Source organism: Eleutherodactylus coqui, chromosome 1 (assembly GCF_035609145.1).
Source record: "Eleutherodactylus coqui strain aEleCoq1 chromosome 1, aEleCoq1.hap1, whole genome shotgun sequence".
Classification (NCBI taxonomy): Eukaryota; Metazoa; Chordata; class Amphibia; order Anura; family Eleutherodactylidae; genus Eleutherodactylus; species Eleutherodactylus coqui.
The window spans coordinates 526,117,060-526,187,940 of record NC_089837.1 but is presented as its reverse complement, the minus strand read 5'-3'; the positions used below and the strand labels follow the sequence as shown (position 1 = coordinate 526,187,940).

The following is a 70,881-nucleotide window of genomic DNA, read 5'->3' as shown; positions in this document are numbered from 1 at the left end:
ACGGGATAGGATTAGATACACGGCTCAGCAGACAGTATCGCACAGGATAGGATTAGATACACGGCTCAGCAGGCAGTATCACACAGGATAGGATTAGATACACGGCTCAGCAGGCAGTATCACACAGGATAGGATTAGATACACGGCTCAGCAGACAGTATCACACAGGGTAGGATTAGATACACAGCTCAGCAGACCGTATCACACAGGAAAGGATTAGATACGCAGCTCAGCAGACAGTATCACACAGGATAGGATTAGATACACAGCTCAGCAGACCGTATCACACAGGAAAGGATTAGATACACAGCTCAGCAGACCGTATCACACAGGAAAGGATTAGATACGCAGCTCAGCAGACAGTATCACACAGGATAGGATTAGATACACACCTCAGCAGACCGTATCACACAGGAAAGGATTAGATACGCAGCTCAACAGACAGTATCACACAGGGTAGGATTAGATACACGGCTCAGCAGACAGTATCACACAGGATAGGATTAGATACACGGCTCAGCAGACAGTATCACACAGGATAGGATTAGATACACAGCTCAGCAGACAGTATCACACATGATAGGATTAGATACACGGCTCAGCAGACAGTATCCCACAGGATAGGATTAGATACAGCGGCTCAGCAGACAGTATCACACAGGATAGGATTAGATACACGGCTCAGCAGACAGTGTCTCACATGGTAGGATTAGATACACGGCTCAGCAGGCAGTATCACACAGGATAGGATTAGATACACTGCTCCGCAGACAGTATCACCTATACTGGGCTTGGATACAGGCTTGGGTGTCTCTCTGGCGCCTCTTAGCTGCGGCTCTCAGGATTGCAGGGCAGATCCTGGTGTTTTCCTGTATCAGGATACAGAGAGGAAACAGATGGTGAGAGAACAGCGGCGGGTGCGGCGGGGGTCTGGTCCAGTGCTGGGGGGCACACAGTACAAGGCAGTGCGAGGCAGCAGCGCCCAGCGCAGACCACAGCCAATTGGAGAGCTGGGAAGTTCTGGGAGTTTCCATCCAGACAGCAGCCACATCTGCAGCCGGCCGCTCCGGGACCGCGCTCTCCGGTAGGTCCATCACACATAGTCACCGACTAAACGACTCGCATGACTCTACAGGTGAACTGCGGCGGGCGATACGGTCTGATACGTTGCTTCGTGAAAGCCGCAGCTACCCGCTGTGCCCCATATGAACGAGCAAACGTGGAAAGCGTGCGGCATCACTTTCACAAGCGCAAGAATGGCTGCCAGTCAGCGACAAAGCGACACGGCCATCCGTTATTCCTGCGGTCTCGCAGGTGTCACATTTGGGAGGGTGAAAATGTATCCGGGGCGATTTAATGCGGCGTAACGGCGTTATGGAAGTCATCCGCAGTCGGGAATATCATGACTGGTGGGGTTGGGGGCCTCGCGACAGAAGACTGCGCTTAGATACCGCGATACATCACTACGACTCCCAACGAGCGTCCTGATACTAACGGGGAAAGCGTCCTTGTTGCCCGTGGCGACCAATCCCGAAAACTGCCAAAATCTTGGAAAATGTTGACTGAAAACCCTGTTCCCAAGTGGGGCTGTGAAATGCATCAAACTTAGTTCGGCGCAAGTTATTGATGTACGTCATTCTCGCGTGCGTGAAAAATGTACGTAAAAATCGCATTTTGTTCCAATAGTAAAAGAAAAAAAACGGCGTCGCCCGTATGAAGTATTTACGCTGGCGAGTGCGATATCGGTCCGGAAAACTCCAAAGACGGACGGTCGCACTCTTAAACTCGCGATTTCGCCTACGAGTGTGATGTGTTTTCGCAAGAAAAACGAATCGCATTTCATCGCAGTACTCGCCATTTTCACTTGCGGTTTTCACAAACATGAAAATCACGTTTTAATAAGATAATTTAAAAATGGCGTCATGTAACGCACGTGAACACGCGACTGCAATGCGACAGTTTAACTTAAAGGCAAGTTTTCTGCAAATCGCAGATAATTAAGACATGCGGCGATCTCAGAGCGTCGCTGCGAGAGAAAAATCGTGCATGTGAATAGATGTATTTAAAATAACGGGTCCTGTTTTCGTGGGTCTCGCAGAACCTGCACGAGAAAATCGCCGGTATAAATATGGCCTTAGAAAGGGGCAAATTGATGTATGTTTCAATATGGCCACCTTTGGCGCACTCTGGGCGGAGTCAGCTTGAGGCATTTGGCTTCACACTATATGCCTACTGAATGTTTATGGACGATGTTCCCACTGCCGCCATCTCTATGAGGAATGTTCCAGAATGGGGATTTAAAGGGGCAGTGCGGTGTAAATAATAGAGAGTGTAGACTGAGCGCCGTTTAGTAGAGGGGGCCTCGGCGCGGCTCTGTATACACAGATCTGCTGGCAGCGACTCCGTACAGCCCCCATCATGACATCAGCGGCCAGACAGAAAAACAACACTGGAGCTGCGGTACCCTCACCACTGTGCAAATAGTCAGAGGGGGGAGGGAGGATCTGGGGAACTACAAGTCTCAGCATTCACACGGAATACTTGGCATGGTCTGAGCAGCGATGTGTATGCTGCAGTGTGATGTTATGTGTATTGGGCCGGGCTGACACGGGCAGATGATTACTGCGTATTACGCGTGCGCTGTACGCCCCTTTAGGTACCCAGTAATTCGCAGGAAATCAATTACATTGCTTTAGGCCCCCGCCCATGGGCGAGGCGGAATATGGCTAGCGATATACTGCCACGGGGGAACAGAGGAGAGAACTGTCAGTTCTCTGCGGAGAGCCTTTCTGACAGTCAAGCTCACTGCGGTAAAACGCGGCATGCCACAAGCTTGTCGGAATTGCGTAATATGCAAGCACAAAAAAGAGCGCAGCATGTTCCACTTTGCCACGTGTATACGTGCGATACGCGCATGCCCAAACACAACGGCATGGGAAATCTAAACAAAAAATAAACAGGAGGACTAGGCGTGACGGCGTGCGTGAGATACGCTGTCATGCGCAGTACAATATTGCCGCTATACGCCACAGCCCCCCCCCCCCCCACAGCCCCACCCATGTTTACACTTGCCGCCCTGGTTGTACTAGTATGTCATGTACCTGATGCGTGTTTAGGATGATGTGTAACGGTGCAGTGAGGCGTAGAGAGTATACCGAATCAAGTAACGGAATGCGATAATTAGACTGCAAAGATGCGAGACGACCTGTGGGTAGCCTAAGTGATGGCCATAATGTGGCGCTATCCCTACGGGCCCATGGCCAGGAGGACGATGTATTCAGTGGTTACGCTGCAGTAAAGTAGCAAAAGATGCCGAAAAGTATGATAAAGTTCATGTGCCTTGCTACTGCCAGGAGGAGCTATAGAGGGTGTATTTGGAAGGTGAGAGACGCCCAGTGACTGTCGCTTTAAATAAGAGTTTAATGCCAGTTATTACGTAACGCTAAAAGCAGCCGCAGCTCTTCCAGAAGCCCGGGACATCTCCCCGCTGCCCGTGAGCCTCCCGGGTGTCCTTGCAGAGTTGGTCAGTATGGGCATAAGGAGCTGCTGATGCCGGACTATCAGAAGGAAGCAGTAACGGTCCGAGACTCTATGATGCCACGGGGCTTGCCAGTAGGATGGAACCCGGGTGTGGCTGGCTGATTGTTTTCGGATTCGTGCAGCAGGACGGGGCGGGCTTCTTAATGGGTCCCAATAGGTAAAACCTTTATTCTGGGGGGCTAATGGGTTGTGAAAGGAGGAGGCTGGAGTTTAGGGAGAACATAAATGGTCTCACAGACGCGCAGTGCGCCCCCCGGAGGTCCCGCCAGACACTGAGGGCTCCGTCATCGGCCGGGTACATAATATCATTATTTACCGCAGTAATCACATTATAGCGTTTGCTTCACATCATGTCCTCACCAGCCGGAGACCAATCCTAGGGCCGAGCTCGCGGGGCGAGACGAGCGCGGACCGATGGCGGACTACTGAACCTGCTATTCCTATGCGAGTGATGCCGCTGCGGATGGCGGTGCTGGATCGCGGGAGCGGGTATAAAAAATACGCCACCCCGCTTCCCGTCTCGTCCCTTAACAGCGCCAAAGCTTGGTTTATGGTGGAACGTGACAGGTTCCCTTTAAAAATCGCATTGCACTCGTGCTACGTGCGCATGTACTTGTAAGGGCGATGCAATTCGTAACTCGCCTACAGAAAATAACGGGTGGTTCTCGTAGAACTGGACCCGCTGCATCACTTGTGTAAGTGAACCCATTGGAAACAAAGGGTTAAGCCATCACACGAGTTCTGGGCGTCACGCAAATGCGCAGAACTTGGGTGATTTTCTCGCCCGTGTAAATCCCTTACAGGGATGGATATGTCGCCATTTATAATCTGCCGGTGATCATGTGACCATATTCCGTCTTCTAGGACCGCCATCTACAACCGCCATGAAAGCCACGCAACCTGAGAAGACGCCGCTGTTCAAGAAAGAGTCCAGCGGCGCTGTGTACCGGATGCCCGCGCTCATCTACATCACAGGGGAGAACGTGTTTCTGGCGTTCGCAGAGAAGCGTAAGAGCGAGAGTGATGAAGTGGAGAAGCTGGTGATGAGGAGGGGGATCTACAAGACGGGATACGTGTCTGTAAGTCTGCTGCCGAGCTCTCGACGACTCCTGAAACCAACGGGAAGTCCAATAGTCCAGAATGGGACGGTCCTCTAACTGCCAGACTATTGGAATGCTTTGTGAAAGAGTTTGTTCCCTTCTGAACTATTGGTAGGTGATCAATAGATGATTGGCGGGGGTCCGCCACTCCGCTGTCTGCTGGGCTGCTGTCGTGTCTGGAGCTGGAAGCTGACGCTCTGCATGGTCACAGGTTGGTAATGCAGGGGCAGCGCCCACTGAACTTCTGGGGTCCTGAGCGGCAGACCCCCCACTGATCAACTATTGATGACCTACCAGGTCAGTGGCCAGAAAGATGCTATTCTGATACTTCTGGGAAAGCGGAGTGATAACCAGTCTGGACACCATTAAAATCCACAGGAGTTTATCCAGCTTTGCAGGAAAAGTATGAGGAGTGCGGTGGGAAGGAGAGGAACCGTTATATAACTTGGCAGACATGCCGCTCAGGGTTCAGGGAAAGCGGAGTATTTCTGTAGCAATTTGTTGTCTTCTACATTTTATACAGATTTAGATACTTTTTAACCAATAATATTTTTGTATATGTTTATAATAATTTATGATGCACTGACCGCCCCCTTTACCAGCCCCGTCTAGTAGCGTTGGACTCCTCAGCCTTTCAGAACCGCAGCAATTCGTAGATTCCACCCAATCATTAAACCGTTCTGCAGGAATATCGGCCCCTGCGGACAGGAAGCTTCTTGTAGTCCCTGCAGATTAGCTGGCGGTGCTGACATGTTCTGATCGGCTGACAGGAAGGGGTCAGCGATTCATGCTGCTTCCGCCAAATTCTGACCTCCCATCAGCAACAGAAATCTAAACCCATCTGACCAGGAGATGTTTTCCTGTGGCTCAGTGATACAAGTTTTGCGCTCTTTTGCCCGCTGGAGTCTCGTCTTTCTGTTTCTCTTTAACACAATGGCGCTGGAACTGGTCGTCTGCTGTTATAGCCCATCCGTGCGGAGGAACGGCGGGTTGTGCGTTCGGACACGTTAGTTGGAGTCCCAGCGTTGTATTCAGCTGACTGTGCAGCCTGTTGCTCAGAACGATTCCTGACATCCTCCTCCGACCCCTTTCAGTGATGAGTTGTTCTCATCCACAGGATCTCCTTTCGCTGGATGTTTTCCCCAATCGCGCCATTCTCGGTATACTCTCCAAGCCGTTACATGAGAAACCTTCCCCCCTGTGGTTGGCGGTGAGCCCCCGGCTAGTCTAGCACCGATGACCGGCCTTGCAGGAAGTCGCTCCGATCACTTGATTTTCCCATCTAATGTGGATTCACACTGAAACTGATCCGCGGAAAACTTGTCATGTGATTTTATGCCGCACTCCGGGGTCACAGGGGGAATTGCCCTACAGGGTAGCGCCAATCGTGAGAGGGGCTCTAGTAAAGGGGCGGTCAGTGTATATTTTTATCATATATATATATACTTTTTTCTACAGTTTTACAATAATTTATATTTTTTGTATATTTATGTAACAAATCATATCTATTTTTTATGCTTTTAGTGGGAAGGCCTCCAGAGTTTACATGACATCTGCCTGAAGAATCACCGTATGATTAACCCCTGTCCGGTCTACGAAGACGCCACCAAGACCTTGTTCCTCTTCTTTAACTGCCTCCCCAGTGGTGTGACGGAAGAGCGCATGAGAAAGTGGGGAAACTGCTCCAAGCTCTGCTACTCCACCAGCAGGGACTGTGGCAAGACGTGGAGCGCCCCCACAGACATCACCGACGTGACCAGCGGCATCAGGAACCTGGCCACCTTCTTTGTGTCTCCCGGTCATGGCATCCAGACCCAATGTGGGAAGCTTGTCGTCCCAGCCTACGTGTATGTCGCCAAATTCTGGTGCATCCGCTGGTGGTCCACCAAAGCCCGCACCTTTTACCTCTACAGTGAAGACCAAGGCAGCCGGTGGCGCGTATCAGAACGGATTGAAAAGCACGAATGCGGCGAATCCCAACTGGCAGAAATTGTGTCCGAAGACGGTCAGAAAATGCTGTACTGCAACGCGCGGAGCCCCTCCAAGAAACGCGTGGAGGCGCTGATGTTGAATGTCGGAGGGGAATTTAAGATCGCCGAAAAAAGCCGCAAGTTGAAGGAGTCGGAGAAAGGCGGCTGCTCCGGCAGTGTGCTGGGCTTCCCGGGACTGGAAGAACCAGGACAGGAGCGACGTCACTGGCTTCTCTTCTCGCACCCCGCAAAGAAAGACCGCCGAGACCTGGGCGTCTACCTGAACAAGTCACCGCTGATGTCCGAGGCCTGGTCCAAGCCCTGGGTCATTCACGACGGCCCGTCCGGATACTCGGACCTCGCTGATTGTAAGGACGCCAATACATTCGCGGTCCTGTTCGAGAGCGGATCCGAGACGCCTTACGAGGAGATCAACTTTTGTCTTTTCACCGTGGAAGACGTCTTGGAAAACATCAACAAGAAGAAAAGCCTATTCGCCCGATTCAGGAAATGACGACATCAAGAACCGAACGGCGTTTCACCCCAAAATCAAAAGCTGCGATAAATATAAGATCCGGTGGCGCCGCTCCCAAAAAAGTGGTAAAAAGTCTATTCAGCTGTTTTATACATCTTATCAGTGCCTGGAAAAGTTGGGTGACAACTAATATGGCGTCCATGTTTGTAGGGAATACCTCAATTTTAGCCTTTTGACTCCGTCGAACCCCAAAATGAATATTGACCCCCTAAACTGTGCCTCCTAATTGTTCCAGATCCCGTGGGACAGTCTCAGATTTCCCGGGAAACATACTAGCTATCCCAATACCTGCGCCCTCCGCTCGCACATACAGTTGAATATAATGGTGGAGCAGGGGTCCGCCATGTTGCAGTTGCTATGGTATATAAGGGGTTAAACTGCCAGGATCTGAGGTATCTCCATTACTGGCGGGTAGAGCACGAGCCCCGCTGTCAGTAGTCAGCCGAGCCACCGCTTTAAAAACATGTCTGTGCAGATGTAAGGGCTCCTTCACACAGACGTACGCACAATTGCGCATGTTTCTGCGCAACACATTTGCAAACAAAGTACATTTGCGCGCGTATCGGTGCATTTTACTGTACTTTTTGCGCTCGCAGGGTCGGTTCGCATGGACACCCCGGGATTTAAAAGGCAATTTAGCCTAATAAGGTCCAGATGTGTTCTTTTTTTCACAGAATTGCGCAGCGTATTGCACATTCCCGTAGACTTCTATCTTTGGTGTGCTAATGAGCACAAAAATAGAGCATGCCGCGTTTTATTTCACATGCGCAAAAAAGTGGAATGAGAACGAACCCGTAAATAAATACAGACCCCAGTAAGCCGTAGGCCGGCTCACGCAAGCGTAATTTAATGTATTCGCTCATAATCCGCGGTGAATGGAGTCGATGAAAATACATTGATTTATATTGATCCATTCACACTTGCGTATAATCCGTGCGTATAAAAGAACGCAGCCTGTTCTATCTTGGAGCGTTTTGCACGCGATGGAGCGCTATTGTTCTCTCTGGGCGCGTACGAAAAATGCTGCACATACAGTTACATTGCGTACGTGCGCCGTTTTTACAATTGAAGGAAAGTTTTTTTAAAAAAGGAAGAAACCAGGAAGCCGCGGGACGGCGTGCGTGAGATACGCCATAATACGCAGCCATTACAAGCGCGGTTATCACAGCTCCATGGCCATTAAAACGCTGCGATTTTTACTTAGCATTTACTATACGGACATGTGAGCCCGGCCTTAGTCTGCGGTGTGTGCGGGTCGTGTATGTGGGTCGGGGGACATCGCTGATAATCTGGGAAAGCTGGGTGGCGGCCATATTGGTTGTCTCCCATCTTTCCGGAACCCCTGAATGTTGCGCCTGCCTTGTCATACAGTGATACAATAATGACTGGTCACTCCAGACTCCCCGGAGGGAACCATCTTGGCAGCCATATTGGTTGTCACTAGAGATGAGCGAATATACTCGTTTCGAGTAATTGCTCGATCGAGCACCGCGATTTTCGAGTACTTCCGTACTCGGGTGAAAAGATTCGGGGGGCGGGGGGAGGTGTGGTGGAGTGGGCGGTAGCAGCGGGGAACAGGGGGGAGCCCTCTCTCTCTCCCTCAACCCCCCCCCCCCACTCACCCTTGGTGCCCCCCGAATCTTTTCGCCCGAGTACGGAAGTACTCGAAAATCGCGGCGCTTGGGCGAAAAAGGGGCGTGGCCGAGTACGCTCGCTCATCTCTAGTTGTCACCCATCTTTCCAATAGATGAGCAGAATCTGAACATGTGCCTGAAGGCGACTACGCTGCGATCTCCACCATATTGTAATCACTACACTGTTGGCTACGGGGCGATGGAACCACAGGGTGACGGACATTAGAGCACAAGTCTGCCTCTAAGCTTCTCTGAGGTAAACCGAAAGCTGACACCTGATTGGTTGCAACGAAGCAGCTGTTCACAGCAACCAATCACACTGCGGCTTGTACCATGACAGCAGCACTCAGATTGGTTGCCATGAGCAACCCCTCCATTAGCTTGTTTTGCACTGCTTTCTGTGTATATAACGCCTTGTGAGGAGAATGTTTGTGAACCCTTCGGCATTTCCATTGAATGCAGTTCCATTCACGCCTGCGTCCGGGTTCTAATAGCTCCGTCTACAATCCCAACGGATTCAAAAACAGAAAGAAACTAAGATTTCTGTTACTTTTCCTTTTTTGTCAGGTTTATTCACATGAGCGTTTTTGCGCAGCATAATAACCCATAGCTTTCATTGGTCCGTTCACATGAGCGCATTTTTCACGTGATGTGCGGTTGTGTGTAAAAATACACTTGTGCACCACAAGAGCCCGTTGAAATTAATAGGCGCACGAAAATGTGCATAACATACGCAGAAAACCTGCGTATTCGCTGCGCTTAAACTCAGAAAATCACCATTTTTTAACGTGCACAAACATGTGATGCGTTTGCCTACACAAATACACGCCGGAGTGGGCAAAATACACGGGTCACGCAAACATGCGGTCTACTTGTGTCAGTGTGAACGAGCCCTTAGACAGATCCATCCAAAAACGGAAACATTAATCTGTGTTCGCGCGGGACGGATCCGCTGCGGGATTTCCAGAGAGCAATTGATAAACTGAAATCCGCAAGACATAAAGTTGCTGTTTGTTGCGCATTTCGTGGCATTTTTCTGGCGGATTTTAGTGCGATTTGGATTTCCATTCACTTATATCACCTCTATGGTGATCAGAATCCGCTCGGCAACACAATTACGCAGCGGATACTTTGTAGACACAAAATCACTAAAGCTAAGGCCTCGTGCCCACTAGAAAAATACAATCCGCGCAGAATCTGCCGCAGATTTCCGCGGCGGACTCCGTGCGGAATTGCTTTAAATGGTATTTTTTTTGCATGCAGATATCCGCACACATTGCTATCAAAATGGAGCATGCCGCGTTTTTTCTCCCGCGCGTGAAAAACGCAATTCTTTTAAAATGCCATCCGCGGGTGCAAAAATCAATTTAATGGACCCGCGGATGGCAATGATTCCCTATGGGCGAAATCCGCTGTGGATTCCGCAATGCCATTTAACTAGCGGACATGAGGCCTTAGGCCTGTCTCACACGGACGGATTTCAGTTGCGGAATCCGCAATCGTTACCTGCACAGATGATCCGCGGTATTCTGCACACATTATAATCGAACATTTGCGTATCCTCTCAGATGAGCGGATGGCGGTTGTGATTTCTGCGAGTGGAAATAAAAACACAGCCTGTTATATTTTTGTGCGGACTCCGCACGGATGGCTTCCATTGAAGTCAATGGATGGCGTCTGACCCGCAGCCCATCCGCTATTGACACTGCTGATCGCCCACGGGCTAATTAACGGCGCCGCTGTCACTATGATGAGCGCAGTAAGCAGATTGCGCTGACCGCCGCACAACAGCCGGGGATGATATTGCAAGTGAATCTGCCACTGAATTCAATGCAATACCGAGCCACGCTGCTGCGCTCCGGTCAGCGGCGCCGGTAATCAGTTGACCCCCGCTAATCATCTATTGATGCCCTAAACCTCCATTTGTATCAGTTTGTCACTCATTTGCTTCCGTTTTTATGGATCTGTTTTTTTATTGTAAAGAATACTAATTTTCTAGTTTCGGTCTGAGCCTGCGCACAAGAAAAAACGGATCCGTAAAACGGGTGAAATAACCGATACAAGCACGAGGCGGACAACAGTGTAAAGAAGAAGTAGGGAGACTTCTGTCAGGGTTTCCGTTTTTTTGAAGATGACACTGCAGGCGGCATGAAAGAACAAAACGTAAGCCAGACGGAACGGCCACGAACCGCGGCCGCTGAAAACTCCACACTGAAATCAGTGGGAAGTAAAACAAAAACGCCCGTTTCCGCATTTTTTTGTCTCTATAACAGAACGTTAAAAATGAAATCCGAAACAGAAGTGAAGAGAGCCAGTAAGATGAAGCCGGGCGCGGGTAAAATGGTCATATTGCTGGGTGGGCGTGGCCGTGGCATGTGGTGGCGGATAGGCATTCAATCACTAATTAAAGGGGTTGTGCCAACTTTAACCCATTAGCAGTTTTTCCCCCTAATTTTAAAAAAATCGTACATTTTTAAAAGTTCAATAAATGTTTTATTTTTCGGTCTCTATGGTTACGGGGGGCCTGCTGGTTTCGCTGGATTTGCGGGTTTCTGCTGTAGTTTCCATTGGTACAATTTAATGTAACATATATTGTACTAGAAAACTAGAGAGGGATGGAAAAAAAACTATTCTGCCATCTTGTTTTCGCGGCGTACACATTGCGATAACTTTAATCTGCGGGTCGCTAGGATTACGGCGATAACAAATTCATAGAGTTTACAAATAAAATATCTTTGGAATAAAATTCAATGATTTGTGCCGCCATGACTTTTTTATCTTTCCAGTGGCTCGTTTATTGCGGCACTTCCTGTAGTTTCTTCATTTTGGAATTTTTGTGACTTTTTGATAGTTTTTTTTATAAAAAAAGAAGAAAAAAATTTCTTTGAGATGGCGTAAACAAAAATGTGTAATTCTGGCATTATTTCTGAAAACATTACCATGCGGAATAAATAAAGTGTTACCTTAATAGATCGGACTTTTATCGACGCGACAATACTCAATATGGTTTTATTTTTACTATTAATAACATATTTTTAGTCCTCACATTTCATCACTTATACAGTATACTGCAATACCGCAGTATTACATTATACCACATTTTGATAGGCGGTCTATAAGGCCTCATTCACACAGGCAATTTCCCAGCAGCGGGGGACTCCATCCACCTTTCTTCCCAGGGGATTTTCCCATTGCAGAGAGAGAGGGGGGCGTGGTTAGAGGGCTTCCCCAAGAGCATGGGGGATAGGGTTGGGCTAGAGGCATCCTCCCCCTATAGCCCTACCCTCTCTCTCCTATGTTATGGGGAATCCCTGTGAGAAGCTCTCTAGCCCCACCGCCTCTCTACACTATTGAAATCAATAGGAAAAGATTGCGATCCCCTGCTGCGGCTGTGACAGCTGCGGCAGGGGATTCCTTCAGCCCTGCAGGTATGCAAGGCTGTCGCATCCAGGGGTTTCACATGTCTTCAATGGGGCCAACAACAGCCCCATTGAAAACAGTTGCAGGACATCGCGATCAGCCGGGGTTGTTTCCATGTGATAGCGCCTCACTTCCAGGGGTTTTTAGGATTATGAGGGCGATCTCGGGCCGTGAATTACAGTCAGATGTTGCCCTCGCCAGTGTGCGGGAGCGCCGAATGCGTGATTTTCACCCGCATGAAGCTCAGGTTTTCTATGCGCGAAATAATGCTTATTCACACGATTTTTAGTGCAATTAAGCGCCAATTGTTTGACGAGCCTACATTCCACTTAAACCGAACCCGTGTGAATGAGGCCTAATGGCGTGCCACAGGCATTTATTCATGGCAGCCCTAGGAGCCTTCAGAAGATCCCTCGCAGCCAGTGAAACCGAACAAGACCCTGCGATCGGGACAACAAATGCGGCTGTTGCAGGGTGGTGTCCGCTATCACAGACAGCAGGCACCCACCCTGCATGGCGCGGGATCGGCTCGCGATCTCACTTCATATACGCCCCCCACGCCCAGGCTGTAAATGTACACCCTGTGGTGTTACGGGGTTAATGTTACTCCATGTCCACAGGAGAAGAGATAACTTGCTGATTGGTGGCGGGGTCTCACCGCCGGGACCTCCACTGATCCTTAGGAGGGTCCTGAAGGTGCCCATGAACGGCGCGGTGGTTGGACATGCTGCTGCTCCATCCATTTCTCCGGCAGCGCCCTCACACAAGGCTTTAAGTATTGAAAGGCTAAAAAGGAAAAAAAACCTACCCATAGTTGGTAGCGCCACGTTCATAACCGCATACCGTGAAATATCGCACCATTACCAGCGCGGGAATTCCGGAAAAAAATAAATAAAAAGAGAAAATGCCCAAACAGCCGCTTTCTGATCATCTCCAAAACGGGAATAAAAAGCCCCGTGTAACCTCCACAGGTACCAATAACAACTACAAGTCGCCCCACAAATCCCGAGCCCTCATACAGCTCCGCCCACGGAAAAATAACACGCTCTGGTCCTGGAATGTGGCGCCGCGCAAAACGTAGTGATAGAGAAAAGGCTTTATATTGTGCAAAAGTGGCCGAAACTAGACGTCACGCAGCGACGCCGACGGAAAACTGACCGCTGGGACGCAAAAGGGGAGACCACTGACTGCTTCTAAGGCTAAAATGAGTCACTGAGGGGTTAAAATGCCTTTAAGGCCGCATATGTTTACATGAGACATAAATTCAAAATCTACAATAAAAAGGACCTTTTTCGGGTTTTTCCAATTTTAAGGTGACTGTTAGCAGGTTAAAAGTAGACACAATCCGCTTCAAAGGGTTCTCAACGCAGCGCCCCCTGTCAGTGTCAGGATGTACCGCGGTCGCAGTGGAAGCCGCTGCTCTGACCGCTGTGCAGGGGCCGGCGCTCGGAATTGCAGGCGCAGTTCTCAATGAAATCAATGGAAGCTGCGCCTGCAGTTGGGAGCCCCGCCGGCCGCTACAGCTTCTAGTCTGACCCCGAGTATCCAAGCACTGACATCTGGGGGGGCTGCGCAGAAAACGCCTTTAACTAACCCAACTGCTTTTCTGTACCGCCATTATTAATTGGCGCACCATAAGATTCACACTGTACAAAGATTGTTGACCGAGCGGCAGATGGCAGCCAGGACGGCGCCTCCATCTGGCCACGTAGCAAACACTGGTCACAAATATTGTTCTGAGATGATTGGATTATTACAAATAGCCACAAAATGATTTCAGCAATCCAAGTCATTGATGGGAAAAGTATGTGACCCCCTAAGATTACAGTAAATGGACTGTGGCAGTCGGGTCTGGTGCCGGACAATATGGCCGCCTGCTGCATTGAGTCTTATGGTTTAGCAGGCAGCGGCCTCTGGCGGTGGACTGATGGGGCAGAGTCTACTCTGATCCTAGATGATGGCACCGACAGATCGGGCAGCAGCCGCGCACCGGATTGGATCCGGTATCATCCAATCAGCATCGTACAATCAGACTAAACCTCCTCGAAGACTCAGAAACCCAACAACTTCTATCTGACTGTCAGTTATATCTCATATTTAAAGGGCCGGTGACCAATCAGCTTCATCAACGTATAATGAAAAGATCTGTAACTCTGTAATTTCCTTTGTATTAAAAGTTCTCACCAATTTCAAAATCTGTGCTTGTTGTCAGTAAATTGGAACAGCCTTGTTTACAACTTGATAAAAACTTCTCTAGGGGTGCGTTCACACATAGCGGATTTGGTGCAGCGGAAAATACGCACCAAAATCCACGTCAAACTCTACATTAAAATTTAGGTCAAAATGCAGACCACTGATTGGGCTTTGATGCGGATCCGCAGCAATTGAAAGGGTCAGCGTCAAAATCTGCACCAAAATCCGCCACGTGTGGGCACACCAGTAAGGTTTAGTGGATCTGCGGGGGTCCGTCACTTGGGGGTCCCAGCTGATCCTATCACCTTGTTGAAGAGGCTGTGGCGGAATAGGAAGGATCTATGATACTGGACACAGCCGCTATCCAATGTACTGCACTGTGCCTGGTATGGACTAAAGGGACAGCGGTGGTGACCAGAGCGCCGCTGTCACCTCAATCAGCCGATTGGCTGATACTGAGATATCAGGGATACTGAGCGACGGACTGGTCAGATATTGATGACCCATCCGTCCGTCACACTCAGGTAATCACTGCGGGCCGGCCGTCACACTCAGGTAATCACTGCGGGCCGGCCGTCACACTCAGGTAATCGCTGCGGGCCGGCCGTCACACTCAGGTAATCGCTGCGGGCTGGCCGTCACACGCAGGTAATCGCTGCGGGCCATCCGTCACACGCAGGTAATCGCTGCGGGCCATCCGTCACACGCAGGTAATCGCTGCGGGCCATCCGTCACACGCAGGTAATCGCTGCGGGCCATCTGTCCCACCCAGGTAATCACTGCGGGCCATCTGTCCCACCCAGGTAATCACTGCCTGCCGTCCGTCACACGCAGGTAATCGCTGCAGGCCGTCCGTCACACCCAGGTAATCACTGAGGACCCTCCGTCACACTCAGGTAATCACTGAGGGCCGTCCGTCACACCCAGGTAATAACTGAGGGCCGTCCGTCACACTCAGGTAATCACTGCGGCCCGTCCGTCACACACAGGTAATAACTGAGGGCCATCCATCACACCCAGGTAATCACTGCGGCCCGTCCGTCGCACGCAGGTAATCTCTGAGGACCACCCGTCACACCCAGGTAATAACTGAGGGCCGTCCATCACACACAGGTAATAACTGAGGGCCATCCATCACACCCAGGTAATCACTGCGGCCCGTCCGTCGCACGCAGGTGATCTCTGAGGACCACCCGTCACACCCAGGTAATAACTGAGGGCCGTCCATCACACACAGGTAATAACTGAGGGCCATCCATCACACCCAGGTAATCACAGCGGCCCGTCCGTCGCACGCAGGTGATCTCTGAGGGCCATCCGTCACACCCAGGTAATCGCTGCGGGCCATCCGTCACACCAAGGTAATCGCTGCGGGCCATCTGTCTCACCCAGGTAATCACTGCCTGCCATCCGACACACGCAGGTAATCACTGCAGGCCGTCCGTCACACGCAGGTAATCGCTGTAGGCCGTCCGTCACACCCAGGTAATCACTGAGAACCATCCGTCACACTCGGGTAATCACTGCGGGCCGGCCGTCACACACAGGTAATCCCTGCGGGCCGGCCGTCACACACAGGTAATCCCTGCGGGCCGGCCGTCACACACAGGTAATCCCTGCGGGCCGGCCGTCACACACAGGTAATCCCTGCGGGCCGGCCGTCACACACAGGTAATCCCTGCGGGCCGGCCGTCACACACAGGTAATCCCTGCGGGCCGGCCGTCACACACAGGTAATCCCTGCGGGCCGGCCGTCACACACAGGTAATCCCTGCGGGCCGGCCGTCACACACAGGTAATCCCTGCGGGCCGGCCGTCACACACAGGTAATCCCTGCGGGCCGGCCGTCACACACAGGTAATCCCTGCGGGCCGGCCGTCACACACAGGTAATCCCTGCGGGCCGGCCGTCACACACAGGTAATCCCTGCGGGCCGGCCGTCACACGTAGGTAATGCCTGCGGGCCGGCCGTCACACGTAGGTAATCCCTGAGGGCCGTCCGTCACACGTAGGTAATCCCTGAGGGCCGTCCGTCACACGTAGGTAATCCCTGAGGGCCGTCCGTCACACGTAGGTAATCCCTGAGGGCCGTCCGTCACACTCAGGTAATCGCTGCGGGCCATCCATCACACGCAGGTAATCACTAAGGACCATCCGTCACACTGAGATAATCCCTGCGGGCCGGCCATCACACTCAGGTAATGACTGCGGGCCGGCCATCACACACAGGTAATCACTGCGGGCCGTCCGTCACACACAGGTAATCACTGCGGGCCGTCCGTCACACACAGGTAATCACTGCGGGCCGTCCGTCACACACAGGTAATCACTGCGGGCCGTCCGTCACACACAGGTAATCACTGCGGGCCGTCCGTCACACACAGGTAATCACTGCGGGCCGTCCGTCACACACAGGTAATCACTGCGGGCCGTCCGTCACACACAGGTAATCACTGCGGGCCGTCCGTCACACACAGGTAATCACTGCGGGCCGTCCGTCACACACAGGTAATCACTGCGGGCCGTCCGTCACACCCAGGTAATCACTGCGGCCCGTCCGTCACACCCAGGTAATCACTGCGGCCCGTCCGTCACACCCAGGTAATCACTGAGGACGGTCCGTCACACCCAGGTAATCGCTGAGGGCCATGTGTCCCACCCAGGTAATCACTGCCTGCCGTCCGTCACACTCAGGTAATCGCTGCAGGCCGTCCGTCACACGCAGGTAATCACTGAGGACGGTCCGTCACACCCAGGTAATCGCTGAGGGCCATCTGTCCCACCCAGGTAATCACTGCCTGCCGTCCGTCACACGCAGGTAATCACTGTGGGCCGTCCGTCACACAGGTAATAACTGAAGGCCATCCGTCACACCCAGGTAATCACTGCGGCCCGTCCGTCACACTCAGGTAATCACTGTGCGCCATCCGTCACACCCAGGTAATCACTGCGGCCCGTCCGTCACACTCAGGTAATCACTGCGGGCCGTCCATCACACTCAGGTAATCACTGCGGGCCGTCCGTCACACCCAGGTAATCACTGAGGACCATCCGTCACACTCGGGTAATCACTGCGGGCCGTCCGTCACACTCAGGTAATCACTGCTGCCAGTCCGTCACACACAGGTAATCGCTGCGGGCCATCCGTCCCACCCAGGTAATCACTGCCTGCCGTCCTTCACACTCAGGTAATCACTGCGCGCCGTCCTTCACACCCAGGTAATCACTGCGGGCCGTCCTTCACACCCAGGTAATCAGTGCGGGCCGTCCGTCTCACTCAGGTAATCACTGCGGGCCGTCCGTCTCACTCAGGTAATCACTGCGGGCCGTCCGTCTCACTCAGGTAATCACTGTGTCCGCAGCGGAAACAATCTGTCAAAAACACTCGGCCCCAGAAGAAGTTGTCGTTCTGCTGCAGACCGCGGCATGCGGCTCCATCTCAGGCAGATGTACGGATGATGAGAGTTGTGGTTAGATGGCGGTCTCGGCCCCAGCGGACACATCAGTCACACATTGGTTTCATTCCAACAACTCCTTCTAGGTGCTTAATCTTTTTGGCTGCGGCTCAGGAGGAGGAAGGAAACCTCTCGCAGAGCGGACGTCTTCTCAGTGATTTTCCTCAATCGGCGGAGGTGATATTCTTATTCCGGACGGGTCACATCAAGGCCGTACAGCGCAAAATGTGCCGAAACAGCAGAAGCGCGATAGTCACAGGAGCCAGAGGCTGACAGTTGGCCGCCCTTACTGCTCCCGCACGGGGTGTCGGCACCCAGCCTGCCCCGAGAGGTTAGGGGTGGTATCACTGGGCCGATATACGGGGGACAATTGCGCTGTAGCTCGCGGCCCGTTCTCTCCCAGCACCGCTCTACTTCACCGACTCCAGATTGTAGCCGGTCTAATTCCAGAGTGGCCGGGAGTGAAGTGTGGAGGAGGCACTACAAGACAGGTCTAATAATTAGTCGCAGGTCTGACCAGTCTGTGAACTCTAGGCCAGATCGCCGTCATATATGCCAGTTTCTAGTAAATCTCTCCTGGTGGCCGCATCCTCTCTTTTGGTGTTAAACCCCACCCACTTTTAGAAAAGCACCAAGTCGGGCGCAAAAAGGGCAAAAAAGTCACATTTTTACAGGAATGCAAAAAAACCCCCAGAAAACCAGGCTTAAATGGATTATAGATTCCCAGCACCGGGCTTTATATATTCATAAAACCAGATCTGCATTTAGTTATCCGTGCCCACTAGCTGCCCCTTCACATTAGAGGGCGTTCAGCCGACCGCTAGCGCTCCCGCCACCCCCGGACACACAGCGTACGGCTATCCTCAATGTAGGGAGCGGAGAAGGTGGCTATTAGACACTTCTGTCCCCCCCCCCCCCCCGTCTCCCCCCCAGACCCCCCGTCTCCCCCCCAGACCCCATCTGTCCCCCCCCAGACCCCATCTGTCCCTCACCGTCGGACATGCGCAGTACACAGTTTTCAAATCTCCTGCTTTTCCTGCAGATCAGACAGCTTCCATTGACTTCAATGGAAGCCGTCCACACGGACTCCCCGCTAAATTGGAGCATGATGCGATTTGTTTTCCACAAGTGGAATTCGAAAAATAGATCTGCATGTGTTGAGGTGCGGACGCCCCATGCTTCCCTACTGCGGATCTTCTGCAAATCAAATCCACTCATGGATATTGGGACTAAAGGATGTAGAGGGCGCCCCCTTGTTACAGTCCTGGGTATAATAGATGATGGGAGAGATCTCTGCATTGTCCCCTGATATATTATACATAGTTATTAGCGCGCCCCCCTTGTTACAGTCCTGGGTATAATAGATGATGGGAGAGATCTCTGTACTGACCCCTGATATATTATACATAGTTATTAGCGCGCCCCCCTTGTTACAGTCCTGGGTATAATAGATGATGGGAGAGATCTCTGTACTGACCCCTGATATATTATACATAGTTATTAGCGCGCCCCCCTTGTTACAGTCCTGGGTATAATAGATGATGGGAAAGATCTCTGTACTGACCCCTAATATATCTATATATAGTTGTTAGAGCGCCTCCTTGTTACAGTCCTGTGTATAATAGATGATGGCAGAGATCTCTGTATTGTCCTCTGATATATCTATACATAGTTATCAGAGCACCCCCTTGTTACAGTCCTGGGTATAATAGATGATAGGAGAAATCTCTGTACTGACCCTGATATATCTATATATAGTTGTTAGAGCGCCCCCTTGTTACAGTCCTGGGTATAATAGATGATAGGAGAAATCTCTGTACTGACCCTGATATATCTATATATAGTTGTTAGAGCGCCCCCTTGTTACAGTCCTGGGTATAATAGATGATAGGAGAAATCTCTGTACTGATCCTTGATATATCTATGTACAGTTATTAGAGCGCCCCCTTGTTACAGTCCTGGGTATAATAGATGATGGGAGAGATCTCTGTACTGACCCTGATATATCTATGTACAGTTATTAGAACGCCCCTCAGCTGTTGGCCTAAAATTTCCAGGGTCACTTTTTGGCCCCTTTTTTGAAAATCGGCACCACATTGGCAATGAACCAATCCAGTGGAACAGACCCCGTCACTAGAGTCCTTAAATTTAAGAAACAAGGGTATGTACCGTATATACTCGAGTATTAGCCGAGACAATAAGTTTCACCACAAAAAACTGGGAAAACTTATTGACTCGAGTATAAACCGAGCTGTACTCCAGTATATACTAGGTTTAAAAAACAAAAAAAACCCCTCCATACTCACCTCCCAGCCGCTGTCTGTGTGACAAGCTGCTTGAATTCTCCCCGCGGTCATCCCCCGCCGTCCTCTCTGCTCGGCTCTGTCAGTGCTGTGCAAGTAAGCGCTGTGATTGGATTGGCTGACGCTCAATCACAGCTGGCGCTCGATCCAATCACAGTGCTTTCTTACACAGCACTGACGGCAGGGGATTTGAAAGCCGAGCAGGGAGAGGGCAGTGGAGAGAATTCTAAAGCAGCTGTGATTGGCTGACGCTTGATCCAATCACAGCTCTTACACAGCGCTGACAGCGGGGGATGACAGAGCTGAGCAAAAAGGATAGCAGGAGATGACAGCAGAGAGAATTCAAGCAGCCTGCCGCACTTCCGTCGGAGACATAGACACCGGCTGGGAGGTGAGTATGGAGGTTTTTTTTAAGCCTTCCCTGACTCGAGGATAAGCCGAGGGAGGATTTTTCAGCACAAAAAGATGTGCTGAAAAACTAGGCTTATACTCGAGTATATACAGTATATCATATTACTTAATGCCCTTGAAACCCAGGGGTGTATGCCATCGGGGAGCGGCGATTTATCTTTTTTAGATGGCTCTGTATTCCTTCCTGGGTTTAGCACCATTTACACGCAACGATTTGTCCAAATGACGGATTTTGAGCGATAACCATTGAGTGTAAATGTTCGCCCATGTTGCGCCTACCGCGCACGCTTCGTTCATCGCGGAATTCAAATCCACGTCCCTGATAAGAGGGACGGCATGCTGTATTCTCCGCGGGAAGCGCCGATAGCATTGTATGCAGCCAGAAGCCCATGGCAGAACAAAGCACATGTATTTAGAGAACAGACCGCCCGCTGTTCTCCAAGTACATGCACACAAAGCTAATTAGCCCATTAGTAGCTAATGCAAAATGATCGCTCAAAACTGTCAGTTTCTGACGCATTTTGAGCGATCATCTTTGCGTGTAAATGTGGCTTTAGACCGGTGACATCAAGTGGAGAGTTTACTTTATCACTCTGCATCTCACCTGACATTATTGACCATACGAACAGAACTGGTTATTTTTAACAGAGGCGTGAGGTTTAGATTGACACTGAGAAAGAGCCCAGTGTGTGAGGCTTGAATCTTGTAGAACCGTCCCCTCCCCCCATCCGCTTCTATGAGGACGTTGTGAAGGATGCTGTGATAACAGTTTTGTTTTACTTCATATGAGTGCGGGAAGAAATCTTGTGTTTTGGAATCAGATCCATCCGTGGCTCCCGCAGGATGCTCTCCGGTGCGGGGGAGCGGGTGTCACTTTTTCTACCCTTAAAGGGGTTGTCCCGCGGCAGCAAGTGGGGGTATACACTTCTGTATGGCCATATTAATGCACTTTGTAATGTACATTGTGCATTAATTATGAGCCATACAGAAGTTATTCACTTACCTGCTCCGTTGCTAGCGTCCTCGTCTCCATGGTGCCGTCTAATTTCAGCGTCTAATCGCCCGATTAGACGCGCTTGCGCAGTCCGGTCTTCTTCCTGGTGAATGGGGCCGCTCGTGCCGGAGAGCTGGTCCTCGTAGCTCCGCCCCGTCACGTGTGCCGATTCCAGCCAATCAGGAGGCTGGAATCGGCAATGGACCGCACAGAGCCCACGGTGCACCATGGGAGAAGACCCGCGGTGCATCGTGGGTGAAGATCCCGGCGGCCATCTTGGTAAGGTAAGTAAGAAGTCGCCGCAGCGCGGGGATTCGGATAAGTACTATCCATTTGTTTTTTTTTAACACATGCATCGGGTTTGTCTCACGCCGAACGGGGGGGCTATTGAATAAAAAAAAAAAAAAACGTTTCGGCGCGGGACAACCCCTTTAAATTGACACGATTGCAAATAATCCAACGGGGCGAGGGGTTTGAGCTGCAGATTGCAGAAACCTGTGAGCTGTAATGCAGCCCGCATGAACTTCTACTACAAGGTTCCTTGTCTGTGCGCCCTATCCCGGCCCCAGTGGTCGTACAGCCCAGGCCTTATGAGGCGGCGGCGATTTGTTGGCGATTTCAGGCATTTCAGACGCAGCATGTCCTACATTGGTCCGTATTAAGGACCGAAATAGGTCATGGGAGTCAATGGGGTTGTGTAAATACGCAGTGAAGAAACACTGTTTATATGTGAAGGGAGAAAACGCAAGCAGGGAGGACTGCGTCCATCACTGCCGCCAACCAATCAGATTCCAGAATCCGAACTTATGGAGAATTATTTTTTGTTAAAAAATTAGTTTTAATGAGCAAAATAGAAAATATACATAATTTAACCCTTTCCTCTCATCACAAGCAGCGCTGTGTAGGGCCGTCCAGCCAGTCCCAGATATGTAAGGAGCCGTCATTAGCGGCGGACACCAGCGTCCTCTCTTTCCACGGGTGCCAGGAATGAACGGTGACCCTGGGGGCGCTCCCGTCCTCACACTTCCCCATGAAGGAGTGACCCCTGTGGGTGAACAGCGCACCGACCTCCTTCACAGATGCGTCCCAGCGTCTTGTATCGTAGATCTGGACTGTACCATCAAAGCCTGTGTGGGGGGAAACAAAAGTGGGAGTCAATATATACTGAAGACTGCGGCACATATCACAGTCATATCTGTCTCTGGGAAAGTTAGTCAAGAACTATCATGGCTGCCAGACTAGCTTTCCCAGGGTTCTGCATGCCTGGTTACACTTCTGCTCCCATGTAGCCACATAACCGGCAGATCGGAGGTTCGGAAAGCTGGGCGATTCCCGTCTGACGCCGCCCGTATTGGAGCTTTTACCTGATACGGAGACGCAGTCTTCCAGTCTGGGGGCCCAGCGGACGCACATCATCTCCTCCGCCGCAGAGGGGCCACCGGATGACTTGCCCTTGGCACATTTCAGGGGTGCCCCCATGTCCCGGGTGTCCGTAATCATGATGTGGCCCCTAGAAGACAGGCTGGCGATCATGGCACAGGCATCTTGGTTCTCCGGCTTTACAGCTGCGCTCCACTGTCCGTCACCGGGCACCTTCAGAGCAGCGCTCCCTTCGCCGGCGATTCCTGGTTGCCGGACATCGGCGATGATCTGACGGCCACTCAGGCAGCACAGGTGGATGGTACGGGGATCCAGGAAGGCGAGCGACCCGACCGCCTCACCGCTGGACGCAGCTGGGGATGGGAAGGGGCTCGTTAACATCTGATACACACCCCTGCTTAGATACCTGCTTTATAATGCACTCCGGTACAATGCATTGTGGGCGATATCCCCTTTATAAGCATTGAACCGTTTTATTAATGACATTTCATTTCCCACAATGCAACACTTCACAGGGAAGCGGGGAGAGGTTAGACCTGGCAGCCTGAGAGCGAACAGGAAACTACATCACCCACAATGCAGTACAGCAGGGGGCATAATGTGAGAACACCTAGGCGACTACAAGTGCGTCCGTTAACCTGCACCGCCTGCCTCCATGTACACCGCTCAGAGCCGCCATTTACCTAACATGTAGGTGCACCTGGCTGACTCGATTTCTGTCACGTGAACGCCATCGATCTGCGCCCCGTGGACCACGTGTGGTGACGCTGCCTCCGAAACAGCGATTTTTGTCCACGTTTCATTGCTGGCATCGGATGGAATGGATATTGTGGGCTGAATGACATCTGCAGTAGAAAGAACAGCATCTATGAGTCGTGGCACAAAACAGCAGCTACCAGAAAATAATAGCTGTAACCCCTTCTCGCTTCAGGATGTAAAAAGGTTAGTCCTTGCTGGGAAGCAGTTTCTGTGAATAGATGTACACTTACAACCTACTCCATCCGCAGTGACAGCAGGGATCAGGGAGAGCACCGATCCTCGTAGATAACCGCTTACATTGATCACAGCATGTAAAGGCTTCATAGATAGAGGGCGCTCCATCTGTGATGTCATCGGCCCTCCGCCATGTAATCGCGGAGAACCAATGGATTGCCAAGGCATAGAATTGCTCTGAGAAGCAATAATGCATCGCCGTCCAGGAGTATTGCGATATATTATGGAAGCCGACACAGCATCACAGGTTTCCTCCAGGAATAGAGAAAAATAGCAAAAAATTTAGCGAAAACTCACCGCTTGTTTTTTTTAAATAAAAAAAATTTAAAAACCAACGTTCGCTACCGATGCCTTCATAGCGACCCGCAAAACAGACTGAACACGGAGCAAAGACTATAAAAACATTAATTATTTTCATTTCTCCATAAAAAAAAAGGGCAATAAGTGAACAAAAAAAGCCGTATGTACCCAATCAACATCAAGGACCAATATGGAAGATACCGACACAGTAAGAGAGGAGAGTAAAAAAGGCTTCACAAAGAAGACGACTCCACGATTACCTCTATCTTCAGCTCCCACGCGCCAAATCTGAATATGAGCTGCCGAAAGACCGCCGGTCACCAGGAGACTGAAGGAAGAGCAGAGAAGATATCAATATTAATAGCCCTGACACTACTATAAACTACTAACCTACCTCCCCCCACGTCCAAGCATACAACTACTGTCCTGACGCCCCCCACGTCCAAGCGTACAACTACTATCCTACCGCCCCCCACGTCCAAGCGTACAACTACTATCCTACCGCCCCCCACGTCCAAGCGTACAACTACTATCCTACCGCCCCCCACGTCCAAGCGTACAACTACTATCCTACCGCCCCCCACGTCCAAGCATACAACTACTATAATACCGCCCCCTATGTACAAGAATATGACTACTATAATACTGCCCCTATGTACAAGAATATAACTACTATAATACTGCCCCCTATGTACAAGAATATAACTACTATAATACTGCCCCCTATGTACAAGAATATAACTACTATAATACTGCCTCCTATGTAGAAGAATATAACTACTATAATACTGCCCCCTATGTACAAGAATATAACTACTATAATACTGCTCCCTATGTACAAGAATATAACTACTATAATACTGCCTCCTATGTACAAGAATATAACTACTATAATACTGCCCCCTATGTACAAGAATATAACTACAATAATAGTGCCCCCTATGAATGAGAATATAACTACTACAATACTGCCCCCTATGTACAAGAATATAACTACAATAATAGTGCCCCCTATGTACAAGAATATAACTACTATAATACTGCTCCCTATGTACAAGAATATAACTACTATAATACTGCCCCCTATGTACAAGAATATAACTACTATAATACTGCCCCCTATGTACAAGAATATAACTACTATAATACTGCTCCCTATGTACAAGAATATAACTACTATAATACTGCCCCCTATGTACAAGAATATAACTACTATAATACTGCCCCCTATGTACAAGAATATAACTACTATAATACTGCCCCCTATGTACAAGAATATAACTACTATAATACTGCTCCCTATGTACAAGAATATAACTACTATAATACTGCCCCCTATGTACAAGAATATAACTACTATAATACTGCCCCCCTATGTACAAGAATATAACTACTATAATACTGCCCCCCTATGTACAAGAATATAACTACTATAACAATGCCCTCTATGTAGAAGAATATAACTACTATAATACTGCCTCCTATGTACAAGAATATAACTACTATAATACTGCCTCCTATGTACAAGAATATAACTACTATAATACTGCCTCCTATGTACAAGAATATAACTACTATAATACTGCCCCCCTATGTACAAGAATATAACTACTATAATACTGCCCCCCTATGTACAAGAATATAACTACTATAATACTGCCTCCTATGTACAAGAATATTACTATAATACTGCCTCCAATCTACAAGAATATAACTACTATAATACTGCCCCCTATGTACAAGAATATAACTACTATAATACTGCCTCCAATCTACAAGAATATAACTACTATAATACTGCTCCCTATGTACAAGAATATAACTACTATAATACTGCCTCCAATCTACAAGAATATAACTACTATAATACTGCCCCCTATGTACAAGAATATAACTACTATAATACTGCTCCCTATGTACAAGAATATAACTACTATAATACTGCCTCCTATGTACAAGAATATAACTACTATAATACTGCCTCCTATGTAGAAGAATATAACTACTATAATACTGCTCCTATGTACAAGAATATAACTACTATAATACTGCTCCTATGTACAAGAATATAACTACTATAATACTGCCTCCTATGTACAAGAATATAACTACTATAATACTGCCCCCTATGTACAAGAATATATCTACTATAATACTGCCCCCTATGTACAAGAATATAACTACTATAATACTGCCCCCTGTGTACAAGAATATAACTACTATAATACTGCCCCCTATGTACAAGAATATAACTACTATAATACTGCCTCCTATGTACAAGGGATATAACTACTATAATACTGCCCCCTATGTACAAGAATATAACTACTATAATACTGCCCCCTATGTACAAGAATATAACTACTATAATACTGCTCCCTATGTACAAGAATATAACTACTATAATACTGCCCCCTATGTACATGAATAAAACTACTATAATACTGCCTCCTATGTACAAGAATATAACTACTATAATACTGCTCCCTATGTACAAGAATATAACTACTATAATACTGCCCCCTATGGACAAGAATATAACTACTATAATACTGCCCCCTATGTACAAGAATATAACTACTATAATACTGCCCCCTATGTATAAGAATATAACTACTATAATACTGCCCCCTATGTACAAGAATATAACTACTATAATACTGCCTCCTATGTATAAGAATATAACTACTATAATACTGCCTCCTATGTACAAGAATATAACTACTATAATACTGCCCCCTATGTACAAGAATATAACTACTATAATACTGCCCCCTATGTACATGAATATAACTACTATAATACTGCTCCCTATGTACAAGAATATAACTACTATAATACTGCCCCCTATGTACAAGAATATAACTACTATAATACTGCCCCCTATGTACAAGAATATAACTACTATAATACTGCCCCCTATGTACAAGAATATAACTACTATAATACTGCCCCCTATGTACAAGAATATAACTACTATAATACTGCTCCTATGTACAAGAATATAACTACTATAATACTGCTCCCTATGTACAAGAATATAACTACTATAATACTGCCCCCTATGTACATGAATATAACTACTATAATACTGCCCCCTATGTACATGAATATAACTACTATAATACTGCCCCCTATGTACAAAAATATAACTACTATAATACTGCCCCGCTATGTACAAGAATATAACTACTATAATACTGCCCCGCTATGTACAAGAATATAACTACTATAATACTGCCCCCTATGTACAAGAATATAACCAGTATAATATACTGCCCCCTATGTACAAGAATATAACTACTATAATACTGCCCCGCTATGTACAAGAATATAACTACTATAATACTGCCCCCTATGTACAAGAATATAACCAGTATAATATACTGCCCCCTATGTACAAGAATATAACTACTATAATACTGCCCCGCTATGTACATGAATATAACTACTATAATACTGCCCACTATGTACATGAATATAACTACTATAATACTGCTCCCTATGTACAAGAATATAACTACTATAATACTGCCCCCTATGTACAAGAATATAACTACTATAATACTGCCCCCTATGTACAAGAATATAACTACTATAATACTGCCCCCTATGTACAAGAATATAACTACTATAATACTGCCCCCTATGTACAAGAATATAACTACTATAATACTGCCCCCTATGTACAAGAATATAACTACTATAATACTGCTCCTATGTACAAGAATATAACTACTATAATACTGCTCCCTATGTACAAGAATATAACTACTATAATACTGCCCCCTATGTACATGAATATAACTACTATAATACTGCCCCCTATGTACATGAATATAACTACTATAATACTGCCCCCTATGTACAAAAATATAACTACTATAATACTGCCCCGCTATGTACAAGAATATAACTACTATAATACTGCCCCGCTATGTACAAGAATATAACTACTATAATACTGCCCCCTATGTACAAGAATATAACCAGTATAATATACTGCCCCCTATGTACAAGAATATAACTACTATAATACTGCCCCGCTATGTACATGAATATAACTACTATAATACTGCCCCCTATGTACAAGAATATAACTACTATAATACTGCTCAAATGTACAAGAATATAACTACTATAATACTGCCCCCTATGTACAAGAATATAACTACTATAATACTGCTCCCTATGTACAAGAATATAACTACTATAATACTGTCCCTATGTAGTAAAGGGGTCACGGATAGCCATGATCACATTACTCTTGTTTTCAGATTGCTGGCTTCAGTGTCGGTCGGTGACTATGGAACTCGGTCTCCAGCGGTGAGAAGGACTGTACATAACAGGAAGGGCTGTTAGGGGGGAAATCCCTGCCGGTTCCTCTGCAGATGTCAGATATGAGGGGAGTCCAGACTGTGCTGATGGTAGGAAACCTACAATTACTGGGCTGACAGCTCCGTTTGACCCCGGGCGGCCAGCTGGCAGCACTACTGCATGTTATGGGCGGTTTCCCCTTCAGGCTCGTCGCACACAGCTGTCTTTTTTCAGCGTGTATCGCTGCACTCTTATTTTTGTCACCGCAGCCTCTCAGACATGCGCTCGATCACGGCGCATTCCAGTTCTGTTTTGCGCACCTCATCACTGATGGAGCATGCTAAAGCCGCATTCGGAGGCAGCACTCCACCCACCAAAAGTAAAGGCGAGGCAGAGCGCCATGATTTAAATCACAGAGCTCTGCCACGCTCAAATGCCAGGGAGCCCTAAAGCTGAGAGTCTATAGTGATGCAGCCCAGTGCAGATGAGCCAGCCTGATGCCCATCACCCGGGTACAGAATAAACCCACACAGGAGGCTTGTCGTCATTCAGTAACCTAAGAAAGCTGGCGATAAGTAATGTATACAGTGACTCCACCAGCAGAATAGTGAGTGCAGCTCTGGAGTATAATACAGGATGTAACTCAGGATCAGTACAGGATAAGTAATGTATGTATACAGTGACTGCACCAGCAGAATAGTGAGCGCAGCTCTGGAGTATAATACAGGATGTAACTCAGGATCAGTACAGGATAAGTAATGTATGTACACAGTGACTCCACCAGCAGAATAGTGAGCACAGCTCTGGAGTATAATACAGGATGTAACTCAGGAGCAGTACAGGATCAGTAATGTCTGTACACAGTGACTCCAGCAGAATAGTGAGTGCAGCTCTGGGGTATAATACAGGATGTAACTCCGGATCAGTAGTGTATGTACACAGTGACTCAACCAGCAGAATAGTGAGTGCAGCTCTGGAGTATAATACAGCATGTAACTCCGGATCAGTACAGGATAAGTAATGTCTGTACACAGTGACTCCACCAGCAGAATAGTGAGTGCAGCTCTGGAGTGTAATACAGGATGTAACTCAGAATCAGTACAGAATAAGTAATGTATGTACACAGTGACTCCAGCAGAATAGTGAGTGCAGCTCTGGGGTATAACACTGGATGTAACTCAGGATCAGTACAGGATAAGTAATGTATGTACACAGTGACTCCACCAGCAGAATAGTGAGTGCAGCTCTGGGGTATAACACTGGATGTAACTCAGGATCAGTACAGGATAAGTAATGTATGTACACAGTGACTCCACCAGCAGAATAGTGAGTGCAGCTCTGGGGGATAATACAGGATGTAACTCAGGGGAAGTACAGGATAAGTAATGTATGTACACAGTGACTCCACCAGCAGAATAGTGAGTGCAGCTCTGAAGTATAATAGAGGATCTAATCTTGATAGAATGCATCAATTGATGTCCAATGTTGGCCATACCCTCTATCAATGATTATATCTACAGTCAACATGCAGAAAGGTTTCTTGGCATTATGTAAAAAAAAGAAAAAAAAAGCATTTTTCAAGATCTCTGCTTTCAGTCAGTGAATGGGAACATGTCTGATTACACCCATGCTGCTGATGGGTTAGCGTCCGCTACCTGCTGCCGGGGACGTGTTTGAGGCTGTAGACGGGATGTTCGGAAAATCCTCCATATTCCACCTTTAGATCCCGCTCCGGACAGAGGCCCTGCGTGGGGGAGGAGGGAGAAGAAAGTGCAACTCAATTCCTGACCGCTGTTTACATGAAAATTACCCGGCAGGAAGACGCCCAGAAATCAGCGAACAATAGTGATGGGAAGTTCACAAGGGAGGCCATGAACTCTAGATCCCACAGGGGGCAGCTTTCCCAGGATCCTGAACGGTAACCTGTGTTAGGGGAGAGCAGGAGGGGCACGGAGGTTATTACTGCAGATTAGCCCCCAGAGGAAGCTGGGCATTACCAATGACATTACCACAAGCTGGTGCCCAGCTGTACCCGCATCCCATCACCCATCCGTCCTGCCCCCATCTTCCCAGAAATACGTGGATGATATTCAGCTGGGCGCCTGCCGATATGGAGTCATGTACTATGTGCCCCCATTACAACCAACATGTGCCTGCAGCTTCTGTGTCTGCTCCCCTCTAAGGAGTACATACACTCTCCTCCGAAAAGGAGGTTTCCAATATGGCCGCCGACCGCTCCCACAGCGGCTGTCAATCCAGTTTTCAGGCATCTCTAATGGCTCGTTCACACGTAATAAGCAGTGAATAGAACCCTCTGATTTCAGTGGATTGACGCACATGAGCGTATTTTTACGTGACGCGCCATCATGTGATAACATCCGCGGTGCGACCACTTCTGGTGTGCAGATGCTCTGCGTAAGAGCCGGCTGAATGCAGACGAAATACGAGGAAACCTGCGTGTTCGCTGCGCACAAAATCAAGGTCATCGATGTACTTTATTCTGTTTTGCGCACATAAATACACGCTGCAGCGGGCGAAATACTCCGGCAAAAGTGCATTTCAGTCTTGCAAACACAAATCATATCCGTGCGGCCGCAATGCTCTGACCCCGTGTGAACAAGCCTAAATGTCAGATCCGTGCAGTGTGGAGAATAGATGGAAGCAGACGGTATAAAACCCATAGAGCACACCGCCCCCTGCTGGTGGAGAGTGTGAGTACAAGCTCAATTCATATAACCAGATTTAAAGCGACGGTACAGTAATGTGGCCCTCGGGTTTACCTCCTTTTCTCACCTGATTCTCCTTCTCATGTAGCTTCTGTGGAAAAAGCAGCTGCAGAATCTCATTACTCCGAGCCCCCGTGTATCCGGCGATACAGATACCTGCAAGGGGAGGTAAGCGGTAAATACACTGATGTAGAGAAGAGTATTGGCCCCCCAGCAGTCAGGTGATGTGTAGCATTAGGTATAAAGGACAGGATCCCACAGGAGACCCCAGTATAGAAACCATCAGATGCCCCCCCTCCCCCAGTGAAGAGCCGACAACGGGGTCTGGTGGTGGGATGTCACCAAGTGTAGAGCCGACAACGGGGTCTGGTGGTGGGATGTCACCAGGTGTAGAGCTGACAACGGGGTCTGGTGGGGGGATGTCACCAGGTGTAGAGCTGACAACAGGGTCTGGTGGTGGGATGTCACCAGGTGTAGAGCTGACAGCAGGGTCTGGTGGGGGGATGTCACCAGGTGTAGAGCTGACCACGGGGTCTGGCGGGGGGATGTCACCAGGTGTAGAGCGGACAACGGGGTCTGGTGGTGGGATGTTACCAGGTGTAGAGCGGATAACGGGGGTCTGGTGGGGGGATGTCACCAGGTGTAGAGCTGACAACGGGGGTCTGGTGGGGGGATGTCACCAGGTGTAGAGCTGACAACGGGGGTCTGGTGGGGGGATGTCACCAGGTGTAGAGCTGACAACGGGGGTCTGGTGGGGGGATGTCACCAGGTGTAGAGCTGACAACGGGGGTCTGGTGGGGGGATGTCACCAGGTGTAGAGCTGACAACGGGGGTCTGGTGGGGAGATGTCACCAGGTGTAGAGCTGACAACGGGGGTTTGGTGGGGGGATGTCACCAGGTGTAGGGCTGACAACGGGGTCTGGTGGGGGGATGTCACCAGGTGTAGAGCTGACAATGGGGTCTGATGGGGGGATGTCACCAGGTGTAGAGCTGACAACGGGGCCTGGTGGGCGGATGTCACCAGGTGTAGAGCTGACAACGGGGGTTTGGTGGGGGGATGTCACCAGGTGTAGAGCTGACAAAGGGGTCTGGTGGGGGGATGTCACCAGGCGTAGAGCTGACAATGGGGGTCTGGTGGGGGGATGTCACCAGGCGTAGAGCTGACAACGGGGGTCTGGTGGGGGGATGTCACCAGGTGTAGAGCTGACAACGGGGGTCTGGTGGGGGGATGTCACCAGGTGTAGAGCTGACAACGGAGTCTGGTGGGCGGATGTTACCAGGTGTAGAGCTGACAACGGGGTCTGGTGGGGGGGATGTCACCAGGTGTAGAGCTGACAATGGGGTCTGGTGGGGGGATGTCACCAGGTGTAGAGCTGACAATGGGGTCTGGTGGGGGGGATGTCACTAACCAATCAGTACGGACATTGCAGCTTCCGGACCTTCCAGAGTCCCCTGTTGGCCAGGTTATTGGGGAATGGAAGCCATGCGGTGTGTGCGGTGCCCCAGAGTCATGGACAGCGAAGCCTTGTAGGAGCTGTGAGGACATCACACACATCGTCCGCCCTCGCTCCGGGGGTCTCACAGGACATTGGGACATCCATCAGTACCAGAACCCTCCGTAGAGACCGGCATGTGAAGGGTTACCACGGACGAGCGGCGGCACACAACATCACAGCAGTGACTGCACAGCGGCGCCTGCGAATGGGGCTCGGCGCGACCGACTGTCAGGATTGTACAGGCTGTCCGGTCGGGCATGCTGGGAGTTGTAGTCTCCCAACAGCTGAAAGGTCACCACCCACCAACATCAGCCACACATGTGCAGAGCTGACAGAGCGCTGGGTTCGGCCGCCGCCATCTCCGGGGGATTCAGATGCCATGAAGGAGGCGGAGCTTTATAGTTACACGGGCCACCATGTCATGAGAACACACGGCACACGCACTCTTCTCTCCCGTCCACTCGATGACCCTCGTCGCCTCCTGCAGCGCAAAGTCGTGAAGATCGTTATACCTGAAGGGGAAACACGAAAATCAGAGCGAGCGGCGACAGCCGGGCTATACTAGTATGGGGGCACAAACTGCAGATCACCCCCCACAGTGTGTCATCTACACAGCCTGGCACACTCACAGCTTTATAGACTCCAGCAGCCAGTCTTCACACTCCTCACTCTCCATTGCGGAGTGTCCCTCCAGCAGACCCGGCCTCCTGTCACCTTCCTCTTCCGCCCCGTGGCCGCCATCTTTCTTACGGGCAACTCCTCCACTACCTAATAAAAAGCCTCACAAATCTTCTCCGCTCACCCTATAATGTTACTACAAGTCAGTGAAAGGAAGAGAATTACGTATTTCATATCCTTACATGCCTTCACGGCTCACTGCCCAAAACAAACATGGCCGCCCTGCTATGTTACACGGGCCGAAACAAACATGGAGGTTCAGCCGCTTCCGGCGCGATATACGCATGCGCGAGGGCGCCAAACGCTTAAGTTGCAGCCAGGGCGTGCCGCGACTGTTTAGGAGACTGCATTCTCGCGCATGCGCAGTGAGACGGTGAGTAGCGAGGTGGTTGTGGCGCAGCAGGTATTTTTACCGCCTTCTCCCTTTAGTGAGGCGGCACTACAAGTCCCAGCAGGTCTGCAAGTGAGTTTTAGAATTACTTGTCAATGTTGTCACGTTATTTTGATGCTGAGTTGCACATTTTGGCTGCACAAATGCACATTGTGTTCCCTCATTCATATAAATGTGTGCACACTCCCATTGATTAAACACGCAGGTCTGCTGGTATGTTGCCCGCAGTCACGTGAGCGCTGCGCAAATGTGCACAGGGTAGACCGCGTCGTGTGTTTTCACGTGAGCGAAGGGCGTGTGAAGTAATGTGCGCAGGTGACCGAGCCCCCTGGAAGCCATGAGCTCTCTGCACCGTGTAGTGCGCAGCGCGACTCCAGCCGCGTGATCAGGCGCATCCAGGCGGGCGAAGACGTAATCTGAGCGAGACGCTCAGACCGATACCGCGTGTTTAAACTTGGCGCTCCGCGTGCGACGCAGCGTTGTATTTTTAAAATCTTTCCCCCGCCGGCGTGCGCTCCGGCCGCCTCACGCTCCCCGCTATTTACCGCGATTAGCACGGCGTCCTGAGCGCGGCACTGCTTGCGTTACAAGGGGGCCTCAGATCGGCGCTCAAACATGGCGATTTACGGGCGCCGCTGCGCTATTTTCGTCCATTTTAGTGTTTTAAAAGCGTAAAGTCTTTGGAAACGCGATAAGTTGCTGCAGTTTTGCGCGGCGTCCTCTGAGCACCTCGTGATTTTCACAGAGACGCAGAAATAACCGCCGCGGCTTCCAACAGCGTCAATGGTAGAAATCACATCGTGTGTGACCGCGGCGCACGCTGACCGCTTAAAAAAAAAAAAAATTTCCATAAGAAATGGCGGTGATTCCGTGTGCGGAAATACCGAATAATAGGAATCGCGGCGGTTTGTCAGTGCGCATCTTCGCTGAGGGAGAAAACACTCATATTAACGAAAACCCGGGAATCGTGGGGTTTTTTTGCGCACGAGTTCCGTTCGTATCGTTGGGCGGAACTTGTGCGTGAAAGTCGCCGTGCGACCGCCGTCGGGCTGCGATCACACGGCAGAGAGCGAGTTGCCCCTCGCACAGCAGGTGGACGCCGCGGCCCTGTGCCGTCTGATGTGCGGGACGTCGTGTGTCCTCGTCTCGCGTTGCGCTGTTGGTCCGCGTGACAAATCTCTCGTGTGCATGACCCGTTCACATGTATGTTCTTCGGCGTGAGCCGCCGGTCGCGGACAGAACTCGCACGGGATTCTTGCCCGTGTGAATGTAAAAAGGCGCCCATCTTTGTAACGGATTTTCGAAGTGAGGTGTGTTGGGGTTTTTTGCGCCATTTTCGCCGGCTCGTTAATTGCTGTTTCGGCCGTATTCATGAACCTTCTGTTCACCGCTGAACGTTGAGGCTTTCAGGCTGTGCAGAAAACGTACCAGCGAACCGCGTTGTTTTCCCGCTCGCAGCACGCGGTGACCTGCGTGTCCGACCGCACTGCGGGTATTTTTTGCGCGCACTTCGCAGTGTGTGTGTGAGAGGCGCAGTCAAGTCATGTAAAGATTGGTACCGCCTATGACGTGCGCAAAATCTGTGCGTGCGATATGCGGTAAGTTACTTCAGTTGCCTAAATCCTTATTCCCTGCGTATCGCGCCTATTATTTCTGCGCATATATTTACACGAGCAAGAAATAAGTGCCGCAGGGGCGCCCCCAGTGGTCAGTATGGGAATTGATTTGAATATGGGTTATTTTGGCGCATCGGAAACTCTGCCATTTTTTTTCTTTTTAACCTGCAATAGATAGACACGGCAATAAACCCGTAGAAGCCAGTGGCTTCTGTTCACCTCGCCTTACGCACGTAAATAAATGTGCGCACATTCGCACCCGTGGACATGACCCCTTACAGTCTATCAGCAGGCGCCCCATATAACCAGGAAATGCAAAAAAAAGTTACTTTTTCGTTTTTCTAGCTATGATTTTAAAACAAAATCCTAGCTTTTTCGTTTTCCCGCCGTCCGCGGCGCGAGGACCGCGCTGAGTTGTACTTAATACACTGAGAGATGCTCCAGCGTGTCTCAGGGGGGGAAATTGTGCCATTTTTAGGGATTCCTGCTTCTCTGGCGTCCTTATTGTGGTGTAAGTGACACCTTCTCCGTGTTTTGCGGTCGGTACGATTACAGCGACGCCGGATGTATCCGGCTGTTATCGCGATTTGAATAACTTCTTTCCGCTGCCGCACTCTGATCCGGGAGGTAAGCAATTAAAGGGGTCTTCCAGGCAAATATGCGTGGAATGCTAGGGATCCGAGCTCAGGACTTCCGGTGGCGCCCGCTGTTATGGCCACTGTACACTGTGGTACGGCGCGGGAGCCGCTGCTCTAACCGCTGTATAGTGGTCGGCGCTTGTAACTGCAGGCTGCGGTCCTTTTCACACATGTGATACTAATGGCTTACTGATTTCTATTGGGCCGCTCACACCTGCAGGTTTTTTTTTCACATGTGTATCTCGCGTGTGAAAAAAAACAAGGCATGTCCTATCTTGGCGCAAATTCTGCACAAATAGACGCCAATATGGGCTCTGGGGATTGGATGTACGCAGACAGGTGGACATGTGTACTCGCACCCGGACATACACTCATCTGAGCCACCTAACTAACAAGACTGTCTGCACTAGATACAATGTAAGAAATGCTCAGCTGTAGGGTTTATTGGTCTTTGGTATGGTTTCATCTAAGAGGTACATATAGTAATAGTGACACCACCCCCCCAGTGGCCTCATAGCACTAGTGACCCCCCCCCCACCGTGGCCTCATAGTAACCATCGTAGTGGCCTTATAGTAATCGCCCTCCCCCCCCAGTGGCCTCGTAGTAATAGTGCTCCCCCCAGTGGCCTTGTAGTAATAGTGCGCCCCCCGTGGCCTCGTAGTAATAGTGCCCCCCCCCAGTGGCCTCGTAGTAATAGTGCCCCCCCCCAGTGGCCTCGTAGTAATAGTGCCCCCCCCCCAGTGGCCTCGTAGTAATAGTGCCCCCCCCCCAGTGGCCTCGTAGTAATAGTGCCCCCCCCCAGTGGCCTCGTAGTAATAGTGCCCCCCCCCAGTGGCCTCGTAGTAATAGTGCCCCCCCCCCCAGTGGCCTCGTAGTAATAGTGCCCCCCCCCCAGTGGCCTCGTAGTAATAGTGCCCCCCCCCCAGTGGCCTCGTAGTAATAGTGCCCCTCCCCCAAGTGGCCTCGTAGTAATAGTGCCCCTCCCCCAAGTGGCCTCGTAGTAATAGTGCCCCCCCCCCCAGTGGCCTCGTAGTAATAGTGCCCCCCCCCCCCCCAGTGGCCTCGTAGTAATAGTGCCCCCCCCAGTGGCCTCGTAGTAATAGTGCCCCCCCCCCAGTGGCCTCGTAGTAATAGTGCCCCCCCCCCCAGTGGCCTCGTAGTAATAGTGCCCCCCCCCCAGTGGCCTCGTAGTAATAGTGCCCCCCCCCAGTGGCCTCGTAGTAATAGTGCCCCCACCCCCCCAGTGGCCTCGTAGTAATAGTGCCCCCCTCCGGTGGCCTCATAGTAATGGTGCCCCCCCTAGTGGCCTCGTAGTAATAGTGCCCCCCCCCAGTGGCCTCGTAGTAATAGTGCCCCCCCCAGTGGCCTCGTAGTAATAGTGCCCCCCCAGTGGCCTCGTAGTAATAGTGCCCCCCCAGTGGCCTCGTAATAATAGTGCCCCCCCCCAGAGGCCTCGTAGTAGTAGTCCCCGCCCCCCCCCCCCCCCCCCCCCCGCCGGTGGCCTCGTAGTAATATGGCCCCCCCCCCGGTGGCCTCGTAGTAATATGGCCCCCCCCCCAGTGGCCTCGTAGTAATAGTGACCCCCCCCCCAGTGGCCTCGTAGTAATAGTGACCCCCCCCCCAGTGGCCTCGTAGTAATAGTGACCCCCCCCCAGTGGCCTCGTAGTAATAGTGACTCCCCCCCCCCCCCCCCCCAGTGGCCTCGTAGTAATAGTGACTCCCCCCCCCCCCCCCCAGTGGCCTCGTAGTAATAGTGACCCCCCCAGTGGCCTCGTAGTAATAGTGACCCCCCCCCCAGTGGCCTCGTAGTAATAGTGCCCCCACCCCCCCCAGTGGCCTCGTAGTAATAGTGCCCCCACCCCCCCCAGTGGCCTCGTAGTAATAGTGCCCCCACCCCCCCCAGTGGCCTCGTACTAATAGTGCCCCCACCCCCCCCAGTGGCCTCGTACTAATAGTGCCCCCCCCCCCCCAGTGGCCTCGTACTAATAGTGCCCCCCCCCCCAGTGGCCTCGTAGTAATAGTGCCCCCCCCCCAGTGGCCTCGTAGTAATAGTGGCCCCCCCAGTGGCCTCGTAGTAATAGTGCCCCCCCCCAGTGGCCTCGTACTAATAGTGCCCCCCCCCCAGTGGCCTCGTAGTAATAGTGGCCCCCCCAGTGGCCTCGTAGTAATAGTGCCCCCCCCCAGTGGCCTCGTAGTAATAGTGCCCCCCCACCAGAGGCCTCGTAGTAATAATGCCCCCCCCCCCAGTGGCCTCGTAGTAATAATGCCCCCCCCCCCCCCCGCCAGTGGCCTCGTAGTAATAGTGCCCCCCGCCAGTGGCCTTGTAGTAATAGTGCCCCCCCGCCAGTGGCCTCGTAGTAATAGTGCCCCCCCGCCAGTGGCCTCGTAGTAATAGTGCCCCCCCCCCCAGTGGCCTCGTAGTAATAGTGCCCCCCCCCCAGTGGCCTCGTAGTAATAGTGCCCCCCCCAGTGGCCTCGTAGTAATAGTGCCCCCCCCAGTGGCCTCGTAGTAATAGTGCCCCCCCCCCCCCAGTGGCCTCGTAGTAATAGTGCCCCCCCCCCCAGTGGCCTCGTAGTAATAGTGCCCCCCCCCAGTGGCCTCGTAGTAATAGTGCCCCCCCCCCAGTGGCCTCGTAGTAATAGTGCCCCCCCCCAGTGGCCTCGTAGTAATAGTGCCCCCCCCCCAGTGGCCTCGTAGTAATAGTGCCCCCCCCCAGTGGCCTCGTAGTAATAGTGCCCCCCCCCCGTGGCCTCGTAGTAATAGTGACCCCCCCCAGTGGCCTCGTAGTAATAGTGCCCCCCCCCAGTGGCCTCGTAGTAATAGTGCCCCCCCCCCAGTGGCCTCGTAGTAATAGTGCCCCCCCCCCAGTGGCCTCGTAGTAATAGTGCCCCCCCCAGTGGCCTCGTAGTAATAGTGCCCCCCCCCAGTGGCCTCGTAGTAATAGTGCCCCCCCCCCAGTGGCCTCGTAGTAATAGTGCCCCCCCCCCCCAGTGGCCTCGTAGTAATAGTGCCCCTCCCCCAAGTGGCCTCGTAGTAATAGTGCCCCCCCCCCAGTGGCCTCGTAGTAATAGTGCCCCCCCCCCCAGTGGCCTCGTAGTAATAGTGCCCCCCCAGTGGCCTCGTAGTAATAGTGCCCCCCCCCCAGTGGCCTCGTAGTAATAGTGCCCCCCCCAGTGGCCTCGTAGTAATAGTGCCCCCCCCCAGTGGCCTCGTAGTAATAGTGCCCCCCCCCCAGTGGCCTCGTAGTAATAGTGCCCCCACCCCCCCAGTGGCCTCGTAGTAATAGTGCCCCCCTCCGGTGGCCTCATAGTAATGGTGCCCCCCCTAGTGGCCTCGTAGTAATAGTGCCCCCCCCCCAGTGGCCTCGTAGTAATAGTGCCCCCCCCAGTGGCCTCGTAGTAATAGTGCCCCCCCAGTGGCCTCGTAGTAATAGTGCCCCCCCAGTGGCCTCGTAATAATAGTGCCCCCCCCAGAGGCCTCGTAGTAGTAGTCCCCGCCCCCCCCCCCCCCCCCCCCCCCCGCCGGTGGCCTCGTAGTAATATGGCCCCCCCCCCCGGTGGCCTCGTAGTAATATGGCCCCCCCCCCCAGTGGCCTCGTAGTAATAGTGACCCCCCCCCAGTGGCCTCGTAGTAATAGTGACCCCCCCCCAGTGGCCTCGTAGTAATAGTGACCCCCCCCAGTGGCCTCGTAGTAATAGTGACTCCCCCCCCCCCCCAGTGGCCTCGTAGTAATAGTGACTCCCCCCCCCCCCCAGTGGCCTCGTAGTAATAGTGACCCCCCCAGTGGCCTCGTAGTAATAGTGACCCCCCCCCCAGTGGCCTCGTAGTAATAGTGCCCCCACCCCCCCCAGTGGCCTCGTAGTAATAGTGCCCCCACCCCCCCCAGTGGCCTCGTAGTAATAGTGCCCCCACCCCCCCCAGTGGCCTCGTACTAATAGTGCCCCCCCCCCAGTGGCCTCGTACTAATAGTGCCCCCCCCCCAGTGGCCTCGTACTAATAGTGCCCCCCCCCCCAGTGGCCTCGTACTAATAGTGCCCCCCCCCCCAGTGGCCTCGTAGTAATAGTGGCCCCCCCAGTGGCCTCGTAGTAATAGTGCCCCCCCCCAGTGGCCTCGTACTAATAGTGCCCCCCCCCCAGTGGCCTCGTAGTAATAGTGGCCCCCCCAGTGGCCTCGTAGTAATAGTGCCCCCCCCCAGTGGCCTCGTAGTAATAGTGCCCCCCCACCAGAGGCCTCGTAGTAATAATGCCCCCCCCCCCCAGTGGCCTCGTAGTAATAATGCCCCCCCCCCCCGCCAGTGGCCTCGTAGTAATAGTGCCCCCCGCCAGTGGCCTTGTAGTAATAGTGCCCCCCGCCAGTGGCCTTGTAGTAATAGTGCCCCCCCCGCCAGTGGCCTCGTAGTAATAGTGCCCCCCCGCCAGTGGCCTCGTAGTAATAGTGCCCCCCCCCCAGTGGCCTCGTAGTAATAGTGCCCCCCCCCCAGTGGCCTCGTAGTAATAGTGCCCCCCCCCAGTGGCCTCGTAGTAATAGTGCCCCCCCCAGTGGCCTCGTAGTAATAGTGCCCCCCCCCCAGTGGCCTCGTAGTAATAGTGCCCCCCCCCAGTGGCCTCGTAGTAATAGTGCCCCCCCCCCCAGTGGCCTCGTAGTAATAGTGCCCCCCCCCAGTGGCCTCGTAGTAATAGTGCCCCCCCCCCCAGTGGCCTCGTAGTAATAGTGCCCCCCCCCAGTGGCCTCGTAGTAATAGTGCCCCCCCCCCAGTGGCCTCGTAGTAATAGTGCCCCCCCCCCAGTGGCCTCGTAGTAATAGTGCCCCCCCCCCGTGGCCTCGTAGTAATAGTGACCCCCCCCAGTGGCCTTGTAGTAATAGTGACCCCCCCCGTGGCCTCGTAATAATGGTAAACCCCCCCCCCCCCTCAGTGGCTTCGTAGTAATGGGGCACACCCCACCCCCCGGTGGCCTTGTAGTACTAGCCGCCCCCCCCCAGTGGCCTTGTAGTAATAGTGCCCCCCCACCCCCGTGGCCTCGTAGTAATAGTGCCCCCCCCCCCGTGGCCTCGTAGTAATAGTGCCCCCCCCCGTGGCCTCGTAGTAATAGTGCCCCCCCCCCCCAGTGGCCTCGTAGTAATAGTGCCCCCCCCCCCAGTGGCCTCGTAGTAATAGTGCCCCCCCCCCAGTGGCCTCGTAGTAATAGTGCCCCCCCAGTGGCCTCGTAGTAATAGTGCCCCCCCCAGTGGCCTCGTAGTAATAGTGCCCCCCCCAGTGGCCTCGTAGTAATAGTGCCCCCCCCCCAGTGGCCTCGTACTAATAGTGCCCCCCCCCCCAGTGGCCTCGTACTAATAGTGCCCCCCCCCCCAGTGGCCTCGTAGTAATAGTGGCCCCCCCAGTGGCCTCGTAGTAATAGTGCCCCCCCCAGTGGCCTCGTACTAATAGTGCCCCCCCCCCAGTGGCCTCGTAGTAATAGTGGCCCCCCCAGTGGCCTCGTAGTAATAGTGCCCCCCCCCAGTGGCCTCGTAGTAATAGTGCCCCCCCACCAGAGGCCTCGTAGTAATAATGCCCCCCCCCCCAGTGGCCTCGTAGTAATAATGCCCCCCCCCCCCCCGCCAGTGGCCTCGTAGTAATAGTGCCCCCCGCCAGTGGCCTTGTAGTAATAGTGCCCCCCGCCAGTGGCCTTGTAGTAATAGTGCCCCCCCCGCCAGTGGCCTCGTAGTAATAGTGCCCCCCCGCCAGTGGCCTCGTAGTAATAGTGCCCCCCCCCCAGTGGCCTCGTAGTAATAGTGCCCCCCCCCCAGTGGCCTCGTAGTAATAGTGCCCCCCCCCAGTGGCCTCGTAGTAATAGTGCCCCCCCCAGTGGCCTCGTAGTAATAGTGCCCCCCCCCAGTGGCCTCGTAGTAATAGTGCCCCCCCCCCAGTGGCCTCGTAGTAATAGTGCCCCCCCCCAGTGGCCTCGTAGTAATAGTGCCCCCCCCCCAGTGGCCTCGTAGTAATAGTGCCCCCCCCCAGTGGCCTCGTAGTAATAGTGCCCCCCCCCCAGTGGCCTCGTAGTAATAGTGCCCCCCCCCCAGTGGCCTCGTAGTAATAGTGCCCCCCCCCCGTGGCCTCGTAGTAATAGTGACCCCCCCCAGTGGCCTTGTAGTAATAGTGACCCCCCCCGTGGCCTCGTAATAATGGTAAACCCCCCCCCCCCCTCAGTGGCTTCGTAGTAATGGGGCACACCCCACCCCCCGGTGGCCTTGTAGTACTAGCCGCCCCCCCCCAGTGGCCTTGTAGTAATAGTGCCCCCCCACCCCCGTGGCCTCGTAGTAATAGTGCCCCCCCCCCCGTGGCCTCGTAGTAATAGTGCCCCCCCCCGTGGCCTCGTAGTAATAGTGCCCCCCCCCCCAGTGGCCTCGTAGTAATAGTGCCCCCCCCCCAGTGGCCTCGTAGTAATAGTGCCCCCCCCCCCAGTGGCCTCGTAGTAATAGTGCCCCCCCAGTGGCCTCGTAGTAATAGTGCCCCCCCCAGTGGCCTCGTAGTAATAGTGCCCCCCCCAGTGGCCTCGTAGTAATAGTGCCCCCCCCCCAGTGGCCTCGTAGTAATAGTGCCCCCCCCCCCAGTGGCCTCGTAGTAATAGTGCCCCCCCCAGTGGCCTCGTAGTAATAGTGCCCCCCCCAGTGGCCTCGTAGTAATAGTGCCCCCCCCCCCGTGGCCTCGTAGTAATAGTGCCCCCCCCCCCCGTGGCCTCGTAGTAATAGTGCCCCCCCCCAGTGGCCTCGTAGTAATAGTGCCCCCCCCCCCCAGTGGCCTCGTAGTAATAGTGCCCCCCCCCCCAGTGGCCTCGTAGTAATAGTGCCCCCCCCAGTGGCCTCGTAGTAATAGTGCCCCCCCCCCAGTGGCCTCGTAGTAATAGTGCCCCCCCCCCCGCCAGTGGCCTCGTAGTAATAGTGCCCCCCCCCAGTGGCCTCGTAGTAATAGTGCCCCCCCCCAGTGGCCTCGTAGTAATAGTGCCCCCCCCCCAGTGGCCTCGTAGTAATAGTGCCCCCCCCCCAGTGGCCTCGTAGTAATAGTGCCCCCCCCCAGTGGCCTCGTAGTAATAGTGCCCCCCCCCCCAGTGGCCTCGTAGTAATAGTGCCCCCCCCCCCAGTGGCCTCGTAGTAATAGTGCCCCCCCCCCCAGTGGCCTCGTAGTAATGGTGCCCCCCCCCCCCAGTGGCCTCGTAGTAATAGTGCCCCCCCCCCCCAGTGGCCTCATAGTAATAGTGCCCCCCCCAGTGGCCTCGTAGTAATAGTGCCCCCCCCAGTGGCCTCGTAGTAATAGTGCCCCCCCCCCAGTGGCCTCGTAGTAATAGTGCCCCCCCCCCCAGTGGCCTCGTAGTAATAGTGCCCCCCCCCCCAGTGGCCTCGTAGTAATAGTGCCCCCCCCCCCAGTGGCCTCGTAGTAATAGTGCCCCCCCCCCCAGTGGCCTCGTAGTAATAGTGCCCCCCCCCCCAGTGGCCTCGTAGTAATAGTGCCCCCCCCCCAGTGGCCTCGTAGTATCAGTGACACCCCCCCCCCCCCCTCAGTGGGCTCGTAGCAATGGTAACACCCCCCCCCCCCCCCCCCCGGTGGCCTCGTAGTACTAGCCGCCCCCCCCCCCCCCCCTCCACCAGTGGACTCATAGTAACCATCATAGTGACCCCCCTCATAGTAATAGTGCGCCCCCCCCCCCCCCCCCCCCGGTGACCTCGTAGTAATAGCGCCCCCCCCCCAGTGGCCTCATAGTAATGCAAGCAAGTGATTTGATTAGATCGAGCACCAGACAATCACAGCCAGTGCTCGATCACTGAATGGCTGTGATTGGCTCATCGAGCGCCAGCTGTGAATGGCTGGTGCTTGATCCAATCACAGCACTCGCTTTGCTGGAGGCGGGGTATTCAAAGCCCCATTTACCCGAAATAAACTGATATGTCAGCGCGGAGGACAGTGCAGCTTGCCACAGCGACGCCAGAGACCATTGCGAGGCATCGGGACGCCGCGGATCAGGTGTCTTATTTTGGGGGAAACACTGTGGCAGCAGTGGCCCCACCCCGCAGTGGCAGCAGTGGCCCCCGTGGTAACAGTGCCCCACCCCGCAGTGGCCCCAGTGGTAACAGTGCCCCACCCCACAGTGGCCGTAGTAATAGTGTGTCGTCGAAATCATTCCAACGAACGCAAGCTAGGAAAAACCTCCTCTGTTTTATACTAAAATGTTAATTTTTTTCTCGTTTTAATGTTTATTTCTTGAAATCTGTTTCCTCTGCAGGAATAGAAGATGACTGGACGAGCCAGAGCCCGCGCCCGTGGGAGAGCCCGCGCCCAGGAGCAGGCCCCGCAACGACCACCCGGACAGCAGGTGCTCATGTAGAGCCATTAATCACATAGTGGAAAGGTCACAGACGACCCAAATATGGAGATTTATAGGGCGCTAGTTGGGGGCTTTTACACGGGCCGATAATAGATCGGACTCCCACAGTCCAGCGGGAATGATTATCGTTCAGTGAACATGCATTCCCCGACTGAACGACCGATGAGTTGTTTAGTTCCTGCATGCAGAAAACTGAACAGATCATCCTTGTGAACAGGCAGTATCACTTATGAGCGACGGCCTGTTTACTGTGGATGCAGGCTGCGCTGGAACGATCTCGGTCCTCCGTTCCCAGGCATTTTGTAGCGAAAAGTGTTTTGTTTTGCTTTTTTGAAAATACGATCTTGTTTGTTCGCTGATATACTGGACTCCACAACTTCTGAGGGCCATGTAGTGTGCCTTTGGGAGCTCTCCTGTAGGACTCGGCCCGACGCACGGCCTGATAAGTTTGCATGGCAGACCTGGTGGCCATGATCAGTTCTCCGTCTGCCATCGGCCGATGGATGACGTCTGGAGCTTCCTGCCCCGTCAACAGCTTATATGTCATGATTGCTATTAATCCTGGCGGATAAGTGAACCATGTTTTCATAAACCAACTAAGGAGGTAGTAGTGCTCATCCAGGCAAGACAGTAGCGCTAAACTCAAACAGTACCTTTACAATCTTCATTAAAGTTTTCTCACCTGGTATGCAAACAAGCTAAAGATTCGGATGTTGTCCGCTCCCGCGGTCCAGGCGCGCCTCTGAGATTTGATAGAAATCTGCATAATTGTCCAACTTCACTAGAAATCTTGCGCAAGCACTCTGACCAGGGTTTCCTGCACAGCTATGTCCCTGCTAGCGGACGCATGCGCAGTGCACACCGAAGGTCCTGTAAGTCTCTAGAAGCCTTCCCAAGGTCCTTCAGGAACACTAAAGAAGTGAGTTGCACTATTGTGGCAGTTACTGCGCTGTGTGCGTGCGTGGGATTCCAAGCAGAGGAATAAAGGGGGCGCCATCGATCACTATTAGCCTGGATTTTGGCAGGCTAAGAGGATCAACTGGAATAAATACCGGGTGGGAAATATATAAACCGGAATATCAGGGTGACAGAGCTTCAAAAAAAGAGAATGATGCACTTCTGAAGGCTCATTGGGCCATTTATCTATAGGGCTCTGGTTATGTGGCGACTTGGTCACACGACATGAAGATCACAAAGTCGCATGACCAAAGTTGCCGTGTAGCCAAGCCTAACACAGGGTAATTCTCTCTTGATTACAGGTGCCAGAGGCTCAAGCCCCCAGGCCCACAGAGAGGCCACAACGACCACCAGCGCAGCAGCAGCCGCAGCCACCGGCCCCTGAGCCATTACTTGTTGGAAGAGGGCGCCAAAGAGGTCCGCCAGCCGTGGAGAGACGACCGCCTGAGGGTAACCCACCTAATATTCAGTGTTTAAGAAGAATTCTACATTAAGTAAATGCTCTCCCATAAAAAAAAATTGGCACCTGTGTCTTTTTTTTTTTTTGACCCTCACAACTACTGTAACGTAATGGGATGCCAGCACTTTCCATAGTGCAAGCAGCAGGACTGTCTGTAGGGGTTACTACTTCCGTGCGAGGGGTACGTGGCTGACTCTCTGTGGCCCAGGGTGTTGGGGGAAGCTGCTTTCTTCAGTTTATATGTACTGATGATGTTTTTTGGATTGGGCAAACATAAAATATAATTTGGTTCGTGAATTTTTATAATTGGGAATTAAAGGGGTTGTCCCGCGAAACAAAGTGGGGTATACACTTCTGTATGGCCATATTAATGCACTTTGTAATATACATCGTGCATTAATTATGAGCCATACAGAAGTTATTCACTTACCTGTTCCGCTGCTGGCGTCCTCGTCTCCATGGTGCCGTCTAATTTTCAGCGTCTAATCGCCCGATTAGACGCGCTTGCGCAGTCCGGTCTTCTCCCTTCTGAATGGGGCCGCTCGTGCTGGAGAGCTGCTCTTCGTAGCTCCGCCCCGTCACGTGCCGATTCCAGCCAATCAGGAGGCTGGAATCGGAAATGGACCGCACAGAAGACCTGCCGTCCACCGGGGGTGAAGATCCCGGCGGCCATCTTCGCAAGGTAAGTAAGAAGTCACCGGAGCGCGGGGATTCGGGTAAGTACTATCCGGGTTTTTTTTTTCAACACATGCATCGGGTTTGTCTCGCGCCGAACGGGGGGGGGGGGGGGGGGCTATTGAAAAAAAAAAAAACTTTCGGCGCGGGACAACCTCTTTAAAGGCTTCAAAGTACATTTTGCCTATAGCCCCGCCTTGCAGTAGCTTTCTAGGATCTGCTATCAGTCACACCCTATATTTGGGATTAGCAGCTCATACCTAGGGGGTTCATTGTTTATCTGCCTTGTAACTTTCTCCTGCTGACTGTTTCCCTCTTCTTAGTTCTGCAGCTCTCAGCTGGATTTCAGGACATATCGCTCGGGGAACGGGGAGGCCGTAGACGTGACTTCTATGACACCGGGGTGAACACCCGACAAACCATACAGCACGTCCAAGCATCTAAAACTGGTAATTGTGTTCCTTATATTGTAGTAGTAATATAAATGTGTTTCTTATATCAGCCTAGGCAAACATATATTTAGATTCATATATTCACCTTCATAGGAAATAGCTAGCAGTGAAATGGTTAACGAGCTCAGCATTATACCCTGGTATGTGCAAGTACAATGTTAAAGCTAACCCCTCCGCATCTTCTCAGTGCTAGCTATCCAGGGGGGGAACTTCTTATCTCTGACTGCACTCTTTCGGCCCAGATTGGAATATTAATAAAGTCTATGCTACTTGGCATATAGGAATTACGTGTTCACATAGCGACATACACCTGGGGCTTAACACATGTTAATCATTAGCGTCATTACATACTAGGCCAATCATGAGTTATGATTTTGGGGGGGCGTGCATGTAATTGGTGCGTCATGGTGAATTATATTTGTATTGTACTTCCTTTGAATAAATCAGAAGTGTATTTGGGCCCGACGGATCACATCTGCCAGTTCAAATACATATATTCATGCATGAAGCTTGAGTTTCATGCAAGTGCCATTTTTAATTTTCTCACTAAAATAGGCACTATTTTTCACGTTTCTGAACATTGCATGTTCAGTGTTGCAATATTCTCGCAAATGGCATTGCACTTGCATAGAAAATCGCAATTCCACAAGTGCAATAAACTCCGTCCGGTATTGCGCTAGCCTGTGTAAATTTGGGTTATGGCAGAGTTCACGCAGCAGAATTTTGGCTACGAAATACAAGCTGAAATTCCGCAGCAAATAAACCCCCTTCAGTAAGGTTTATACAACGCAGCAAAATCCATGTGGATTTTCTCAGCAGTGAGTAATTGCACCCTAAGATGTGATCTAATTTCCTCTTGACATCCTCAGGTGTTTCTGGGAGCTCCATTCAACTTGTGACCAACCACATCAAACTGGTCTCACGACCCCAGTGGGCCTTGTACCAGTATCACGTTGACTACAACCCCCCCATGGAGGCCATGCGTTTGCGGTTGGCCCTACTATACCAGCATGAAGAAACCATTGGGAAAGCGCGTGCGTTCGACGGAACGGTATTGTTTTTACCAAAAAGAATACCCAAGGTAAGCACGTGCTTCAGAAAATGGAGCTACAGGTCGATCATTGATGGACATGAGAACATAGATCTGCCTCGTCTGTCAGAACTTTATTTTTGCCTGTAGCGCTGATCCTCAGCCTGCAGCTTTCCAGGAGTTGTAAACTATAATTCTCAGCATGCCTTGACAGCCTAGGTCTCAGACTTCTCTATAATCTTTCTACTCTAGAGCCCCGTCTCTCTTTATACAAGACCATATCTTGGCTTTTCATGCAGTAGACTGGCATTGAGTGCTATAATTAACAACTAGACATAAACCCTTCTGCAATGCAGACATGCCCGGTAGTCATCCGTTCCGGGTATGACTAGGGTTTACTGTGTCTAGGCTTGTGAAAGCAGCTCACAAGTCTAGCAAATGGATTCCTGAAATATGTTATGAGTTTTACTGATTTGCGTTTGGTCCCTTTAGCAGGTCCGTTCACTCTGCTGTAATGGTTGAGGTGGTTAAAATAACAGAAACTTGTATTTAATATCTTTCTGCTTCTTGAAGACGGAGGTGATTAGCCAAACTCGAAATGGAGAGACTGTGAAGGTGACCATTACTCCGACTAATGAGCTCCCACCAACGTCGCCAACCTGCTTTCAGTTCTACAACATCATTTTCAAGAGGTCAGTTGTTGGTTCTTAAAGGGGTTGTCCCGCGGCAGCAAGTGGGGTTATACACTTCTGTATGGCCATATTAATGCACTTTGTAATGTACATCGTGCATTAATTATGAGCCATGCAGAAGTTATTCACTTACCTGTTCCGTTGCTAGCGTCCCCGTCTCCATGGTGCCGTCTAATTTCAGCGTCTAATCGCCCGATTAGACGCGCTTGCGCAGTCCGGTCTTCTCCCTGGTGAATGGGGCCGCTCGTGCCGGAGAGCTGGTCCTCGTAGCTCCGCCCCGTCACATGTGCCGATTCCAGCCAATCAGGAGGCTGGAATCGTCAATGGACCGCACAGAGCCCACGGTGCACCATGGGAGAAGACCCGCGGTGCATCGTGGGTGAAGATCCTGGCGGCCATCTTGCTAAGGTAAGGAAGAAGTCGCCGCAGCGCGGGGATTCGGGTAAGTACTAAACGGTTTTGTTTTTTTTTAACACATGCATTGGGTTTGTCTCGCGCCGAACGGGGGGGCTATTGAAGAAAAAAACAACCCGTTTCGGCGCGGGACAAACCCTTTAAGTCTTCCTCCTGACAGTCTTCCTCTTACTGGCATTTGTATTCACACATTATTTCTCCTCACTTTCTTGCTTTATTCCTATAAAGACCTCCATAATGTCAGACCCAGACTGTTCATAAACACAACTTGGTAGCGACAAAAAATCCATTTATTGCCGCAAGAAAACGCAGCCATATTGCTGCGATTTTCTCGTGTTGCCCGTGTGGAAGCGGCCTTAAGAAAACATCTGTATGTATTTTTTAATTTTTTTTAAAACTTGCTTTTATTTGCAAAAAATAACCGAAACCAGCCAACTACCCCGTTATACTAATGACCCAAACAATGCTGCACTGAGGGGAGCAATTATGGAGAGGAGTAATAAGTATAAATTCTATAGGAGGGACAGCCAGGGCGGTGACTGACACTGGGAGGAGGCAGAGTGCTCCCCCTTCTTCGTTGGCTCCAGCGTATAAATGACAAGCCTCACCTGCTTTTGTTTCTTACTTTCCAAAACCCAAGATAAAGGCACCTCCTCACTCTGTCCTGCACACAGCGGTATATTATATCCACATGCGTACTGCTGGTGACTGTAAGCCTGGCGAGGGGCGCTGTTCACCTCCTCTCATTCTCCCCTCTAGACTTCTGAAGATAATGAACATGAAGCAAATTGGACGCAACTACTACAACCCAAACGACGCAACAGAAGTCAGAGCTCACCGGTAATGTAATAAACAGTTATATGTGCATGACCCTTCTGTAATCGAGGTGAGGGGGCAAGCTGAACATAGTAATGTATGTACACAGTGACTCCACCAGCAGAATAGGGAGTGCAGCTCTGGAGTATAATACAGGATGTAACTCAGGATAAGTAATGTATTTACACAGTGACTCCACCAGCAGAATAGTGAGTGCAGCTCTGGAGTATAATACAGGATGTAACTCAGGGTCAGTACAGGATAAGTAATGTATGTACACAGTGACTCCACCAGCAGAATAGTGAGTGCAGCTCTGGAGTATAATACAGGATGTAACTCAGGATCAGTACAGGATAAGTAATGTATGTACACAGTGACTCCACCAGCAGAATAGTGAGTGCAGCTCTGGAGTATAATACAGGATGTAACTCAGGATCAGTACGGGATAAGTAATGTATGTACACAGTGACCCCACCAGCAGACCAGTGAGTGCAGCTCTGGGGTATAATACAGGATGTAACTCAGGATAAGTAATGTATTTACACAGTGACTCCACCAGCAGAATAGTGAGTGCAGCTCTGGAGTATAATACAGGATGTAACTCAGGATCAGTACGGGATAAGTAATGTATGTACACAGTGACCCCACCAGCAGACCAGTGAGTGCAGCTCTGGGGTATAATACAGGATGTAACTCAGGATAAGTAATGTATGTACACAGTGACTCCACCAGCAGAATAGTGAGTGCAGCTCTGGAGTATAATACAGGATAAGTATTGTATTCACACACAATCACTGTAAATACCTGAGGTACACTGTAAATTAAATTTATTGCATCAACACGAATTAAGCCCTTTAAATGCATCTTTAATCTAGAAGTTGTGTTTTGCTACTTTTGGTCACATGTGCGTCACTCGAGTTTTCACCCTAACATCCTGCCTCCTTTGCCATCAGACTTTCCATCTGGCCCGGTTTTGCCACATCCATCCTGCAATACGAAAGCAACATCTTGTTGAGCATCGACGTCAGCCATAAAGTTCTCAGGAATGAAACTGTTCACAACATAATGGAAAATATCTATGCCTCGGCTGGTCCTCAGAGATTCCAGGACTTCTGCGTCAAAGAACTTGTTGGACAGATTGTACTCACCAAGTAAGGGAGCCGCTGGGGACGGGATGAGCGGCGTGTCACCGTTGTATTTGTCGCCCTGTAGGTCCGGCTCATTCACGGTGTGACAGGCTTCACTGCATTACGGTCTCTTTACAGACATCAACTTCTCCTATTAGAGCCTTGCTGCATAAGGGGCTAACTGCACTGTCGATCTTGTTTCTGTGTCGCACTTCTGTGTTCCTTATGTAAAATGGAGGCAAGATGACAACTTAGGGGTATTAAGCTCACAGGATCACCATACTTAAATAAAATACTGTAGAAAATTGCTTTCTGCCACCATAGTTTGACTATCAAGACATTTCTTTTCAGAAGTCCCAGGCTGACATGATAGCCGGACAGCGCCCTCGCCATCTTAACACAAGAGGATCGATTGGGACATTTAGATTGCGCTGTCAGAACTGATAAAACCATTTAAACAGTTAACTGCTGCAATCAGTTATCTCTAATTGCGGCTGTTGTGGGCATGTGTCAGCTGTCAGAGGCAGCCGATATCCATCGTATATAGTGAGTTCAGCTCCTGAGCCCACGCCATACATGGCGCACACTGTGGACGGCTATAGACTTCCTAACTGCATGGGGGATGACAGGAAGGGGTTAATCTACATAAATTAATGATCCTATATATAAAATACTTCCTATTCTTCTGCAGGTACAACAATAAGACCTACCGCATCGATGAGATAGCCTGGAACATGACTCCGCAGTCCACCTTTAAGAAGGCAGATGGCAGCGAGATCACCTTTGTGGACTACTATAAAAATGTAAGATCTGCTGGGAGACGGCCGTCCACAAACATCTCAAGGCATTGTCCTTTAAGGGGGTTGTGCCAAGATAACCATTGATCATAGGGCAATTGGACGTCATATAGTGGAGTCCCCTCTTCTCGAGCTGGCAGCATTCTTTTATTACAGAACGTCAATTAATCTGAATGGTCATTCAGTAATTTTACACTTCACATCACAGTGGCCGCTGCGTGGGAAGTGTCTGGCTGGCCGCAGCTTCCCCAAGTGTCATCAACCATTTTCTGCGGGTGTTGGTTGCTAAACAGAGGACAACCCGGCTGTTCGCCTTGGGTATTATTTTGCAAGCACTTATGTTTTCTGGCACAACCCCTTTTAATGTGCTGTTCTTGTTTTGACCAAGCGTGACCACAATGGTAATATAGCTGGGAGAACGGAAACATCTGAACACTGTTGTGCCATGCTGTTTCTGCAACTCCTTTCACATTTGTGAGAATTACGGAAACCTAGCTCGGCGTATTTCCATAATTCCCTGCCACCGCATAGAGCTTGGCTGTGGAGGTTGTGGGGACTGCAGCTCAAGAGAAGTGTGGGCCGCGCACCCATCAGGACTACATGACATGTCATCTGAAAATGACATAAATCAAGCCAGGAAGAACCCCTTCCTGCCCCCAGGCTGTGAATGTACATACCTGGTGGGAAGAAGTTCCTGTGAATGCTCGTAGATTTATGCCCTATGGATGGTGCAGGCTTTATACAGCTCGCCTCCCGCTACGATAGTGAGGATCTGGGTTGATCGCAGCAAGTAAAAGCGTTCAGACTGAAGGACACTCCCTCTGATATCATAAGCCGTCTACCATGTAATCAATGAGAGCTAATGGGTTGCCATTGCCATGAGAAGCGATAATGCATTGCAGTACAGAAGTACTTGTTTTTGTGCACGTTATCTCTTTTAAACAAAAAAAATTAAAAACTGACACTTAGAAGTAGTAACACACAAGCAGCACTCATTCGTTGCTCCACAAGGGCAGGATCTAGTAGTGCAAAGCCTCAAAACGGAACTCGGACCACGGTTCCACAGTCCATGGAGAAAGTATAATGCAGAGGCAGCACTCGGATGCAATAAAAAGTATAGCAAACTTTATTCCTCCGTCATAAAACTTGGCTGCAGCGTTTCGACCCGTCTGCCACCGGTCTTTGTCAAGCATCTGAGTGCTGCCTCTGCATTATACTTTCTCTTAAAACTGACATTTGGTGTTGTCACATCCGTAACGACCCTTGCAGTCTATTGAGCGCACTCTTCATCCTGCATTGCTATTAATAAAAAAACAACAAAATGCTTTCTTTTTTAATTTTGTCTCCAAAAAAAGCAATAAAAGTAATCCAAAAAAGCAGTATGTACCCAAAGGCCCTGCTCTCACAGGCGTTTCGCTTTGCCGTAGTTTACTTTCGCTAAACACTCAAATAGAACACACCGCTCAAAAATCTTAGCACCGAAAAGCACCGTGTTCGAGCGGCTGTCTGCGCCCCTGTGAGAGGCTCCGCTGAAAACAATAGGAGCTTCTAACAGTGTTTAGTGCTGCACTAAAAAACGCTAAACGGTAGACAAGCAAAGCAGTGTGTGTGAGGGAGGCCTAAAGTTAATTACACACAGACAAGTGCGATATCGGTCCGTGAATCATTTCGGGGAAGTGGCGATCCTCTGCAGGGTCGGCAAGTGTTTCTCATTGTTTTCAATGGTAGACATCGCATTACACTGGGGTGCATATCGCACACGGTGCGATGCTTTTGCCAGCCTTATTGAAAACAATGGGAAATGCGATTCGAGTGAACACCCAAAGATGGGACATGCCACGTTTTTTTTTTTTTCCTACACAGCGATGCAATGCAGGAAAGAACGCTCATGTATATGACCCCATTCAAAAGAATAGGCTTCATATTCATGCAAGATTGGCCGTGTGAAAGCAGCCTAAAATGGTACCAATACAAAATCGCAATGCTTTACGCGATAAAAAAGCCAGAACTGAGGTGTTTTTTGTTTTTGCTCTCTGCCCTACAAATACAAATTTAAGAACTTATGCGATACAATACATGTTCCCAAAAATGGCATCAATAAAACCGACAGCTCGTCACACAAACTCCACCCCCCATATCATGCAGCCGTGTTCATGGAATACAAAGAATGTTATGGCTTTTGAAAAATGGAGATAATGCTGCTGGCAAACGTGCGAGATAATTATGCAAATTTCTGTTTTGCGAGATGCACAAATATGGACCCCATTCTTTTGAATGGGGTTACACACATGAGCGATCTTTCTATTTTCTCAGCATGTCCTATCTTTGAGTGTTCCCTCAGAACGTACTACCCATTTTTTTTCAAGGGGGTTGGCAAAACATTGCACGGCTTGCGAGGTGCACAGGAGTGCGATGCGAGGTTTTCCGATGAAAACAATGTGAAAACTCAGCTAAAAGCTGCAGTGGAGAATCGCTACTTCCCTGAAGTGTTGCACGATGTTTTTGATACAATAAGAGCTTGCATCCGCTGGGACATCGCACGTTGGCGAGCGTGATATTGGTCCGAGTTTCACAGCCAGCTATCACACTTTAGCATGTAAAAGTAGCCTAGAGGTCCAAAAAGAAAATCGTTGCATCTCTGGGTCAAAAATAGGTTGCATCACTAAGGAGTTAATGATTTTGGTTTTCTGTTATACTTGTGATCAGTCATTATTATTTTTTTACATCACCCTCAGCAATACAATCTACAAGTCACAGACATGAATCAGCCCCTAATTGTCAACATCCCGCGAAGGCCCAGGCCGGGTGTCGCTAATGGAGCAATTATTTTAGTACCAGAGTTTTGTAACCTTACAGGTAAGTGATTATTATTGCCTACGTGCCTTTGTAACAATGTTAGCGCACATGCAGGCGGAGGTCAGCTGACTGCCGGGCGGATCCACAGCCAGGTGCCCACTGCCAGTCGGCAGAGATTCACACTTTGCGGGTAACCTTAGGCCGCCTTCACACAGGCTGTAAAAGCTGTGGAGCTTCTGCTAGCGGAATTGCTGCAGGAATGCTGCAACGTTTACAGTACAAGCCATGTGGCGTACACTTCAGAAATCTTCACGTGGTTTGGAAATTTTCCATTACAAATCCGCAAACCATAAAATACAAGGATTAAAGTCTGCGACTGATCCGCAATTAGACACCCTGTGGATTTGACCATTGTGGATTTCCTGCAGGTATTCCATTGTAGATTGCCCACATTGTTTACAGCCTGTGTGAAGTTCGCTCCTGACGGTACGCACTTGTCAAACGTGTTCTGGGCTGCCGGCGTTGTGCTGCTGAGAGGCTGCTAGTAATGTGCGGTATGCTGCAACTGTCCGGGGGCCTCATGCTTCTTGATGGAATTGCTGTGTAGATCCGTTACAGGCACTTTACCATCCAGTCAACTTTCATTAACGTATTCTGTGCTGTTAATTTAAATGGATCTGTTAACTAGCAGAACATAAACACGCAGATGTGAAGGGGCTCTTGTTTTGCTTCAGTTCGCTACCAGTTCATCTGGCTTCCTTTTTAAGTTTCTAGAACAGATCTGTCAAAATCCTGGATCTGTTCGCCAGTTTGCATCACTTACAGCTCGTTGCAACAAAGTTTTGATATTAGATCAACAAGAGGTGATTTCCGACCAAGGAGAAGAACGTCGCAGCAACACGGTTCAGCCTGTGATCTTGGTTCAATTTTAGCCCCCGATTTGGTAGTTCAAACTGATTGAAGTTACATCCATGTATGCCGCTGGTAATGACCAGGTTTTTGGAATGCTGGGAAGATTGCTACAAGTTTTGGGAATATCGCCTGACTGCCGTCACCAGTCACTGGGTGCGAAGCATTTCTAGCTTAGATCACAGAAGTGAACTTGGTTTTACTAATCTTAGATCAGAAAGTGTTGATGCAACGTTTTTGTTTTCCTTAAACAAAGTTCAACAGCCTGTTTGGTGCAACCGGCCCTCGGACATCGATTTTGTTTTGTTCCCCCCTTTTCAAAAAAAAAAAATCCTTTAAAAATGAATGAAAAAATGCAGCTGTGAACGTAACCTTAAGTCGCAGCATGGCCTGTTCTGGTCTGACTCTGACAATTACCCATTCACGTCAACGGATGCACAAGTAACTGCATGCACTTAAACTGACACCGCCGTGCTCTCCATTTTTTCCCAGAACGACGCTAAGGAATGTTGGGCCTCCGTGATTTTGTTTTTTCCTTGGCTGCAAAAATAAAAAATACACAAGTGAAAGTTGGGAATGTACAGAAAATGGGTCTGTAGATCAAAGTTGCACGGTTTTTCACTGACCAAAATCAGACGCTCATGTGAATAAGCCATACCATAAGAATTTCTGCATTTTTCTCTCTTGCTATAGTGAGTATTTTTGCAAACTTCCGCTGCAGCGACTGTTGCACATTCATGTGAATAGCATTATGGGGAAAACCGTGTCTCCATCCTGGTTTCAGCAGCTGCACCAGTCAGTAGTTGGGGCTGAGGGATCTAGGAAGCGGGTTGTCCACGTCCGATGTAAAGTTATCACAATCCCTCTTTTGTAAGATGAAGTGCAGCAGTAGGAATCCTCCGCAGGATGCGCCCGCCTAATCTGCTGTAGCCCATATTTACATTTCTTCTTGCCTTATATGACAGGTCTGACAGACCGAATGAGAAACGATTTCACAGTCATGAAGGATCTCGCTGTTCACACTCGCTTAGCGCCAGACAAGAGGGAGCAGCAAGTGGGGAAGTTCCTGCAATACATCCACAGGTAAGTATTTTGCTGTGTGGCGCCCACTGCTGTTCTTCCCTATCTTTTTTGGAGGAGGACATCGCCCTCTAGAGGGGAGCTCATGTCTGCTTCATGTACGTTTGCTGCAGAGATCCGCTGCGTCAAGGGTTTTTATTCCCGTGGAGTATTATAGCAAGTACTGAGCCTTGTATACGGTATTCTGGTGTCAGTCCGGACCTACTTCAGCTCTTAACACTAGACTCCGCAGTGCTGTAATCGTATTGTAAAGAGTTGTCCGGAGATTGTTGGAGCTTTGTGAGGATGGTTTATAACTATCTTCTTCTTCTGGTTCTTCAGGGATGAAAGCGTACAGAAGGAGCTCCGTGACTGGGGGCTGAACTTCGATACCCGACTCCTGCAGTTTACTGGGAGAGTGGCACCACCAGAAAAAATTTTACTAAGTGGCAAAGCTGTAAGTATAAGGCTTCTTTCACATTACGTTTCCCCTCTCCAATGTTGGTTCTGCCCTGGGTTCCTTTCTCCTTGTAGGATACGGCATGGGGAGGGGAACCTGGACTACACCATAGGGGGAATGTGTAAGATGGCGGTTCCTAGCATTGACTTAAGCTTAATAGCTGAATTAGGAGTAGTTCAGTGCTGGGCCCAGAAGCAGTGGCTGGTCTGCCTCTGTTACATGTACATTTCATCACTCAACTTTCCACAGACCCTGTAGGGCGTGTAATATAGATTTAACATTCAGAGTGCATGGGAAGCTGGGTGATGTCTCTACGGGGCCCTCTGATAACGTGTTCTGAGTGACTACAGTTGTTTGATCTCGTTTGGTTGCAGGTAGACTATAATCCTCAGTTTGCAGACTGGTCAAAAGACATGCGAGGACAAAACCTGATCGGTGTCCGGGATCTGACTAACTGGCTGCTGGTTTACACCCGGAGGAACTACGACGCGGCAAATGCTCTTCTGCAAAACCTGTTCAAGATCACGCAGCAAATGGGCATCCGAATGAACCGGGCCGTGATGTAAGAGATCTATGGGTTCACCTGGGATCTTTGTCTGAACTATCTTAAATGTTATATGACCCCAATTTTTAAAAAAGTTGGGTGCTGTGTAAAATGTGAAGAAAAAATGCAATCATTTGGAAACCTCAATCTAACCATATTTTATCCACAATAGAACACATCAAAGGTGGGAAGGCAGATACTGTTCCATTTCATTTTTATAACTCCTTTAGAAATTGATGGCGGCAGCAGCACATCTCACAAACGTTGGGACAAGGGTTGCAAAAGGCTGGAAAAATTAGTGGTACTAATGAAATATAGCTGGGTGTCAATTTTCTACTGGGTCACACGACTGTATTAAAAGAGCATGTTAGAGAGGCCGAGTCTCTCAGAAGCAAAGAAGGTTCACCAATCTGAAAAACTGCGTCTAAAAATTGTGGAACAAGTTCAGAAAAAATGTTCCTCAGCATAGAATTGTGAAAACTTTGACTATCTCACCGTCTACAGTACATAATACCATCAAGAGATTCAGAGAATCTGGAGATATTCATGTGCACAAGAAACAAAGCCGATTGTCAATATCGGATGCCGGAGATCTACAGGCTCTCAGGCGCCACTGCGTTATAAACAGGCATGATTCTGTAATGTAATCACTGCCTGGGCTCAGGCATAGTTCCTGAAATCGCTGTCTGTGAACACAGCGCTCAGCGTAATCCACAAATACAAGTTAAACCAGTATCATGCAGAGAAGAAGCCGTATACCAACACAATCCAGAAACGCCGGCGTCTTCTCTGGGACAAAGCTCATTTACAATGGACTGAGGCAATACGGAAAACTGTTTTGTGCTCAGATGAAGCAAAGTCCTTTTAAGAAACTTCGGACTTGGAAGAAGAGGAACCGTCCAGCTTGTTATCAGTTCTCAGTCCTGCATCTCTGATATGGGGTTGCATTAGTGCCTATGGCACGGGCAGCTTACACATCATGGTGGGCAGTATATAGAGGTTGTAGAACAGCATGTGCTCCATCCAGACAACGGCTCTTTCAGGGAAGGTCTTGTATATGTCACAAAGACTATGCTAAACCACATACTGCATCCATCACAACAGCATGGCTGCACAGAAGAGGAGTCCGGGGGGGAACCAGCCGCCTGCAGCCCAGACCTTCCACCAATAGAAAACATTTGGCGCATTATGTAATGAGAAATCCGAAAATGACGACCCAGACCTGTAGAGCAGCTGGAATCCTCCATCCAACCAGAAAGGGACAACATTCCTCTTCAAAAAGTCCAGCAAATGGTTCCCTCACTCCCCTGGAGAGACAAAGGCAAACACAGTCCAGCCCCAACTCCTGCCAGATGTCTCTGCCATCAATTTCTAAATGAGTTAATTTTCTTACATAAAATGGACCAATGTTCTCTCCCCCCCCCCCGCCCTCCGCCTCTGATGTGTTCTACCTTCTACTGTGAATAAAATATGGTTAGATGAGCGTTCCAGATCATTGCTTTCTTTTTTTCCTTAAGTTGTTTACATTTTGTACAACATCCCAACTTTTATGGAATTGGGGTTGTATTTGCCTGTTGGATTTTTATTTTTGCAGGGTTGAGATTGAGGACACGGTCGGTGGATATTTACAAGCCTTCCAGCAGAACATTACAGACCGCACAGAAATGGTGTGTAGATACGGGACTAGCCGGGGACAAGAAGAGCTGACCTGTCCTCTATTGTACGCTTTCACCCTGATCTCTCTCCAGGTTGTCTGCATCCTGTCCAGCAATAATAAGATGAAGTATGACTCCATCAAGAAGTTCCTGTGTTTGGATTCGCCTGTCCCCAGTCAGTGCGTCATCGCCAGGACCTTGAGCAAACCCCAGACGCTGATGTCCATCTGCACTAAAATTGCCTTACAGATGAACTGTAAATTAGGAGGAGAGCTGTGGAGCGTGGAGATACCGGTACCTGCGCTGCTGCCTATATAGTATTGTCTATAAACTTGTATGCAACTAATCTGTACGGTTGGTTGGTTCACAGTCGGCCCATAAGGTTCACCTTCTTGATGCTCTTATTTAGTAGTGACCCAATATATACACATCTTAGCCTAATACGGTGTGGTTTGTTATCAAACATAGAACTACATGCTGTCTCACGCTCACTCATCACCATGGCATCTACAGGGTACAGTTGCCTGGCCCAAAACTCCTATGAAAGCGGTCTAAAAGAAAGCCTTTACTGCTCATAACCAATCACAGCGCAGCTTTCGTTTATTACACTATATGTAATCACATATAATGATCACAGCACCACTTTCATTTTACCCCAGCGGTATAGCACTGAAGATATAAATGTTTGTCTAAAGGTGCATTTACATGCACAGATGATCGCTTAAAATTCGTCAGAAACTGACAGTTCTGAATGATCATTTGCCTTAGCTACTAATGGAATAAATTAGTCCTTTAGTGCTTGTACTTGGAGACCAGTGGGTGGTCTGTTCTCTAAATACATCGCTATTGTTCTCCAGCGGGATAGCAGCTGTTAACAGATGTTGAAGACTGTTATCAGCGCTGCCCGCAGAGAGTCTGCGGTCCAGCTTATCTTATAGTCCCGAGGGACGAGAATTTCAAGCGGACCTGAACCTGGAGATGGCCGAAAAGTGCGCGATGGGCGCACATTTACACACGATTGTCGCTCAAAAGATGGCTTTTGAGCTATCGGAATCGTGTGTAAAAGGGCCTTAAGTCTGAAGCTTGTGGAAGTGGCACTTATTTCTTTTCTTCCAGCTGGACAAGATGATGATCATCGGCATTGATTGCTATCACGACACCCTGCAAGGGAAGAGATCAATCGCTGGCTTCGTTGCCAGCATGAATAAAGGCATGACGCGGTACGTTATCTACCAAGTTCACTTGTTTCCTTCATTCTTGCCCATACAACAATTTTTCCCTCTTAGTAGAAGCTCTACCCTCTGACTAAGGCGAGGAAGCACACAAGCGGTTTTCCAACCACCTTTTTGCATCTGTCATGCAGAAGTCCGCCCAGACCTGACCATGGGTTTCTTGACCCAACTCTTAGCATCAGAAGAATGTCCAATGATGCTTGCAGTTCGAGTCAGGAGACCCACGATCAGGCCGGGGCACACTTTCATATTACCGATGTGAAACGGTAGCCAAAATAAGCTAGTGTGCTCCTGGCATGGTGGAGATCTAGAGCGGACAACACACGGCCCCCGTTGTGGCATATAGGCAAGACTTATGCAGACATTTCAGTAAGTGATCTGACTTTTGTATTTCTATTGTAGTTGGTTTTCTCGGTGTGTTGTGCAGGACCAGAAACAAGAGATTGTTGATGGACTTAAAGTCTGTATGCAAGGTAAAGGAGAGAGACCGTTTACTATTAAAAAAAAAAATTAAAAAAAAATTATTTTTTTTTGCTGAGTATTATAGCAATGGATGACATGTTCTTGATTTTATTTTCTTTTGGGAGGGGGAAGAATTCATGGGGCAAGTTTCAATCAGTTAGAACAGATTGTTGTTCCCATAGAGAAGATAAACTTTGTGAGTCTTAAATTAGTGGAGATGGAAAAACAGAAGGAAACAAGCAGTCCGTCCAGTGATGTCTAAGGCCTCGTGTCCACGGGCAGAATACGGCCCGCGCAGATACTTGATGCGGATTTCCGCAGCGGTTGCACTGCGGATAATCTTTAAATTGTATGCATTTATTTGGGCTTGCAGGAAAAAAACAAATCCAACCTCCCAGCCTTTTCCCCATCTTCCTAATTGAATTTAACCTTCAAATCCACAGTGCATCCACAAATGTAGTTGCTGATGCACTGAGATTCTCCCGCATCCATAGAAATCAATGGGGCCCGTCCGCGCTAAAAAAAAGCTTGCTGCGTTTTTTTCCCCCCATGCATGAAATCAGCTAATTGAAATAAATCACAGCGGATGGCCAATGATTCCCTTTGGAAAAATTGATCTGCAGATTTTACGCAAGGATTTGCTAAATGAATTATGCCGTGGACATGAGGCCTAAAGGCATATTAAACAATCGCCAGTCTCTTTGATCAGCGCTAGTCATATGGCTCATATTGAGACTAAAAGCCCTTTTGTATGGGACGACTTGCCGGGTGCAGATGCCTGACAGGTCGTCCCAGCGATAATGGTTTCTGTGTAAAAGCACAGGAACGATTATCGCTGAGTGAATGGAGGCGGAGCGGACCGGGATCATTCCGCCTGCCTGCCTCTATCCACAGTAAAACAGGCAGTCGTTAATACGAGAATGGCTGTCTGTTGACATGGGCTGATCCGTGTCTCAGTTTTCAGCATACAGAACCTGGACGGCGAACAAGAAGTAAACACATTCTCTTTCGTCGTTCAGTTGGGGCAGCGTTTACACTGAATGCTAATCATTCAGATTCTCTCTGGATGCAGAAATCTGAATTGTTGCCCGGCCCTAACTCAAACTATTATTCTGATGACCCAAAATACCTCGGCCCTGAGTCTGTCGTCTTCGGTCGGTGCTGCACTATTATTGCTTTTACTTCACTACTGCATTGTGATGTTTTCCAGTTCTATTTCCTTATAAGCCGTGCTTTCCTCCACAGCCGCGCTGCACACCTGGTATAAGTGTAACGGCACGCTGCCCAACCGCATCATCATCTACAGAGACGGTGTGGGCGATGGGCAGCTCAAAACCCTGGTGAACTACGAGGTCTCACAGTTCATGGACTGCATCAAGTCTGCTGGGAAAGACTACAAGTAGGGACCTGACAGTTATTCTCTAAGCCAGGGGTCCCCAACCGCCGGTCCGCGGACCGGGGCCGGGCCGTTAGGTGTTTACTGCCGGTCCGCGGCACCGCCGGGAACTTTTGTTCTAAAAGGAACAATCCCATGGCCCCTTCAGCAGCGCCTCACACTAACCTGCTATAGTGTGAGCGCAGAGCGCTGCTGAAGGGGCGCATATATTGTATTTCAACCGCACTTCAGTAGCGGTGAGCGATTCCAGCAACCTCATTGGTTGTTGGGTACACACCCCCACACCTCAAACTGGGGGGTGTGTACCCAACAACGAATGAGGTTGCTGAAATCGCTCTCCGCTACTGAAGTGCGGCTGAAATACAAGGGTCCTTACTGGTGTGGAAGCAGCGCGCCGCAACCAATCACAAGGCGCCTTCTTGAAGTGCTGAGGACTGTAGCACCAAACAGAGCGTCCCACAAGTAGGAGGAAGAGCCGCCTCTGTGCAAGCAGCAGCAGCCTCCGCGCCTGTACACCTCTTAGGACCTAGGTCAGTTTTCAAGGTAATCCTGCCGGGGAGGAGGGGGAGGTTGGGGGAGTAAATTATATGCTGCCCTATGTGTGCGCTGGGGGGGAGGGGGAGTAAGTCATATGCTGCCCTATGTGTGCGCTGGGGGGGGGGGGGGTAGTAAATTATATGCTGCCCTATGTGTGTGCTGGGGGGGGGAGATAAATTATATGCTGCCCTATGTGTGTGCTGGGGGGGGGAGATAAATTATATGCTGCCCTATGTGTGTGCTGGCGGGGGGGAGATAAATTATATGCTGCCCTGTGTGTGCGCTGGGGGAGTGAGTTATATGCTGTCCTATGTGTGTGCTGGGGGGGAGTGAGTTATATGCTGTCCTCTGTGTGTGCTGGGGGGGGGAGGGGGAGATAAATTATATGCTGCCCTATGTGTGTGCTGCCCGGCGGGGGGGGGGGGGGGGGAGTAAATTATATACTGCCCTATGTGTGTTTCGGGGGGGGGGTGGAGATAAATTATATGCTGCCCTATGTGTGTGCTGCCTGGCGGGGGGGGAGGAATATATTATACTGCCCTATGTGTGTACTGTTAGGACGTTAAATATGCACTAAACTCCAACCCCTTCATAACCCCGCCCCATATAACCAAAGCCCCACCCATGTCCCGCCCAACCCTGCCGGGCCTTGTAAAAATGGTCTTGCTTGAAGCCGGTCCCTGGTGCCAAAAAGGTTGGGGACCACTGCTCTAAGCTACAGTATTTAACCCCTTGGGGTATGTTGGCATCCAACTATAGTTTTGTGGTGGTCACTTGTGTTTACAAATGCGTATGGGCATTAAGTTATATCGCTCCCTCTAGCTCCGGTTTAGGGGGCATCTGTTAGATGGCCAAGTATAACGAGAACCATTCTGGTCACACTTCTCCTTTTAAGTTGGTCGATATAAAATCATTTTACTGTGAGAAGAGAGTTTAATATTTGGTATTATTTTTCCAGCCCCAGACTAACAGTTGTCGTGGTGAAGAAAAGAATAAACGCCAGATTCTTTGCTGTGGTTGGCGGTCGTCTCCAGAATCCGCCACCAGGAACCATAGTTGACACTGAAGTCACCAGACCTGAATGGTACGTAGGATGTACACACAGTGGTTAGAGAGGAGACTGCTGGGAGTGGTAGTTTATTCATGAGACCCCTGACTCCTAACATCCTATCCCTTCCTGCTACATATGGCTGCTTTCTCCAGGAACATTGTAACTCTTGTGCAGGAATTATCAGGTATTCAAGTGAATGGGATTAAGCTGCAATGCCAAACACAACCATGAAAGGAGGGGCGCTGTTTCTGCGGAGCAGAGGTCGTCCGTCTGTGTGTCGTCGTCGCCCACCCCCCTTCCTCTAATCCACCACCTCGAATCCCTTCCTGCTCTGTAGACTTGCAGCACTGGAGGATGGTAGCGAACGCAAAGCACCATATATGTTTGCTGGGATAGGATTAGGTTCAGTAGCGGCACCATCTGCACTGGTTCTGACTTGCAACTTACAGCTTGACACTGGATCAGAACAAACGCCAGTCCTGGCAGTGTAACCCCTTGGGTGCTGTGGGGAATAGCAACCAGAGCATCTATGACCTCGTTGTACCTGACCATCTGGGTTTGCTGCAGATTTTAACTTTGAGGATGCTCTGGGGCCAATCCACATGCGGATTTGTAGATACAAATTCCAGATCAAGAATTGATGCTATTAAAACTCAGTGGGATAGTAAAATTATGTGGCTTTGGGGGCAAAATCTGTGTGAAAATTGCCTGTGAATGGAGTCTAAGCAGTAAGAGGCAGAGGACATCCTCTGTCATCCCACTGGTGTCCCTATAATGTTACAGGGGTACGTTCAGAGCTCTCGTCTAGAGGCCAGACGCTCCAAGGGTAAACTTGGAGTCTCATTCGGACTCCAACTTGGATGAGTATCAGGCCTCTAAGCTCTCCTCTGTAATCGTCTTATAGTGGCGGTAAATGAGACCCTTTGGGTTAAAGATCAGCCTCCAAGTTCATTTGTTGAAATCTTTTAGGCACCCGAAACATTCCTCAAAAATCTTCCCATTCGCATACGAGGTTAGAAGAGGTTTTAGCCAGGAAATGGAACATACCTGACAAATGCTTTAGCGAGCCTAAGCACTTGGGTGTCATGTTTTCCTTTCGAGAGCATTTGGTGAAGTGGTTCTCTCCACCAGTAGTGGATCCCCCCCATGTCCCGTCTGCCCAGTCATACTATCTTGCCTATGGCTGATGTGTGCTTTTAAGGACCTACGGGATAAAAAGCTAGAATCCTTTCTCTGAGGCTGTGGGTTCAGCACTTCAGTCTGTTTGCCTCAACTTGGGTCAGTAGAGCCACTATTGATTGCGCTAAGCAACTCCTTGAGCTGCTGATGCCGCTTCTAAGCTGTCAGAAACGCGCCTTCCCTTTGTCTGCTTGCGTGTCTTTTAGGTGCCTGTCTCGATAAGGTTATTTCAGAGTCTTCGTTTTGTTCCTTTCGTCACTCCTCGCAGGGCCAAAATCATAATCCCTCTATTAAACTATGACCTTTCTGGCACCGCCGACTCCAATCCTCCAAGTCCCCTTCCATTAAATCATTGACTTGCCTTGTTCAAGAAAACCTGGCATGCTCACGTCACGTCTCTGAAATCTGGGTTCGGGGAATCATCTCCTCAGATTACACCATAAAATTTTCAGCTCCTCCTCCAGATCGCTTCTTCTTTACTTCCACAATTCCAGCCACTTTCACAGGCCACCGCTTTAGATCCGTCTCACAGGGAGTAATAGTTCCTGTTCCTCCCTCAAAACGCTTCAAAGGCTTTTACGCCAACCTGTTCGTGGTGCCTAAGAAGGTTGGCAATGTCAGACCTGTTTGGGACCTGAAGAAGTTTGACTGCTTTCTCAAGGTCCGTCACTTTCACATGGTGTTGTCTGTCTTCCATAGACATCAAGGACACTTATCTTCATGTTCCCATATGTCGAAAAGCATCAACGATTCCTCTGCTTTGCTATCTGCTCAATCATTGCCAGTCTACGGCTCTCCCCTTTGGGTTGGCCATAGCCCGTCAGGTTTTCACAAAGTTTCTGACATCTGGCGCTGGATGTGCTGCAGGTTCACCTCTGAGGCGTTGTGTAACAACCTGGACTGTCTTTTTTTTTTTTGTCCTGTGAGGTAGCTGTTTTAGTAGCGATCAATTCCATCCGCAGAGTTTCTGAGCTAGCAGCCTTGTTGGCCAAAGCTCTGTCCACGGTCTTCCATCACGACAGGGTGGTCCTACGTCCCGTGCCCTCCTCATTACCTTCCACATGAATGAAGACCTTGTTTTGCTTTCCTTCTATCCCTCTGCCACGCACCCGAGAGAATCTGCTCTTCATAAGTTAGACTTGGTTCGTACCTTGAAGATATACCTCTCCCAAATGTTGTCTTTCAGATGCTCTCTTTGTGATTCTATATTGCCTGAGATATGGCCTAACATCTTCCAAACCAGTAATCACGCTGGGTCAGGTCTGCAATGACGTGTGGCCTATCATACCAAGGGCAGGGAGCCTTCCTTCCATATTACTGTGCACACAGGCGGTGGGCGCCTCTTGGGCAATACACAGCGGTGCCTGGGCTTTGCACATCTTCTCTAAATTCTTTCGGATACATGCCTTCGCGTCAGCTGACGCCTCTGTCGAAGAGTCTTGCAGGCGGCCGTAAACTGACCATATGTACTTGAATTAACTCATCCCACCCTTGAGGGCCTGCTCTGGAACATCCTATGGTCCCAGGTTGTGTCCCCCAATGCAAAGAACAAGAAAATCAGTTTTTTTGCTTGCCGTAAAATCTTTCTCACCTTGGCCCCTGGGGACCCAGCACCCACCGTTGTTATATGTTTACCTGTTTACCATACGTGTCATAAGTAGCTATTATCATGATGCTGATGTTGGAGAGTCTGCTTCCGGTAATGACGCGGCCTCCGCTGGGAGCAAAGAATCCAGAATCCTGCAGTGTTGGGTGGATCTTTCGGTCTGTAAGCTCACTGTGATTTATGCCCTTATCACCCATTAGTGCTCCCTTGTCTTCTGTCTCCCCTTCAGGTACGACTTCTTCATTATCAGCCAGTCTGTGAGGCAGGGAACCGTCTCCCCGACACATTACAACGTGGTGTACGACAGCGGAGGACTGAAGCCCGACCACATGCAGCGCCTTACCTACAAGCTGTGCCACCAGTACTATAACTGGCCCGTAAGTTACTGCTGCGGCGTCGCTGCCGATGATACTTCTGCAGCTCAACCCGGTTTATAATGTGTTTTTTTTCTCTTTTTTTCAGGGAGTCATCAGGGTTCCCGCTCCATGCCAGTATGCCCATAAACTCGCCTTCCTGGTTGGGCAGAGCATCCATCGAGAACCACACAATTCCCTGTCCAGCCTCCTCTACTATCTGTAGCTTCCGTGGAGCGCAGGGGACTTGCTACAGAGACTGTGGTGATTGTTCCAAATGTAACACTGTGCCCGTTGGCGCTCTGGAAAATGTTTGTTTGATTTTTGAAGGTTTTTGAGAAAATTTGCAAAAAGTAAATTTTTTGTTTTCCGTCTATAAAATGTAAGCCGTGACCAATCAGACGCTGTGGACGAGATTTGGTACGCTTAATAAAATAAGTTTCCTGCTATTATAGCATGCAACCCCACAGTAGGAGTCAACCAGATGTCTGCATTAGACCTGGCATGACTTTGCCAATAGGTGAATCTTCTGTTACGATGTATTTGCTGCACGGAGATGGTGAACGCCCAAATACATGGCTGGCAGAGGGGGACAAATCAGATTGTAATCCGTCTTCCAGCACTGCAGCCCCCTGCGATGGCTCAGACTGTGGAATGTAGATTCACTTTCATCTGTTTATTGCGTTTAGATTTGAAATCTCTTGGTGTGCGCCAAACATAAAGCTCCACTGTATGATGGGGGCAGATGTCATCCATAGGGCCCTATGCAAATAGCAAGAAAATATATGATGTACATCTGTCTGGAAGATTGGCACCTGAGGTCTACGGACCTGCGCAGGGTACCTCCTGGCACATAGAATAATAATCTTTATATAGCACCAACTTATTCTGCAGCGCATAGCCTCAAAGGGGTTGTGCCAAGCGGAACAACCACTTTGGGAATGCGGGCTATAGGGCAAACAGTTGATCGCCTCTAATCCTGCTCCTGGCAAGCTGTAAATGTACCCAGGAAAAGCTGCAGCCTGCCTGCCACAACCTCCGCAGGTGAAATGTGGTATTACAAGACAACTATTCATATGAATGGCCGTCCTTGGAACAGGGCGGCAGCTCTCAGTTCAGAGACCTAGAGGGGGGACCCCGCTCTATGATGATATGCTTCACCGGGCATAAAAACGGGATGCCATCTCGGCACAACCCCATTACAGCAGCTCTGTGTATGTGCTGCACATTTGGAGTTCTTTAGGTTGTATTTAATGTTTATTGAATTTGTAAAAACTTTTGTGTTTAAACTGCTTTTTTTTTTTTTTCCTTTTGCAATTTTTGTTTACCTTTCTCCTCGGTAAATAAACTTTGTGTGACCGTTCATTTATTGTGACGTCTGTCTGCTGCCGGCACGCGGATACCGTAGTGATGGCAGCTGATATGTAAGGGGGTTCTATAACTCTATAGTCATTAAATAGGCAATGATTCAACAACCATGAATTATTGTGCTTGCTCTGGTTGCCATGGTAACAGCCAGCGGACCTCGCTGTGTAGGTTTCCTGTGTGATCTCCACTCATGAGACTAGAATAGTGGACGTTACAGGAGTTTCCTCTAAGGATTCGTGATCAACTTACTAGACCGCAAATTAATAAACCTGCGGGCGCCTGACCTCACTTCAGCTGCACTTATTTGTACGGATTTGGTATGAACATCTTCATGTTACCGCTAAAACCTCCAGCGTTTCCCTCCTGCTCCCACTAGTAGGTGATGGTGAGCCACAGCAACTTTTTTTTTAAAGAATTTTGCAGTCTCTCATTGTAACTGCTGTTTCTCCAGAAGACTTTTCAATATTCAGCCTTCCTACGAGGCCCGGTCATCGGTGCTAGACTAGCCGCGGCCTGGCCTCCACTGCTAACTGCATGGGGCTTCTCAGGTAACGGTGTGGAGAGTAGACCGCCAATGGTGTGATTGAGGAAAACATCCAGCAAATGGATCCTGTGGCCGGAAACAACTAGTCACCAAAGGGGTCAGAAGAGGATGTCAGGAATTACATCACCTAATGGAATCTATGCCACAACAAAAGAGCTCCAATAAAGTGACCAGTACCCAGTGGAGGATATAAAGTCTACACACCCCTGTGAACGTTTGTCATGTTAAACCTGACAAAATGAACAACTTCAGTGTGACCCGTTATCTGTGGAAAAAGAACAAAATATATACCGTAGTAATGTGGTCACTGCGGTCTGGGGGTCTTCTGGTGATGGCAGTGTTGGCTTTGCACCAAACATCCCTTCTGGACTTCTGGCCAACAAGTTCCCCCTCGGTCTCCTCAGACAGAACACGTCCCCCACAGACTGCTGGCGGACGGGATGGAGGATTTTTGGTAAAACATAGCCAGGCTTGGATGTTCTTCTCTGTTAGAAAAGTCTTCCGTCTTGCCCCACCCCTCCCCCACAGCCCGGACATATGAAGAACATGGGAGATGTTGTCACATGACTACACAACCAGAACTTCCCAGAAACTCCTGCAGCTCCTTTAATGTTGTTGTCGGCCTCTTGAAGCCTTCTAGAAAGTTTTCTTCTGGTCTTTTCATCAATCTTTGAGGGACGTCCAGTTCTTGGTGATGTCATTGCTGGGCCAAATGTAATCCCCTGTGCCCCATGGTACATGTAATGTCTTGGAGATGTTTTGCTCCCCTTCTCCTGACTGATCCCTTCCCACAATCAGATCCCTTTGATGTTCTGTAAGATCTTTACCGACCAACTAAGAAAATGTCAGAAAAATCCCCCTAGAAGAGCCGAACTTTATATGGGGGACCCAGAATCCCTGTAAATACTGGCAGCGGAGTGCAGACTGCTATCTATCAGGAGGTCACATGTGATTGGCTAATTCTAAACCCAATCACATCCCCAATATAGGAGGGCGTGAACACTGATGTGCATTATTTTAGCTTTGTTTTTCAGTGGCATTGTACTGATAACGGGTCACATTGAAGGTGGAAATAAATCCAAAATAATTCCTTTTGGTCAGATTTTTAAACCTAACACAAAATATGGCCTTTTAGCAGGGGTGTGGACGCTTTATATTTAATCAGCTTATACTACTAAAATCAACGCTTTTACTACTTGGCCTGATTGTAAGATGGAATAAGCGCCTTCCTTTTTTGGGTGGGGGCCCAGTTCATTAGCTGCATTCCGCCCCCATCTATCGGTTAGTTTGAGCTTACAGATATCTCCATACACACCATCAATGATACTGTAGCGAGTACCAGGGATTGGGGTTCTTGGTCACATGGCCATACTCTAGTACACAGTAATGGATAGGGGACAAGAAAAAAACTCCTGGAAGAGAGGATGTGGTTGGGTGAAACAGTTGGGAGTCCCACCCCATCCCACCAAAGGTTCTCTATATCATGTTGGTGTCAACCCAGAATGTCGTCCTTCAGCTGTTCTGAATAGCAGAGGACTGATTGCAGTGTCGCCCTTCTATTGTAGCCTTTTAGCGGTTCTCATTTTTACAAGACCCGTTGACCTCCCGTTCTCTTGCATGGTATGAAAACAAAGAAACTACACTTTAGACAACACGATCTGCAAATGTTGTGTTGGTTTTGTGATTGTGTCATCAATGTCTCTTCCCTTTTACGAGCCCTGATGCAACTCTACATGGCTATTACGGGAGATTTTCTTTTGATCTGTTCTAGAATTGATTGTCTCCGCTGTAGTACAATGGAGGGTCCATTGTCTTCAATCGGCTTTTGTTTGAGAAGAAGGGGATTTTTACAAAATCAGGATC

General features: G+C 49.9%; 3 protein-coding genes across 6 annotated transcripts; 2 read left to right on the top strand and 1 right to left on the bottom strand.

Moving 5' to 3' along the window:
- Positions 1-884: 884 nt before the first annotated feature.
- Positions 885-8,224, top strand: LOC136590188 (sialidase-3-like). Of its 3 annotated transcripts, none has more exons than XM_066588354.1 (3): positions 885-899; positions 4,405-4,619; positions 6,165-8,224. In XM_066588354.1, the coding sequence occupies exons 2-3, from the start codon at positions 4,425-4,427 to the stop codon at positions 7,122-7,124; spliced, it is 1,155 nt and encodes a 384-aa protein (XP_066444451.1). In that variant the 5' UTR covers positions 885-899; positions 4,405-4,424; the 3' UTR covers positions 7,125-8,224. The 3 variants fall into 3 exon arrangements, with proteins under 3 accessions (XP_066444451.1, XP_066444450.1, XP_066444452.1); XM_066588353.1 differs by lacking the exon at positions 885-899 and adding an exon at positions 939-1,084; XM_066588355.1 differs by lacking the exon at positions 885-899 and adding an exon at positions 3,765-3,835.
- A 14,151-nt stretch (positions 8,225-22,375) lies between these two features.
- Positions 22,376-33,623, bottom strand: WDR73 (WD repeat domain 73). Its single transcript, XM_066588352.1, has 8 exons — positions 33,397-33,623; positions 33,212-33,279; positions 31,339-31,427; positions 30,201-30,289; positions 24,489-24,556; positions 23,619-23,780; positions 22,920-23,288; positions 22,376-22,682 (listed from the first exon to the last, which is right to left on the bottom strand). Exons 1-8 carry the CDS (start codon positions 33,441-33,443, stop codon positions 22,441-22,443), a joined length of 1,134 nt encoding a protein of 377 aa, XP_066444449.1. The 5' UTR covers positions 33,444-33,623; the 3' UTR covers positions 22,376-22,440.
- A 112-nt stretch (positions 33,624-33,735) lies between these two features.
- LOC136590146 (piwi-like protein 1) lies at positions 33,736-68,471 on the top strand. Of its 2 annotated transcripts, none has more exons than XM_066588351.1 (21): positions 33,736-33,818; positions 44,346-44,435; positions 45,707-45,854; positions 46,863-46,988; positions 47,861-48,072; positions 48,595-48,713; positions 49,887-49,967; positions 50,897-51,094; positions 51,762-51,873; positions 54,603-54,723; positions 56,538-56,655; positions 56,974-57,088; positions 57,466-57,653; positions 59,230-59,302; positions 59,384-59,584; positions 60,407-60,510; positions 60,925-60,995; positions 62,230-62,383; positions 63,876-64,001; positions 66,983-67,130; positions 67,216-68,471. In XM_066588351.1, the coding sequence occupies exons 2-21, from the start codon at positions 44,355-44,357 to the stop codon at positions 67,330-67,332; spliced, it is 2,613 nt and encodes an 870-aa protein (XP_066444448.1). In that variant the 5' UTR covers positions 33,736-33,818; positions 44,346-44,354; the 3' UTR covers positions 67,333-68,471. The 2 variants fall into 2 exon arrangements, with proteins under 2 accessions (XP_066444448.1, XP_066444447.1); XM_066588350.1 differs by lacking the exon at positions 33,736-33,818 and adding an exon at positions 33,820-33,908.
- The last annotated feature ends 2,410 nt before the right edge of the window (positions 68,472-70,881 follow it).

What these genes read in the sequence shown, in the direction of transcription:
- LOC136590146 (XM_066588351.1), top strand. Translation starts at nt 44,355, where the DNA reads ATGACTGGACGAGCCAGAGCCCGCGCCCGTGGGAGAGCCCGCGCCCAG. An exon ending in CGAATGAACCGGGCCGTGAT is followed by an intron (nt 57,654 to 59,229) that starts GTAAGAGATCTA and finishes TTATTTTTGCAG; the next exon opens with GGTTGAGATTGAGGACACGG. An exon ending in ACCAGTACTATAACTGGCCC is followed by an intron (nt 67,131 to 67,215) that starts GTAAGTTACTGC and finishes TCTTTTTTTCAG; the next exon opens with GGAGTCATCAGGGTTCCCGC.
- LOC136590188 (XM_066588354.1), top strand. Translation starts at nt 4,425, where the DNA reads ATGAAAGCCACGCAACCTGAGAAGACGCCGCTGTTCAAGAAAGAGTCC. An exon ending in ACAAGACGGGATACGTGTCT is followed by an intron (nt 4,620 to 6,164) that starts GTAAGTCTGCTG and finishes TTATGCTTTTAG; the next exon opens with TGGGAAGGCCTCCAGAGTTT.
- WDR73 (XM_066588352.1), bottom strand. Translation starts at nt 33,443, where the DNA reads ATGGAGAGTGAGGAGTGTGAAGACTGGCTGCTGGAGTCTATAAAGCT. An exon ending in CGTGGGAGCTGAAGATAGAG is followed by an intron (nt 23,781 to 24,488) that starts GTAATCGTGGAG and finishes TTTCTACTGCAG; the next exon opens with ATGTCATTCAGCCCACAATA. An exon ending in CAGGTGCACCTACATGTTAG is followed by an intron (nt 23,289 to 23,618) that starts GTAAATGGCGGC and finishes TCCCATCCCCAG; the next exon opens with CTGCGTCCAGCGGTGAGGCG.